This window comes from Ipomoea nil, unplaced genomic scaffold (genome assembly GCF_001879475.1).
Source record: "Ipomoea nil cultivar Tokyo-kokei standard unplaced genomic scaffold, Asagao_1.1 scaffold0848, whole genome shotgun sequence".
Classification (NCBI taxonomy): Eukaryota; Viridiplantae; Streptophyta; class Magnoliopsida; order Solanales; family Convolvulaceae; genus Ipomoea; species Ipomoea nil.
In genome coordinates this window covers 2,235,830-2,307,918 of record NW_017617276.1, presented here as the reverse complement: position 1 = coordinate 2,307,918, position 72,089 = coordinate 2,235,830, and the positions used below count along the sequence as shown (strand labels likewise).

The 72,089-nt window shown below is 34.8% G+C and overlaps 4 protein-coding genes and 1 long non-coding RNA gene across 5 annotated transcripts; 4 read left to right on the top strand and 1 right to left on the bottom strand.

Annotated features, from left to right (window-relative positions):
• The first annotated feature begins 18,932 nt into the window (after window positions 1–18,932).
• On the top strand, window positions 18,933–21,262 carry LOC109178525 (probable WRKY transcription factor 7). Its single transcript, XM_019328159.1, has 3 exons — window positions 18,933–19,820; window positions 19,904–20,029; window positions 20,852–21,262. The coding sequence occupies exons 1-3, from the start codon at window positions 19,111–19,113 to the stop codon at window positions 21,009–21,011; spliced, it is 996 nt and encodes a 331-aa protein (XP_019183704.1). The 5' UTR covers window positions 18,933–19,110; the 3' UTR covers window positions 21,012–21,262.
• A 23,463-nt stretch (window positions 21,263–44,725) lies between these two features.
• On the top strand, window positions 44,726–46,687 carry LOC109178478. The gene is made up of 2 exons (XM_019328111.1): window positions 44,726–45,443; window positions 45,705–46,687. Exons 1-2 carry the CDS (start codon window positions 44,726–44,728, stop codon window positions 46,685–46,687), a joined length of 1,701 nt encoding a protein of 566 aa, XP_019183656.1.
• A 4,756-nt stretch (window positions 46,688–51,443) lies between these two features.
• On the top strand, window positions 51,444–59,452 carry LOC109178430. The gene is made up of 3 exons (XR_002053715.1): window positions 51,444–51,606; window positions 51,981–52,097; window positions 59,442–59,452. It is a non-coding gene; the product is annotated as an uncharacterized LOC109178430 (long non-coding RNA).
• LOC109178429 (protein IRX15-LIKE) lies at window positions 53,558–55,200 on the bottom strand. Its single transcript, XM_019328044.1, has one exon. The coding sequence runs from the start codon at window positions 54,702–54,704 to the stop codon at window positions 53,793–53,795; it is 912 nt and encodes a 303-aa protein (XP_019183589.1). The 5' UTR covers window positions 54,705–55,200; the 3' UTR covers window positions 53,558–53,792.
• A 7,716-nt stretch (window positions 59,453–67,168) lies between the features above and the next one.
• Window positions 67,169–67,984, top strand: LOC109178477 (two-component response regulator ARR4-like). Its single transcript, XM_019328110.1, has 3 exons — window positions 67,169–67,513; window positions 67,613–67,689; window positions 67,805–67,984. Exons 1-3 carry the CDS (start codon window positions 67,354–67,356, stop codon window positions 67,982–67,984), a joined length of 417 nt encoding a protein of 138 aa, XP_019183655.1. The 5' UTR covers window positions 67,169–67,353.
• The last annotated feature ends 4,105 nt before the right edge of the window (window positions 67,985–72,089 follow it).

Sequence of the window (72,089 nt, the reverse complement as noted above, 5' to 3'; positions counted from 1 at the left end):
TACGGATGCACATTATAATTTGCCATGAAATTATGTGCCTATTGGACATAAATTATCTACATAAATCAAATTCGAGAATAATTAAAATATAAAACATGTATGTGTCTTGTGTTATACGTTTTTGTATCTCATGTTATGCAATTATGTACCTTAAGCCTATGGGTTCTATACCTAGAATAAATTAAAATTTATGTTGAAACATGAGAAACGAGAAATTACAGAATATGTTAAAGATTAAATATCAAAACGACGTCGTTTTGATCTAGGGTTCACAATGCTATGTGGACCCTGGTCCACGATATAAATTGCCGCTGTGGTGCAACTCGGCCACATATATCTCTCTTTTTTTCTTTTTTTTTTTTTTACTAAACTAAGATTTTCAGTTTTGTCAGACTATATCCTGAAATTCATGAATCCACCCCTCGGACCCATGAAGAGATAAATCTAAACAATATAACTTTGAGACTCAACACCAAATTATTGTATACTTATGCACATAATGAGCCAGCCCAACCCAAACTTTCTCAATTATTATACCATGAACTAGGTTCACGCTGCACTATGGACCTGATTCACGCTGAAACACTTAAATTGCACCTAAATCAGATTTTAAAAATAAGTAAATATATAACATATGTATTTATCTTGTGTTATGATTACCAAGCACCTTGTGCTTAGATGGCACCTGGGTTGGACTTCTATATGGGAGGTTGTGAGTTTGAGCCTTTGGGAGGTGTTATTAGCTCTTTGTGCTTTAGTAGGTTTAGAGTTCGTAGCATTCAAAAAATCTTTTGTTATGAAATTTTGTATCTTACAAGTATGAATTATGTACATCGTTTTTTCAATAAGTTGGATCCATAATGCTATGCTATATGTCTTGTGTTGTGATTTTTATTTATTTATTTATTTGGATGTGTTTTGTATCATGAAATTATGTACCTTACGAGTATAAATTATGTAGCTCGTTGTTTCAATCTATGGTCCATAATATTATGTGGACCATGGTCAATGATATAAATTACCAAACTATATATATATATATATATATATATATATATATATATATATATATATATATATATATATATATAGAGGGTGGCATTCAAGTGAGAACTCTTTATTAGGTAGGAACTTAAGAACTTATCCAAGCCATTAAAATTCGCTCAATCAAAGGTCTAGATAATTAATCAATTTTAATCTAGATCTTAAACATAATTAATAAAAAGGGTAATAGTATAATTTTATTCAGGTACCAATTATAAACTAATATTATATTTGGATTCATTCCAAGATTTTAGGAAGTCAAGATAAGGAAGGAGACCAATTGGACTCAGATACTATGATCTTCTCATCTCCGTTAGTTACTGTCGAACGACCGTCCGCCGTTCGTGAGGATTCGAAGAGCAACAAAGAAAAGAGATGAACGACAACTGTTGCGGAGGGATGGCAAGTAGCGACATTGAAGGTAACTGTACTACTTGACACCATATTTGTACGACGTTCATGTGCATCCTTCACTTTGGGATGAGATTAAATACCTGTATGTCTGCACAAACAATCGCATGAGGTGTGCTGGTATTGGTCATGTGTTTTCTAAGTTGCATAAAGAGAAGGATATAGTACAATGGTTTGTACATTGTGTTAATCACCCGTCTGGTTCACGCAAATTCATGGTGGGAGTTTTTTGGGGGTCTTAGGCTCAGACTGCAAAACCTAACTGCACAGACTTGGGTGATCCGCCTTGGCACACACCAGTTCTACTTATTATGGCACACACTGCGAAACCTAAGTACACAACTCTGCATGTTCCATCCACTTAGGTTGTGAGCACTCACAACTCAAGGTAAGTGCACACGCGAAAATCACGTCAACGGAGAATATATTTGCCCTTGTACACGTCCCATTCTACGAGGGCATGATACTCATGTGTTCACCTACAGGGTAATTACTGTGCCACACAGGCCACAAGAACCCTGAATGCGTGCACATAGGGTCAAATGTTTGTGCCACTAAGCTTAAGCATATACTAATAAAATAATGTCTACAACGCTTTACAGATTATGACAACTCATCAGGAAGTTCATCCGGGTGTTTGATGGATATTTCTCCAAGATTAAAAAAAAAAAGTTAGTGTGCACCTGGGTTATGGTGTGTGTGGCAAAGTGTGCACCAATACTGCCATATAGAAACATAGGATACCAAGATGAGGCGCAACACTTAGGTTTCACGCGTGTGCCATAATGGCCACAACTAGATCATGTACAAAAAGATGAACAAGAAATTGGTGTGCACATGAGTCCGAAATTAGTGCACGTTAGTTCATGGTCACAAAAACATTTCATATTATGGCAAACATAGTGTAATACATGAGGACACCAACTTCTTGAATGCCTTTATCTGCAGAAACTAATTCTGAGCCTTATGGCACACACTTGAAATTCAAGTGCACACCATAATTAACCACATCGTCTTGGTTTCTAAGGCTTCAACCTACAAAACATCAGACACATACTAGCACCAATCATGACACATTATACAAGTTACACTACAACAAGGAATCACCCATGTTCAGTTCTTATAACTCTTGTTACAAGTAATTAAGACGACATGACAAAAGCTTGGGAAATTAGCACCAATTACTCGTTTTCCCTAGCAATTGTAGCCTCAATGCGTCGTAGATCATGACGGCTCATTAGGGAGTTCATCCAGGTGTTTAATGAATATTTCACCAGGATCAACGAAGCACTGGATCCCAGAGTGTGAAGCGTTAATAAAGCATGTTTGTGTATGAATAAACATAGAACAACTTGATTTAACAAGCTTATGTGTGCACTTGGGTTACAGTGTATGTGCTTTAATGTGCAAAATTAGTGTGTGTACGAAAAGACGTAGTACAGATCAATGTGCACATGAGTTTATCTCTGTTTGCCAAAATGTGCAGCGATACTGACAAAATGAAATCTCAGAATCTAGAATGATGTGATGGACTATGGTGTGCACTTAGGTAATACCGTGTGTGCCATTCTGTGCAGAATTAGTGTGTTCACAAAAAGGCGTAAAAGAAGTTGGTGTGCACATGGGTCACACCATGTGTGCCATAATGGGTAGAATTAGTGTGCCCATGAACAGGCATAAAACAAGTTAACGTGCACTTAGGTTGAATTGTGTGTGCTATAATGTGCCAATATACTAAGATTGAATCCACGAAAACCATGATGATGTTATAGACTTTGGTGTGCAGTTGCGTATAAAAGTTTGTGCGATAACGTACAAAATGAGTGTGTGGGATGTGACAGGCTGGGATGTGCACATGGGTTACATTGTGTGTTCCATAATGTGCAGGATTAGTGTGTGTATGAAAGACGTAAAATAGGCTAGTAAGCACTTGAGTTGAACTGTGTGCATTTGGGTTGATAGATTCAGGTGTGCACTTGGGTAAACGAGATTGTGCCGTGAAGCTCAAGAAAACTGCTATACGAAATACCATATGCACTTGGGTTAACGAGCTTGTGCCATCATGCTCAAGAAAACTATTATATGAATTACCGTGTGCACTTGGGATAACGACTTTATGCCATTATGCTCCAGAAAATTGTTATACGAAATACCGTGTGCACTTGCATTAACGAGTTTGTGCCATCATGCTCAAGAAACATGTTATACGAAATATCGGTGCATTTGTGTTAAGGAATGTGTGCATGCACCAATACCCCCATAAACGTGTTTAACGTTGTGTTCGACATTATAGGAATGCGTCAGACAACAAAAAAGGACAAAAAAAAAAAAAGACAAAACACCCAAGAATTAATTCTCAAACGTCATAAACAGAGTATTGATCAACTTGTTCAAATTAGCTCAGGTATCTAGCATTGTTCAACCATATAACGGTATTCAACTGTGCTACGGATGTGAGGTAGGAACTTGTTCGCAAGTGTGTGCATATTTGTTGTGAACTATGTGCACTTGCGATAAATATAATGTGCACGTCAGTTGTTAAGTGTTTTCACCTGGGATAAAAGCAGTTTGTGCATATTAGAATAACATAATGTGCATTTATGGACAAGCGTGTGCACATTTCTTGTAAAAAATTACAAAAAATATAAAATATTTTTCTTTATCTTATACAAACGGAAAATCACTACCAAGACCGATCATCGTCGTCAACATACGAGGGCTAATTAAACAAGGTTTAACAAACTGTTACTAAATGAAAAGGTGATTTGGGAATCAAGCAACCGTTTACATCTCTGCTGGCAAGAGTAGCATACAATGCTATGAATCCTGCACAAGAACCAAACAATGTATAAATTAAAAATTAATAAAGCACTCTTGTTTTCTTGTAGTAAGCAAATGACAGGATTCAAATCATACCACTATATCATCCCATCAATTTGACCGGGTTTAAGTAGTCCCAAGGATTTACTGGTGTTTGGCTAACTAAAATGCATGAATATGAATGAGAAGACACTAAGAGTGTTGCTATTGGATCTCCCTGGGCTTCTCTTCTTCTCCACCTACATACACATTACTCATTCTGTTCTGGGCAAAAGTTTACTACCAGACAAGAAGCTTCTCCCTTGATAATCTTCGACCTACATACTAAAAAATCAATGGAGTTGTATACATCATACATGTGTGGATTATCATCAACATTTCTTCAGACTTTCATATTTCAATTTGATTTCTTCATATCAGAATACTTCTTTGTGAAACTCTAATATGAACATAGGTATGCATATGGATATTCCTCAACAGTCCTGAATATAAGCAAATAAACTATAGGTTTAGAAACTAAAGCTTAATTGCATGTGATCAACTGTGAGACCAATTCAAGAAACTCCAACATTACTAACACATACCAATACACTTCATCATGTTCAACAACCAACTCAAATACAAAATAGATAAATAAATAAAATACGTAAAAACATTAAACACAAAATCACACAGAAAAAAAAAGTAATTGTGAGAAATTGAGGTTGAAACAATAGCGTAATGAAGAATCAAAACAATAAGTGCGCATCAACTAACCACAAACACGAACCAAAACCCTACGCAAATACCAAACCACAACCCCGAAAAGCTTCACAAAAATCAGACCACAACAAAATCAAATAAAAAATGAAAAACAACTTAAACAACCAAAAATCCAAAGGGAAAACAACTAGGGAAAAAAGGAGAAGAAGAAGAAGAAAAAATGCCACAAGCCCATAACCAGCGGCAACAACCCAACACCAACAACCGAATGCACGACCACACGTACACGATCTGAAGTTCCTAAAATAACCCTGCTCACCCAAAATAAAACCAAATCAGCGAAAAAAAAAACCATTAAAAAAAATGATAAAATATGAACCGTAGATTAAATAAAATAAAAGCCTTAGATTAGTTCCTATGTTCCTACCTAAATATGGGTTCCTATATGATTGTAATTCTATATATATATATATATATATATATATATATATATATATATATATATATATATATATAGATTTTGAATCAGGTGCACACCCCCTATTTAGCCGAGCTCGTGAGCAATATTTCTGATCGTTGATTGTTTATTTTGAACGGTCCAGATGGTAGGTTTTGATAATCCACATGCGCTACTTTTGTGAGTGGGGCAGGGAGATTTTGGTAATTCAATAATAGTGTTGATTATGACCAAGTATTGATATCCGCCAGTTTTGCAGCGGGTGTCTTGATTAAAAAGGACTGTTTTGTTTCTCTCTCCACAGTAGTAGCCATTCTCCTCCCTTTGTCGTAGACGCTTCTTCTTCCCGCCGATCTTCGCTTCTTCTGGTTGCCATGGTGCGTTGAGCAAGAGACAGTCCAAGTGGCTTAGGGGTATTTCCTCCGCATCCACTTCCGGTATTCTTCTCACGGTTTCTTTCATTTTGTGTTTAGCTTCTTTTTTTTTTTTTTTTGACCTTCGATTGCCTGGGTTGGTTTCGGTTGCATGTTAGGGAGTGTTCTTCGCTTTTTTCTTTTTCTTTTTTTTTTTTCCATTATCGGCCTGGGTGGTGGTTTGGACTGGCGTGGGTTTGAGGGCTTAGGAATTTCTGCATGTTTGGGGTTTTGGTGGATTGTGGTTTTCTGGTTGTTTTGTTGTGTTTTTTTTTTCTTTTTTTCAGGGGATTTAGAAGGTTATTTCTGTGTGTGTATTATATAATTTTTTGTTGTTTTTCTTTATTAATACAGTTAGTTGTTTGTATTATATAATTTATTTGTTTGTATTATATAATTTCTTTATTTGTTTGTATTATATAATTTCTTGTTGTGTTGATTTTGATGTCAAAAGAGCTATTTTGTCTGGGTTTGTGTTCTTAGTGCTATGTGAGGGTTAAGGTAGTTGGTTTTGTTTACAAAACTTTTTTTTTTTTTTTTTGGTTTTGTATTCGCAGTGCGTGTTTGCTATGTTTTGGGATGGAACCTGCATCAATTATGGAAGCTGCAGCTATGTTTTCATGTGGAATCCTCTCTCGTGGGTGATGGAAGCTGCAGCAATTATGGCAATCGCACTTGCAAATGGAGGGGTGAGACTCTTGTTCAAATTTAGTTGAATTGGTTGTTTATTTAAATTGTTAGTTTGGACTCATTGGAATATATCTTCAATTTTGCAGGGAAGGCCCCCAGATTGGCAGGACTTTGTGTGGGATTATTACATTGCTAGTGATAAACTCCACCATTAGTTTCATTGAGGAGAACAATGCAGGCAATGCAACAGTAGCTCTCATGGCTCGTCTAGCTCCAAAAGCCAAGGTAAGGATACAGTGTATAAATTGACTTTCTTTGTCATAGAATAGTCTATGGTCTTAGTTTAGTGATTTGTTTCAGTCTCATACTCATTATTATGGTGATTAATCAAGCTTGAGAACAATTAATCAGCTATTTATTTTATGCTCGTAGCTATTTGGGGTTGGGGTTTGTGTATTTTGCTTTGGTAATTGGTCATGGGGTTGATATTTTCTGGTGTTTGGGTTTGAAATTTGGGCTTGTGCATCATGTGTGTTTTTTTTCCATTTAAGTGGGTGCGTTATGGGTCTTTTGTTGGCGTTATTTTTGAAGGTCTCACAATTAATTCATCGTAGGGTTCGATTACCATGGCGTGATGCAAAGAACAAAGTTGATTGTGGCGTGTTTGCGATGCGTCACATGGAGTGTTGTGTTGGCTAGTCCTATGCTTCATGGGACTGTGGCCTTCGTAGGGGTGACGCGCGTGCGTTGCTGGCTTTACGTGTTCGCTTCGTGTATGATATGTAGATGTTTCAAAGCAACACTCATCGCCTCTCGAATGTCGACTGTGTTATGCGGTCCAGCGCTGCGGCTCGTTGAAGGCCATAATTTTGTACTCAATTTTTAACATTGTCCCCTCACATTAATTAATATTTTTTTGTGGCATTATTTTTTGTTCCGCGATGTTTGTTAGGTTTACGTTTTTTCACGTCAACATTGCGTGTTACAGATGTATACCATATTTCACTTACAGTGTGTGGTTGTTTTTTTTTTCCCTCTCCGTTTTTTAAAAGTTCGTGCAAACATGGCTACTTGGGGAAAAAAATCCAAATCAGGAGAATAACGCCAACACTGTAACAGCGTTATGCACTGACTTTGATCCTCTTATGCTCACACCGATACATGCATGCATAAGCCTCCCCGATATGCACAGGCTGATGTCCTACTGCGCACAGAGCGGTGCACAGAGATGCATACGTACCATATTATTATTTAATAATGGCTCTTGTTTTCGCAGTAATGCATTTACCTATATACAATTACGCACAAAGCATAATTTTAAAGCAACACAAATGCCACGGTCGTGCAAACATGGGTTTCTTCAGAAATCTAGCTTGAATTTAAAAACTAAAACACACATACAACAGATACCATGCACTAACTTCTATTCACTAATGCACACGCGCGACACATGTCTTTTTTAAGCCACATCGGTATGCACCGACTGGTGCCCTGCTACGCACATAGCAGTGGGCGGGGCTGCATATGCATCATTTTAATATTTAATAAAATCTCTTGTTTACCGTGTAATGCATTCACCTGCATACAACTACGCACCCAACATAATTACAACGTTTTAAGTTTTTAACGACCAAATTTTGTTTTAAAAAAAAAACACCCACAAAATCCTGAACGTAGCCACACGTTATGCACGTACTCATCTTCTTATACGCACCTTCAATCAAAACTCACATAGGCCATGTTTGGTAAAATGGCTGTTAGCTGATAGATGTTAGCTGTTAGCTGATTGTGTTAATTAGAGGGTATAAATAGTTGATAACATTAGCTGATTGTAGAAAAGTGTTTGGCAAATTAGCTGTTAGCTGATAGCTGTTTGGTATAATTTCTTTTCTCAAAAAGCTAATTGAAAAAGTTGCTTGGAGTAGCTTTTTGAATTTTAGCCTTTTGGAGTTGTAAAAAACTAATTAACCAAACATTTATATTGATATTTTAACTAAATCAAACAATTAATAGTGATCAAATAAGTCAAATTTGACCTATAGGCCAATTTTTTACCAAACAGGGCCATAATATGTAGTGATCAACAAAATCATGCCTTTTCACACTTCATAAATTCCGAATCTCTGTCGGTTGCATATGTAACGTTGACGGATTAGTATTTTCCAGTTTGCACATGCTTAACAGCCCCCATGCATTCACCAGTACGTCCTTACTACAACTATTGAGAGTACCAGCGTCTATATTTTTTCTTTTCGTTTTCGTTTCACACTTTTATCAAACCATACTCTACGCACACACATCCCCTAACTTTGAGTTTGTCCAATTAAAAATATCTCATACGTAAAAATCCAAATGCCAAAAAAAAAAAAAAAAATCAATATGATTACCATTGCTGCTTCACGATACGCACATACTACACTTCGTCTGTGCACCTACCACAGTAGCTCACCGTTATCGTTGCCAGATTAATATTCAAAGTTTGCATAAGCTTAACTGCCCCTACGCACCCACCCCTACCACCATTCAGACTACCCTCTACCACGCTTTTTCTAGTACACAGAAAACCCACAACCAACAAAAAAAATACACATTCATCTACGAATGCACAGGCCGAAACCGGTAATGCAAATACCTGTGCTGCTAGTACCCATCTTCTTCTGAAATGTTGGGAAATGTTGGTATTACGCACACGCGAACGCACGACTATGCACCGACATAGTGCCTAATCATTTATAATGCCTATATGCACAGGCCTATATCCTCATACACACTTTACACTGTAACTTTCATCAATACAGTGATATAAGTTGTAATCACCGTGCTTACCCTCCCACACTGTTCCAGTTCTTTAACTCAAGCAAACAATAGTCATCTCACTTTAGTCGGCCAACCAAATCCCCGTATTATAGTTTAAAAAAATTCGACCAAACCATAAATTCAACATTATAACATTCTACGCATATACTATTTGCTGTCTACGCATCATCCCGCCATCCTATCGGTCAAACAAATAACCCTGTACGCACCCACCTGAACACGAACACGCTACGCGCGTCAATGGATTACTACTTCGTCCAACAACCACACCCCCCTCCCACCCCCACCGAGGAAAAAAAAAAAAAAAAAAACTCATTCTTCAGCATATGCACAAACGTTGACATGTAAATGCACTTACTGCTACTAGCCATTTGAGAAATGTGCTCCAGTATTGTTCATACCCTCCCACCACTTCGTGTTCTCCTTTAACATTGTCCACGCCACGTTCACTTCTTCAAGCTTTGTAATAATTGAAACTATTAATTTCCATCCACAAATCCCTAAAATAATGCTTCAAATTCCAATAATATTATGTCCATAATTAAATTACAATTACAATTACTAATATAACCTTTGCATTGGTAAATGTCATTAATTACTACCATAATTTCTTATAATCTCAACCATTCATGGAAATTGAATCAATGAATATTATGAGGCCTCATGGACTCATCTATTAGAGGGGATGCACCGGATTCGAAGCCTATATATATATATATATATATATATATATATATATATATATATATATGGTTATGATTGCTGAAAACAGAAAGGGGGTGGGTTCCAATTGACTTCATATTTTACTTTTTTTTTTTTTTTTATTACTAAAATCCTCGATTTGTCTACAGTAACACTTTGTATAGGATCCTATATAATAGCATCAATGGGCTTAATCAAAATATAAAAATATAAATGGGCCAATGAGTTACAGCCCGATTGTTTGGGTGTGCAATCATTATTGTGTGGACCATGGTCCATACAAATTGTCTGGATCATATTTGGTATACTATAAAATAATATATATTTAATAAAAAAATAATATATTCAACACAAAAATAATATACATTGTATTCATGGAATGTACATTATTTTTGTATTGTGTGTACATTATATTGTATAATGTACATTCAGTACAAATATAATGTACATTAGTATATTAAAAATGTACTTTTTGTCATGGTCCACATAACACCGTGTGGACCATGGTCCACATAATAATTTGCCTTAGGTGTGTGCAAAAGCTCTATAAAGTAATATGCTCAATAATGGATCGAGGTAATTAGCCCACGACAAATTATATCGTGCACTGCGGTGCATAATCGATTATGCACCGCGCATCAAAATGACGTCGTTTTATTTAATGAAAAGAAACGGAATCCGTTTCGCGTCGTTCCGCACCGTTTCGCAAATAATAACTCTGTTCTTCAGTTTCATTTTGTATACACTGCAGTTTCAGTTCAACACAACTACAGTTTCATTTCGATATAACTACAGTTTCATTCAATATTTATACACTCAAACATGTGAAAATGTTATTTAATTTTATTTTATATACACTATAGTTTCATTAAAACACAACTACATGATCATTTAGATATTATTACAACTTCATTGTACAATATACACTCAAATATGTGAAATGTTATTCAGTTTCATTTTACATATACTACAGTTTCATTTCACCACAACAAACGTGTCCTTATTTGATTTTTTAATTAAAAATATTATTTATTATAAATTAATTAAAATAAAAATAATATTAATAATTATTAAAAAAATTTAAATAAAAAAAAAAAAAAAAAATAGTTGTGGTCGTCCGCCACGGCCGTCTAAGGAAGACGATCATGGCCGACGAAGGAAGACGGCCATGGCCGTCTTCTAGATCTGGACGAGGGCTACGGCCTTGGCCGCCGCCCTCGTTCCAGACGGAGGGGACTCGTCGTTCCAGTAACATGAAGACAGCCCTCGTCCAGATCTAGAAGACGGTCATGGTCGTCTTCCTTAGACAGCCGTGGCCAGACGGCCACGACTGTTCTTGAAGAAGGAAGACAGCCACCGGTTGTCCGGTGCGAACAGTCGGTGATTATTTTTTTTTAATTTTAATTATTATTATTATTAATTTAAATAATTTATAATAAATAATATTTTTAATAAAAAAATAAGGACATGTGTCAACACCGTATGCATTTAACCTGATAAACAAGTCAACTTGAACTTAATTGAACAATTACCAGTTTAGGGGACTTGAATGGAGCTTCTTTCACTTAGGGGTCCCAATTGCACTATCCACTTGACTTAGGGGGCGAATTTGACACTTTTTAAAAGTCTGTAGCACAAATATTTATAAACATTTTAATATTAAAAAGTCTACAATAGTCTTCAAACTCTAAATTAAATACACGCTAACATAAATTAGAGAAATTTTTTATATTTATCAGAGTGGCTTTTAACTTGGTTCCGAAATTGATAAATACATAAATGAATAAATTTTATACTTTCCAATCACTTGGAAAAAAAAAATCATATCCCTTAAGCTATATTTACATTCTTTAATATCATGGAGTTAGATTTCTAGCTGACCTAAATTTTCTTAAACGTGAGAATTCTTTTTTTCACCTCTTAAATTCCCAAGGAAATGTGATATTGACTATCAAACTCTTCAAATTGTGAGGTTAGTGCAAATTTGCAAGTGATCAAACAAGCACGATATCTATTCTAACTAAAAATATGAACTCAATAAATTAAACATTAAATTAGTATAATTAAGTACGACACATCAATTAATATAAGACTAAAATATGTGTCTGCAAGAGACAATAACAAAATCTAGTTGTTTGCAACAATAATATATTTTTTTCTATGATTTTTATATGTGTGTGAAAATAAAAAGATAAAAAATTAAAAGTCTATGAGTATTTATGAATGATTTGAAACGTAACATAAAATTTGACAAGAATAGATGAAAATTGTTTAGTTTAGACAAGGAAAAAAAAATGTATATAGAGAAAGTTGAAAAGTTTGGGATTGGATGGTTGGATTTCAACTATTTATATTTGTGAAAGAAAAGTCTACAGATTTTTTTTTTAAAGGTCACCAAATGTATTTACCGATGAAATAAAAACGTCGCCCTAACCGTTGGGTTAGTGGCGTATAGAAAGGTATTACTGATGAAGTTATGTTTTCGTCACTAAATATTACTATTATTGACATTTTTACATAGTCTTGATAATTAATGTCATGGAATACATACATTTTGAAATGAAAGATAAACAAACGTCAGTAATAGTTTGTGACGAAATAAATTATTTCGTCAGAAAATATGTCTTTACTGGTGTTTTCTATAAAACTATGTTTGTCATGAATAATTTAATTGCAATTAAAAGTATATTAATGTAATTGATTGCTATGATGACTTATACATTGAGCTTTCTTTCTTATACACTTACAACTACCTTCTAATTTTACCATTTTCTTCTCAGTTTTGCTTTCATCATTTCAATTCTAATGACCTTTTATTTATTTATTTATTATTATTATTATTTGAAATACTTATAATTATTTACAATGTAGTATTTATTTTATACTTTTTCAAATATTTTCAGCTAAAAAAATCTAAGCCCCCACTATCGAAATTCAAAGCTATGGGCTATAACTACTAATTTAGAATGGTAACCAGAATGTCATCACATTATATGATAGTTTACATTATTATTATTATTATTATTATTATTATTATTATTATTTACCTTTCTATGGGTTTTGTTTAATTTTATTTTCTAATTATATTTTTTAACTGTATAATTTTTTATAGTGTTGGTATATATAAAACTTTTAGCTCAAATAATCTGATGATTAAAATTAAATATAATATTTTTTTTCTTTTATATCTTTGAGTTGCAACAAAATGAAGTAACTTATTATTTAATTACATATGATTATATATTTGATCATGTAGATTGTTGAATGTTGAATGTGATTGATGAAGATTTCAATTATTTAATTTATTATACAAATATTTTATTATAATAAAATAAGATAAATTGATATAACATTAAACAAATAATTCAATTTAATTACCGATTAAATGCAAAATTATTGTAATTTTCTATTCATTTTGATAATGTAATTATACAATTACTTTTTAGCATTAGACATTTATTTAGTTGCACAATGTGCTTCATTTAACTAGTCAATTGTATACAACTCAACCTGTTTCACAGACAATGATTAGTGAGACAGTCTCACACAAGTGTTTGCCTATTTTTTTTATATGACTGTGCAAAAATGTGTATAAGTTCATCTAAGGTGGTACTTAGAATTTTCCAACATTTCTCAATACAAAATGCCTAAAAATCGGGACAACCTTCGGCAAGTTGGTTGGATGATTAGTTTGATAATTATAAGGTTCTAAATTGGACTTCCCATGAGAACTACCTATTGACCTTATTGATTTGAGTCAGTCGACAATCTAAAATAAATTACGTCATTGTTTTTCTTTGTTAAGTAGATAGGATCAGAAAACGAGTTTTATTATGAACAAATACCACTTTTTTTTTTTTTGAATGATAGTGTCTCTATTACAATGTAGTATCTGTTCATATACTTTCTTAACCTACTGAAACACAAAGAACCAATAACGCTTCCACTGAGGCTAGAACAAACACCACTTTAAATAGGTTACAAATCAAGATGACTAAAAACAAAACAAATGTCAATTATGTAGTCCTCGTTTCAAACTTTGGTCGTTGATTTCTACAATCACGTTACATTATTAATTGAAAAATTGTGTATGTAATTTCGTGGTTGAGGCGCCAAAGTCAAAATGATGTTGGCCTATTATAGACTAGAGGGAAGACGAAAGCTCTTCCAAAATCCAAAGTCGCAAGCTTTACTGCGGGGACCAATTGTTGCTCTTCTCAAGTCTACTTTTTATAGCATTTGTCGTTGGACCGTGTTGAAAACCTACCCTTTGGATCGTGTACAAAAACATATAACACGGGATTCATATATGTGTTTTCTATTTTATTACGAGATCATATTTTCTATTTTACTTATTCTCAGATCTGATTTATGTAAATAATTTATGTCCTATAAACACATAATTTCATAATACAATATATAAATTTGTAAAATAAGATACAATATATTTTGTGTTATACAACTATTAATCAATTTCAGGTACATAATCATTACGTTTAATGTACAGAGAATTGCATAACAAGATGTACAGAAATGCATAACACGATATATATACACATGTTTTCTATTTTACTACGAGATAAATACACATGTTTTCTATTTTACTCATTCTAAGATCTGATTTATTTAAATAATTTATGTCCTATAAGTACATCATTTCATAATACAATACATAAATTCGTAAAATAAGACACACAATATATTTTGTGTTATACAACTACTAATTAATTTCAGATTTTCAGGTAGATAATTCTTACGCTTACAGGGCGTTTGGTTGGAAGTAAGGAATTAAGGTGGAAATGAATTGCAATTCGGTAGGAAAAGAATAAGGTGTGAATAAAGTAGGAATTCAAATTACATTGTTTGGTAGGGATGAATAGAATTATTGGGTAGGGAATGAAAGAAGTGATACAAAGACTAAAATGTCCTTGTGTAATAATAATAGTAGTAATAATTAAGGGTACTTTTGTCATTTCATCCCTTTTTCCTTTTCCCACAACCACCGAATTGCAATTCATGGGCACCGAATTGCAATTCATAGGGGGTGCCCATGAATTGCAATTCAGCAAAAGGAGGGAATTGCAATTTCCTCCAACCAAACGACGTAATTGTGGCTTTCACTGAATTGCAATTCAACTACAGCCAAATTACGCACAACCAAATAGGCCATTAATGTACAGAATTGCATAACATGATTTACAAAAACGTATAACACGATATACATACACATGTTTTACAGTAAAAAAAAAAATAAAAATTCTATAACGCGAATAAAACAACAAACGATCGCCGTTAAAATTAAAGTTCAAAACGACGTCGTAAAATAAGACTACTACTAAGTATTATTATTATTATTATTATTATTATTATTATTATTATGACGAGAGAAATCGTAATCACTATTTCTGATTGTGCGATAGGTAAATATCGCGTTGTAACTCTAATGAGCAAATAATCATAAAAAGGTAAATCAGTCAAAGTTATCTTTGACCAATAGGTTGTTTATATTGATAATTAAACTTGTAACATTGTGATTACTAAATCAACCGTCTAACTAATTTGGTTGGGTTGTTGTCACCTTTCTTATATTATTTTTAGTATTATTGATGGTGGAGCTAATAGTATTGGATAAGTATTTTGGGAACAATAAAAATTTAAGATTTAAAGGTGATTGATAAAATATGAAGCAAAATCTAAAGTGGGGGGGGGGGGGGGGGGTATTTCAATACATAGTGATTTCAATACATAGTGAACATATATAATTATTAAAAGTTTGATGGGTAGAGGGTAGCCCTATTATACATATAACTCGAATATTGGTTAAACTTTTTTTTTTTTTTTTTTTTTTTGTGTCAACCACACATTGTCCCGGTTCACTTCGAGAGGCATAAAAATTGGTCCAAAAGAAATCGTCACTTGTGAGAATTGAACTTGGATTATTCCAGAATTCTTCCCCACAAAAAAAACTCATTTATCACTTGACCTACACTATTGGGTTGAATATTGGTTAAGCTTAATTGAATAGAATGGGTAGATTTGCATTCAACTGTGTGATAGTGCATCCTCTTTAGCAAGTTTAACAAGGATCCTTGATTTTTTATTTTTTTTTAAAAAAATAAAATTGAGTTTTTCTTCACAAAATTGCTATGTTTCTCTCATATTTTATTGACAGAAGTATTAAATAGGCTCATCTACTACTGCGAAGTGCTCAATTCCCACCATGAACTAAATTAAGTGTCAAATAGGTCCATCTACCAGCTAAATTTGTTCGATTGACTTTTTTTTGCAGGTTACTGACAGGTTGTCCATTCAATTATTACCTCTCTCACTCTGAAGTCTGAAGCTTCGCCTCTCCCATCAACATTAAGTAGAAACTCCACCAACACCTCCTCCTCCTACAATCCCACAACCACAAAAGCTTCACCAACAAAGAAACATGTGTTATTTTCCGGCTGTGGAGAGGAAAACCTACAGCCGAAAGAAGTCCCTCACTGATTTTCGCAGCTGGAAACCATATCTCTGGTTTCCGCATCGGAAACCAGAGAACTAGATTTCGATGTGAAACCAGTTCACTGATTTTCGCATCGGAAGCCAGTGCTCTGTGGTTGTGTTGTATAATTTTATTTTTCAGAATTTTATTTGTGGTATTAATTCTAAATTGGAGTCGAATTTTATTTCTTTGTGTAGATGGATAGAAATTATGTGCGTGCAATTGTTGAAGTATACCAATCTATTTATTTTCTTTTTTCATTCTGAAAAATGAATCAAACACAAAAAATCAGTTTTTCATTGTGCAGCCAAACATATAAAATGAAAATGTTTTCGAAAAAATGAATCATTTTTCATAAAACATTTTTCAAAAGTCATTTTTCTTCTTTCCAAAATCCAAATGGATCCCTAATTATCTCCCTCATACCAAACGCCCGAAACATCAGTGTGTATTGCTCATTTGTGAAGAGTAGCCAAATTCATCCCATCATACACTTAAATATACTCATTTGTTTTGTTTTGCTTTTTTTTTTTTTTTTTTTTTGGGGGGGGGGGGTGGGGTGGGGAGGGGGGTGGTGGGAAGCGGAGGGGAAATATACTCAATTGTTATGGGAAACAACAAATATACTCATTTGTTATTGTCTTGACCATTGAGCATTCACATTTATTTTGGCTATGTTTGGATAATTTTATTCGATAAATTCATTATAAAATTCATAATGATTATGTTATTTGTGCATCATTAATTACTAATGAATCACATCCTATGTTTGAAATAATTGCTCATTAAAAAAAAAAAAAAAAAAGCAAACAAAAAGGAGGAAACACGTATTAATACCTATGTTTGATTTTTTTTTTTTTTTTAATCCAAAAAGCATGCGCGCACACACAAATGTGTATGTAGGAATAAAATCATATGTGAACTATCGTCAGGTTATAAATTGATCTCAATCGTTGATCTTTTCAAGATTAACGGTGATAAAACAAAATAATTTAGAAAAAAATATGGTGATATTTTGATCGATAAATATTTTAAACTTGAATTACATCGACCAATACTACTGATTGATTTAATTAATCCGGGGTGACCTGAATTATTAAACTCGGATAAGAACGTATATAATAAAAGGATAGAAACGATGTCGTAATAGGTCGTGAAGACCGTATATCGTATTATGTGCTGTAAATAGGCTATTACAATGGTTCGTCAGTACAAAGTATGTAAACAAGATAGAATGTGTTTTGTTAGGACAAGTAGGGAGGCTTTTATACAAGCTAAACCCCCCAACCGCCTCCCCCTAAAACGGGGGGGGGGGGGGGGTTGGATCTCCAAGTTGACCGCGTCCGGTCTCGCGATCGGGCTACGCGGCGGGGGTCGGTCCGACCTCAGGTCGGCCTCGTGCAGAGGCCACGCATCGAGGCCTCGCGCCGGGGCGGGTACGCGGGCCACGCGGCACCGCTCCGGGACCCGTTCTTCCTCCGCGCTCTCGGGTCGGTTCAGGTCGATTCCTAATATATCCATCAAACTACAATGCATATGATCAACACTACAAAGTGTATTTCTCATGAGTGCACCATTATATATTATCGGATGCACTTTGTTGTTGTGCATGATGCATGTTCAAAATTTGAAATGTTTATAAAAATGTCAATGCATTTTTTTTAAAGATTTTATTTCGTTACTACCATTGATATGTAATTGAGATCAATCTGTAATTTTTGGTGTTGTCACTATATCCATTCTATATATATACATAATTTCTATTTGATTACAATACAATATAAATTTGTCTAAATAAAATAATTTGATAAAAGAACAAAAAAGTTGGACCAATAAAAAAAAAACTGGAAAATTTATTGGCATCAGGAAACACTGTGCACTTGCAGAGAAATTCAAAGCCTGTGAACAATGAACAATGGCGAAAGTAAACAAACAACAAATCCTCCAAACCATCACGACTCTCCCGTGAATCGGACGGCGTTCAAGACACTCAGTTTGACCCGATCTTTCCATGATGACCCGTTCACCGGGGCGAAAAAGTCAATGTTCCGGTCTCCTAGGTAACATTATTAAAATCGCAACGTGACCCCTCCAAAATCCAAATGGCATTAAAGCCAAATATTCTTGCCCACTAGTCAGTAAAAAGCTAGCGAAATTATGGATTGTGGTCAGATGTTATTCGCACCTAAATTTGACGAGGCAGATTTGTAGATTAGAGCGTCGAGTCAGTCACCTACTGTTTACTTTATCGTCACTTTTCTCTTTCACAAACCCGAATGATTAGAGAAATTCACAATTATTTTATAAGAATATATATTGGATGAATTTTGTAACTTAATTAGCAAAACAAAGTTAGTTAATTTATCCATAACTGATCGATTTAAATAAAAAAAAAGATAATAAATTACCCCACTTTTTGTTTTTCCTTCCTCTTTAACTTTGGCCAATGTCTATGGGGCAGACTGCACATACAGCATTTTGACTCTTGTTTCTGAGCACTGTTCTTTCTCTCTGCATATATTCTTGCATCTTTTTCTTCTTGGCTTCTGATTTGATGCTGAAATTAGGCAAAAAGTTGTAGCTAGCACTGAGAGTTGCCTACTTCCATCTTCTTATACGCAGCCATGGCGGTAGAGCTGATGATGAGTTACTGCAGGAATGTTGATGTTAATGGCGGTGGCGGTGGGAGGATTGGGTTTGTGAAGAGTTTGGAGGAGAGCGCGGTGGTGAAAGAAGCGGCTTCTGGGTTTGAGAGCGTGGAGGAGTTTATCAGATTGTTGTCGCAGGGGAAAAAGCAGGGCAAGGCGGCCATGGAGATTGATGTTGTGGCGGATGTTGCTGTCAATAAGTTTAAGAAGGTGATTGATCTTCTGGGTCGGACTCGGACTGGGCATGCCAGATTCCGGCGAGGTCCCGTCGCTTCTTCGCCGCCGCCGCCGGCCGACAATAAAGTGTATAGCCCCACGCCGATTCAGCAGGTTCCGCCTCCTGCATCTTATGATTACAGCGCCGCAGCCCACCGTTTCTTTCAGGCGGTTGAGAGGAAGGATAGCGCCGCGGCGCCGCCGCCGCCGATGACGATCAGTTTCACTTGCTCGCCGGAGATTTCACGCGCCAATTCCTTCAATATCTCGTCGTTGACCGGGGAGACCGAGAGCAAGCCGATGCTTTCTTCTTCCTCCGCTTTCCAGCTCACCAATCTTTCCCAAGTTTCATCCGCCGGAAAACCTCCTCTCTCCACGTCTTCCTTGAAGAGAAAGTGCAGCTCATCGGAGAATAACCTCTCCGGCAAGTGCAGCGGCTCCTCCAGCCGGTGCCACTGCTCAAAAAGAAAGTAATATCCTTTCCTTTTTCTCTCTCTGTCAATCATTATTATCCTCGACGAATCACTGATTCTATAACTGGTAATCAAAACAGGAAACTAAGATTGAAGAGGGTAACAAGAGTTCCAGCCATAAGCATGAAGCTTTCAGACATTCCACCCGATGATTATTCATGGCGGAAATATGGACAGAAGCCCATCAAAGGATCCCCACACCCAAGGTATATATTCTTTCATCCTTGTTTTCTGGGTGATTAACAAGATGATTAGCTTAAGATTGTTAAGGTTAGCCCGCGTATGGGTAGCTCAATTAGTTCATAGGTCTCCCGTCCTGGGCAAGGAAGTTTTTTGCACTTTTGATTCCACGGTACGGTGTCACTAACAATTTATATTCATCACGACTTTTAAAACTTAAAATTGATCTACGAGTATAACTTTCTTAGCAAATTTGGTCCTTCTAGTGTATTTTTCATTCAATTTTTGCTGAAAAATTTTATTCCACATTTTAATATGGGTAAAAGAAAGTCATTTTATTCCACATTTTAATATGGGTAAAAGAAAGTCATTTTATTCCACATTTTAGCAAATTTACTCCCATGTTAAAATGGGAGTAAAATTTTCCGGCAAAAATTGAACTGAAAATGCACCGGAAGAACCAAAGTTACTAAGAAAGTCATAGTCGTGGACCAATTTTACAAGTTTTAAAAGTCGTGGATCAAAGTTGTTAGTGACACCATAATTGTGGAACTAAAAGTGCAAAAAACTCTTGACAAGGTATAGTGTCAGAGTTCTTGTGAACACCATACACTACGTACTCTTTCCATGTGTACGGGTAGCTCAATTAATTCATAGGTGTCCGGTCGTGGGCAAGGTATAAGGTTGGAGTTCTTGTGGACACCATACATTACTCCTCGATCCCCATCTAATAGGTTACTGAATCACAGTGTCAATTTTATACGGTTGAAGTTTAAGACTTTGGGTTAGGGATTTCGCTTTTTGTGAGCAAAATTACTAAGGTTAACAACAAAATGAAATGATTGCAGGGGGTACTATAAATGCAGCAGCGTCCGAGGTTGTCCGGCACGCAAGCATGTGGAGAGAGCGGTGGATGATCCGACCATGTTGATAGTAACATACGAAGGCGAGCATAATCACTCCGTCTCCGTCGCAGAAACAAATGGTTTAATCTTAGAGTCTTCGTAATAATCACCTCATTATTAATCATTGTAATCATGTGCTGCATGCGTACTTAAATTAGAACTGCATGGATCGATCATCATATATATAGCTTTAGTTTTCGATTTGCCCTGTAAAAAAAATGCAGGCTGCATATGTTCATCACCGGTTCATCTGCGTAATGTCTTTGTAGCTTTAGTTTAAGGAGGTTTTAATGGTGTCATCAATCTTCACTGCATCTCAAACGAGATCCAGCAATGAAAACAAATTTCCTGTTATTTATTTATTCATTCATATCAATACTTCTTATCCTTTCTAATAAGACTTAATACCTGTATTCATCCTTCGACTATTAGAGTTTCACCACTATGATCCTCGACTTTCAAACTTACTCAACTTCATCCTCAACTATGCAATTTTTACTTAAATTAGTCATTTGTCCAATCCAAAATAGTTTTGATTAGAACCATTTTAATTTGGTTAACAATTACAAAAGTTGAGGATGAAATTAAACAAGTTTGGAAGTTGAAGATCAAAGTGATGAAATCTTAATAATCGATGGACCAAAACAGAAATTAACTCTTTCTAATAATTCATCCAAAGTCATGTAACTATCGCATATTGTATGACCACTATAATGTACTTGTACATTCGTAATACTTAACTTTGCCTATGCAAATTGATGGGAGGGGAATTAGTGGTCTTGCATTCTGCATTTGGCTCAAATTAAACTTATAAATATCTTGAGAAATAACTTATAATGAGTTTGAAATCTTTTATACTCATCAACAAAATAACAGTTTTCTTAGTAATAATTTTCTTGATTTTTGAGCAGTTAAGATAGCCGGATATTGACTGCACAAGTCGAAAAATCAACACAAACTACTCACAAGTTCTTGTTAGAATTTTTTTATACTATTTTAGGATAGCAGAAACTATGAAGCTAACAGAATAACAGAACATTCGTGGTGGAGAAGAAGGAAGAGAGTTGAGAAAGCTTTATTGACGTAAGAATAATCGGGTAAAATTAGTTACAGGTTGAGAAATAAACTATCGGTCACTAACAAACAAATTGAGCTGGACAGAGCCTAAGACACAAGACTAGAGTGTTGACTAGTGCGCAATTTATTGTCTTTCAATACTCTATCATTAATAACGTAATTTTATTATTAAAAGTTTAAGAAAAAGACTTAATTGGAATATCCTATATATGTTTAAAAAAAAAAAAAAAACCTTAGGTATACAATGAAAAATGGTAACATGGTTGGTGGGAATGGGTTTGAATCCGCTTCAAGTACATAACCTAATTAGTTGATTAATTTAAGGTGGGTTAAAACTTAAGAGTTTGTTTTCTTGACTATTTCAAACTAAGTGTAAATTTTGATTCTAACTTTTTGAGAAATTCATAAATTGTTAAGATATATATATATATACCCTAAGATTTACTTGTTTCATTGAGATTTTAGACTAAAAATATATTAAGATTTCGAGATTATTAATGTAATTTCAAAGGGGTTGAACCCCACACTAGTGCGTAGCTTTGATACAGAAGTCAAAATGAGCAGGCTGGGCATTGAATAATTAAGGTGTGGATTGTGGAATGAAGTGAGAGACAATTCTGCTCATGCTGACTGCTAATCTGGGCATGCATTATTGGATTCACCGGTCATTGGTTTGGTTCTTTTCTTTGACTGCTTGCCACCCAACTTTCCACAACAGACATCTTTCACGCAGCAACATTAGTTGGTAACATAACTGATCAATCAATTTTGATTATTTGACTGGTCATCAATAAATTACTTTAGGAATATTTGATAAGTGGCTTATTAGTCAAAGTTAATTTGTTTGATCAACCTTAATTTATTTGAATAGTTAAATAGCTAATATGAGTATTTGGTAAATAATTTTACCCTATTTGATAAATGGCTAATCATCCAAATATCTTATTTGATCAATTTTAACTTTTTGACTCATTTTAACTGTTTGACTGAGTCAAATAATTAAAATTGAGGGGGTTTGGTTGGAAGGAGAGAATTACGTGGGAAAGGAATTGCAATTTCATGGGGGATAAATTACTGAGAATAAAGTAGGAATTTAAATTCCAGTGTCTAGTTTATAGGAATAAAACTAATGGGGATTTCAATTACAATGTTTGGTATACATGGAAATTGAAAGGGAATAAGTATTATAAAGTCCAAAATGTCCATTGTTGTTGTGAGACATCAATTTTAAGTTAAAAAAGGATGATAATTTTGTCTCATCATTATCTTTTTTTTTTCTTCCCAAGATTCATGGAATTAAAATCCCAAGGGAGGACATGAGATTTTAATTCCATGAAAATGAGAGAACGGAATTGCAATTCCTTCCAACCAAACTAAGGAATTTGGTGGCCTTTGGAATTAAATAGGAATTAAGTGAGAATGAAATTTAAATTCCCTCCAACCAAACGCGTGTTAATGTTTGGTAAAATAACTTATTGGCTTAATCAGCTGAAAACCAAAACGTTGGATGCACCAACGTTTTCATATTGGCTTATTGCACTTCATTACTAAAAGACAATTTTAGCCTTCAATCTTCTTCTCCGCAAATTATGTTGTGCAACCGAATGCACCTTGCAAGGTGCATACAGTTGCAAAACGGCGCCGTTTTGGTTAAAAAAAAACGCGCGTCCCACTTAAAGAAGAAATGAGGTTCAATTCCCGACAATAGCATTTTTATATATCCAGAAATTCACAACTATATATCCAGAAATTCATAATTATATATCCACAAATTTATAATTATATATCCACAGTGAATGAATGAAGTAAAAATCCACAATGAATGAATGAATGAAGTAAAAATCCACAATGAATGAACTAAATATCCACAATGAATGAACTAAATATCCACAATGATTGAACTAAATATCCACAATAAATGAACTAAATATCCATAAATTCATAACTATATATCCAGAAATTCATAACTATATATCCATAAATTCATAAATTCATAACTATATATCCACAGTGAATGAATGAAGTAAATATCTACAATGAATGAACTAAATATCCACAATGAATGAACTAAATATCCATAAATTCATAACTATATATCCACAAATTTATAACTATATATCCAGAAATTCATAACTATATATCCACAATAATGCTATTGCCGAGAATCGAACCTGAATTTTTTTTTTTTTTTTTAAAGTGGGACGCGCGTTTTTAGTCAAAACGGTATCGTTTTGCATCGTATGCACCATGCGCATGGTACATTCGATTGCACGGCATAACTATTGCTTCTTCTCCTCCTCTTACAGATAGCCGTTGTAGTTCAGCTTGTTCATCAAATTGTGGCTTCACCACAAGAACATAGGAAAATCTAACTCAAAAACGAAAGAGAAAAAATGTCTTTTTACTGAGATTTTCTACAACAAAAATTGAGTAGCAAAAGGCCACAAAATGCATATATCAAAAATAAAAGAGAAATCAATACCTAGAAAAAGAAAAAAAAAAGGAAAATGTCAAATGGACTCCTAGACTTTACTCAGAAAATTAATTAGGTTTTAAAACTTTTAAAAGTTGAAATTAAACCCATAAACATGTTATATTGGAGCATTGACATCCTAAAATCAATTGGTGACCTATAATTGCATGTCACTAGGGTTCTGGCGATCCTTCGGCCAGCTCTGACGTGACAACCGGCAACCGTTCACGTTGAATAAGCCAGTGAAAGAAAAAAAAAACAGATCAACTATTAATTTACTAAACACTTTTTTACAACCTGCTAAACTCAAAGCTACTTAAACCAACTAACCTAATCAGCTATCACTTTAAAATTATTTGTCAAATAATCTCTTAGTGTACACTTCAATCATAATCATCAAAGTCATCAAATGAAGTAGCAATCTATATCTATATCTATATATATATAAAAGTAAAATCCTCCTAACAAATTTTCCCTCCAAAACTTTTGTAGTAAAACTTATTTGGTAAGTAAATGTCAAATGGAAATTAAATAAATAATAATAATAATAATAATAATAATAATAATAATAATAATAATAATAATAATAATAATGTTATTACCTTAAATAAATAAATTATTATACTTTCCCTTAAATAAATAAATTATTATACTTTCCTTTTGAATTAGTATTTTCTACTTATAAATACAAGAGTTTCTTCAATCAAAGAATCTCAGACTCATCTTTCTGCTTTCTTTTTGTATGAATTTTCTATATTTTTCTAACTATATTCTCACGTACTTCAATATGTTTTGCAGTTTGGACATCATGAATAGCTTCATCAACGGTATCTTCTTGAAGCTCGCCCAAGAGGTGACTCGCTTGGCCCACTACAACAAGAAGCCGATAATCACTTCTCGCGAGATCCAGGCCGGCATGAGATTGGTTCTTCCTGGCGAATTGGTAAAGCACGTTGTCTCTCTAAAAACACTAAAGCAGTCATCATATTTACAAGCTCTTAGATGAAATCATTTAAATCTATGTTTCGTTTTTATATAATCTCAATTAGGGATTAATAGATGTAAAGTAACTTGGATTTGAGTTTAATTTCATATTATTCTTCCAAAAGGTTTAATTTCATAGTATAAGTATTGTTATCTACCTTCAACTATTCGATTAGCATTCTCAAAAAAAATAATAACAATAATAAAATAAAAAAATTGAATGTCTATATCTACGTGCATTTAAAATGCAACATGTGTATGATTCATTAGGCTTTGAGGCAGGAGAACACATCTGGGTACATTGGTGGATCTGTATCTCATTGCAAAAAAAAATCCATACAATTAATTAATTAATATAATTACAATTATCATTATTCTAATTCAAAAAAAAAGTAAAGAATTAATTGTAATAATGAAATTTGTTATTAATATTCTGTTACTAATTGACACAGAAATCAGACTAAAAGAAAAACGAAATTAATATTAAAAATGGACTCGAATTAAAAAAAATGTGCTTAATAAATAAATAACTAATTTGCTAGACAGAAAATTAGGGTAAAGGAAAAAGAAAATGATTATTAAACATTGTACCAGATTGTTTTTATGATTGAAAATGAATATTACAAACGTACCAGATTGTTTTTATGACCAGAAATAAGAATGAATTTTACACACGAGAATCTATTATTAATATTTTGTTATACTAATAGGCATGGGAATCATGCCAAATGGAAAAAGGATTTAATATTAAAAATTTATTGGAAATATAACACAGTTTTCCCTACGAAAAAATTAGTAACCACCAAATGAAATATTAGGAAAAAAATTATGAAGAAAAAAGAAATGGAAACAAATATTAACTCTTTCTATGAATGAAAAAAGGAAATGAATATATCCATATTTCACTTAAAATATAATCAGTAATTATATTATATTATTATAATTATATTAATTATTTATGAAGAAAAAAGAAAATGAATATGAAAGGAAAAAAATAAAATTTAGACACGAAAATCTGTTATTAATATTCAGTTATACTAATAGACACGGGAATTAGGCCAAATGAAAAAAAAAGATTTAATATTAAAAATTTATTGAAAATATAACACCGCTTTCCCTACGAAAAAATTAGTAACCACCACGTGAAATATTAGAAAAAATTATGAGGGAAAAAGAAATGGAAATGAATATTAACTCTTTCTATGAGTGAAAAAGGAAATGAATATAATATTCATATTTCACTTAAAATATAATCAGCAATTATATGATTATAATTATTATAATTATATTATTTATTTATGAAGGAAAAATGAAATGAATATATTAATAGTTTACTGAAAATATAATCAGTAATTATATTTTTTATAATTATATTAATTTTTAATTAAGTGGAAATGAATATTAATTCTTTTTATGAATGAGAAAGGAAATGAATATTTCACAAAGAAATCTGTTATTAATATCATGTTACTAATCGACATGGAAATCAGGCCAATTAATCGACAATTATTAGAAAAATCAATATTAATTCTTTTTATGAAGAAAAAAAAAAGAAATATATATATTCAAAAGGAAATGAAATATGAAGAAAAACGAATGAATATGCTTATATTTCACTAAAAATATAACACAGCTTTTGGCACAGAAATCAGACCAAAAAAAAAAAGAAATTAATATTAAAAATGGACTCGAATTAAAAAAAAATGTGCTTAATAAGTAAATAACTAATTTGCTACACAGAAAATTAGGGTAAAGGAAAAAGGAAATGATTATTAAACACGTACCAAATTGTTTTTGTGATTGAAAATGAATATTACAAACATACCAGATTGTTTTTATGACCAGAAATAGGAATGAATTTTACACACAAAAATCTATTATTAATATTATGTTACAAATAGGCATGGGAATTATGCCAAATGAAAAAAGGATTTAATATTAAAAATTTATTGGAAATATAACACAATTTTCCCTACAAAAAAAATTAGTAACCACCAAATGAAATATTAGAAAAAAAATTATGAAGGAAAAAGAAATGGAAACAAATATTAACTCTTTCTATGAATGAAAAAGGAAATGAATATATCCATATTTCACTTAAAATATAATCAGTAATTATATTATTATAATTATATTAATTATTTATGAAGGAAAAAGGAAATGAATATGAACAGAAAAAATGAATTTTACACACGAGAATCTATTATTAATATTTTTTTACTAATAGACACAGGAATCAGGCCAAATGAAAAAAAAGATTTAATATTAAAAATATAACACCGCTTTCCCTACGAAAAAATTAGTAACCACAACATGAAATATTAGGAAAAAATTATGAAGGAAAAAGAAATGGAAATGAATATTAACTCTTTCTATGAGTGAAAAAGGAAATGAATATTACTCATAATGAATAAATATATGAATTATTATACATAGTAGCATGGAATTAATTAGTAGGACAATTATATTAGGTAATCTAATTAATAATTTACTTTTTAAATTATATTCCCTTTTTAATAATGAATATTTTCTTAAAGTATATACACAGATTATGCTTATCAATATAGAATTAAAAGTGTATAGATGTATAATATTATTAGTACAAAATCAATTATACTTGCCTTAATAATTAATAATTAATATTATTGCCTAATAATTATGTGTTGTCACCTTTTTCGGGGTAATCATTATGGTAATTTATATACACATATATTTTTATACTTAATGTATAATATTATTGGACACAAAATAAATATACTTACCTTAATATATATAGATTATTTTTAATATAATTTCCTAATTTATTAAAGGTAATTATTCTCATAATTTTTCTTTCCTTCTTTTGTGTAATTATTATGGTAATGTATTTAAATATTGGAAGAGAAAAAAAATGTTATAATTAATATAATTAATGAAATTATTATTGTAATTGCCACAATATTTGGTAATTATAAATAATATAATTAAGAAATTTGAGAAACATAAGATTTCTTCCGTAAAAATATTTGTGACAAATTCATTAAATTATAATTAATAAAATATGAAATATAATTAAAGAAATGAAACTATAAAATTAACAAAACAGGAATATTTATAATTTTTTTTAAATATACATACATACACTTTTTAAATTTCTAAATATAATTTTTTAAGTATAAATCTATCAATATAAATTAAAATTAATGAAATTATATTATAATTTTCCTATATACATATTAATAAATATTATGTGTATATACAATGTATTATACAATCATATAAGGATATGCGTCCGGTTAGAGTTTATATTTGTTCACACAAAATTTAGAATTTACATTTTTATTGATTTCTAAGTACAATTCTCTTAGTTATTATTATTCATATTTTTAGAATTAATAATATATATATAATACAATTTGGAATAAATCAACTTAATTATATGATTTTTTTTATAAATTTATCTAAATATGTACATGATTAGAGATTATATTAACCATACAAAATTTAAATTTAAATTTTGTATGTTATGAAAATAGATACTTGACCAAATATATAAAATTCCAACTATATTATTATATTATACATTTTAATATTTTTGTATTTTTTATTTTAATTTTAAATTCATAAAAACAAAAAAAAAAAAACAAAACAAAAAAAAAATCCGTGCAACACACGGGCAAAATACTACATTTAAAAAAAATACAATTTCATATTTTTTAAAATTACAATTTGATAAATACAATTTGTAAATCTTATATTTTTTAAAATTACAATTTGATAAATATTATAAATTAATTAGTAGAATATCATTTCTGTTTATAAATTATAATAATTAAAAAAAATCATATATGTGAACCAATGATTTCAAAATGAAATTAATATACAGTTACAAATAAATATAGCATGATTTGATTTTTTTTTTTTTTGAAAGTTACTGGTTCTATTACGTTGTAGTATATGTTCATATACTTTCTCAACCTATTGAAACACAAAGAACCAATAACGCCTCCACTGAGGCTCGAACTCATAATCTTCCAAATGGAAGTCCAACCCGGGTACCATTAGACCACATAGTCCTGGTATAGCATGATTTGATTTACTTTAATTAATTTTAATTTTCTTAATGAAATGACTTTTCTTTTATCAGTTTTTTATGGGAGGCTAATGGAGTGTTTCGATTGCTATAAAATATTTTAAAATAAAAATTCATACTAATAAAAAATCATTTTAAAATATTTTTTTAACCACTCATAACATGTGTAAATCTTATATTTTAAAAAAATACAATTTGATAAATATCATAAATTAATTAGTACAATATCATTTCTGTTTGTAATAATTAAAGAAAAAATAAATAATTGAAATATGTGAACCAATTATATCACAATAAATCTTTCAAAATTTAAAACAAAAGAACGGAAATTAAAAATAGAACGAAAATATTTCAATAATAATATTCTACATCATCAAGTAAAAGTAAATTAAAAATGAAAAGATAATATTTCAATAATAATATTCTACATCATCAATAGTAAAGGCATATTTTAAACAATAGTAAAGGTAAATTAAAAATGGAACGGAAATATTTCAATAATAATATTCTACATCACCAATTAAAAATAAAACTGAAATTAGGTAAAAATACCATTGCATATGATATTCTAATTGATTAATTGACTGAAAATAAAAAGAATAATTGGTTGAAAATGAATATGATATTACTAATTGACTGATATTTTACGATGATATATTTTCACCCGAGTCACTCATTCTAATGGACTGAAGATGTTAGCTATAGACAATGACGGACAAGATTATGTTGCTACTACCAATGTCGTCTACAATATGAGATTTTAATAATGTGTAAATACAATTGGTGATATTATGTTTTTTTTTTTAATGACAAAATTGCTATATATCTACACACAAAAAAAATAAAATTTTTTTAAAGCAATTTAGACCAAAAAAAAAATATATTTTTCATACAAATGAATTAGGATAGCAATTCATTCCTATAACTGAGTTGCTAAAGAATGAGCACGTTTGCCTAATTTATAAAAATACTAAACAATGATAAATAAAAGCTTCAAAGTTACAACACTGCATGCGTATATCTACACATTAGCTATTAATTTGAGCAATTATTTGTTTAAATTCAAGCAACGATAACATTAAAACATATAAACGATCCAAACTATATCTTCAATTGCACTATATAATATTTAATGTTCTAATTTAAATAATTATATATCAATCCATATATTCTTAATATATTACAACAAATTCACGGGCGGAACCATATCTTTAATTGCACTATATAATATTTGAGTTATTACTGAATAAATCAGTCTTTAATCACGGTTAATTGTATGTTACTTTTTTCCGAGTCACCCATCCTGATAGTTTGATAGTTTTAACTTTAGACGATGATGGATAAAATTCCGTTACTACTACCAATGTCGTCTAGCTATAAAGAGATTTTCAATAATGTATAATTTAAGCCATTGATATTATGTTTTTTTTTATATACAAAAATGACAAAATTGCTATATAGCTGATCTACATAGAAAATATATCTTCCGTATAAATAATTTATATAACTGAGTTGCTAGACAACGAGCTAATTAGTCCAATTAATACAAATTATAAACACTGATATATAAAATCTCTAAAGTTGCAACACCGAATGCGTATATCTACACGTTAGCTATTAATTGGGCAATTATTTATTCGAATTCAAGCATTGATAACATCAGAAAACATAATCGGTGTAACTCAATTCTTCAATTATATTATATAATATTTGATTTTATAATTTATACAATTGTATATCGATATAAATATTTTTAAAATTTTATAACAAATTCATTCCGTGCAACGCACGGGCGCAAATACTAGTTGTTGAAATAGAAATACCACTCAGCAATCCATATAATCCATTTTGACACGCGTCAAATCTGGCTGCAGTTATTACAATCAATTAAAAGATGACAATAATAACATAATATTCATAAAACTAAACAAAAAAACATAAATATAAAGTCACACTTTTATGATACTGTCTCACGGATTGAGTCAATATGTAGAAATATAATATTAAATCAGAAATAAATTATTTGTTATTTATAGGGAAAAATGTAATACTTTTGATGACAAATGTAATACTTTTATATTTTTATGTTAAAGTATTACTTTTTTCATAAAAAATATTATATTTTCCCTTATAAGTAATGTTGCACTTATAAAGAAAAATGTAATACTTTTACATTTTTTTTTTTTTTTACATCGGGTAGGAGGGTTGAGCCCGAAAGATTACATGCGCCTGGGAAACGTTGCTCCCAGTTTATCTTGTCTAACTAAAGAATCAACACTCGGAGGCGCTTCGGCGATGACTCGGAAGCCAATCTGATGGTCAAGCGTCGCCTTTACCAGATGATCTGCCACTTGGTTACCTTCTCTTAACACATGCACAAACTCAACCTTCTGGAAGAAGGTGATCAAGTTTAAACATCTCCAGATAACATTGCATTCTGCTTCGTCTCCTTCGTTAGCGCTGCCTAGCTTATCAATCAGGCTTTTGGAGTCGCATTCAACCACGAGGTTGGAAACCCCACAAACTTTCGCCACGTGAAAACCATGGTAAATCCCCCATGCCTCTGCCTCCAGCGGTTGGCACCGGCCAATGTTTGCCGTGAAACCCCGTATCCAGTCTCCATACTCATCTCTGATCAAACCTTCGCAGCCTGCCATGCCATTCTTGTTACAACTGCCATCCACATTAAGCTTCAGCCATCCGCTCGGTGGCTTCGTCCAGCCAATATGTGCGATTGTTTGCAGGTTTCGCCCGATCTCAGGATTTAAGCGTTTCTCGAACGCGGCCTTCACCTCCACGTCGTACATCGTGAGCCACTCTAACTTGCTAGCCAACGACAAGTGTTTTTGATTAAACACTCCTTCGTTTCTCCATCGCCAAATCCACCAAAGGCGAGCGCAGAACATCGACGGCCAGTTGTCATTGAAACCTAGCCTTGCTTCTCCCTTGATGTTGACTAAGAGCCATTGCGGAGTCAAAGTTGACAGGTGACTGAGAGTTCTTCTGGGCAACGTGGAATTCCAAACTGCCTTCGCTGTTGGGCAATCTCTGAAGAGGTGGTCTAAGTTCTCCACATGACCTGCGCAAACAAAACAGAAAGGGTCATTAGTTAGGTGTCGCTTGGTTCGTTTTGCATTTGTGAGAATTTTTCCGTGTCGGACTAGCCAGAGGAACATGCAGAGCCTAGCCGGCACGCGTATCCGCCATATTGTCTGCCAGTCCTCATCTTCACTGTTATTAGGACCTTTCATGAGTGTGCTATACATAGATCGGATCGAGAACTTCCCGCTCAGGTCAAGTTCCCAGCCTATTCTATCTTCCACACTGTCCGTAGTTAGAACATATCCAGCTAGCTTCTCCTGTGCGTCAACCGGAAGAGCATTCGCCAACGCTTCCCACTTCCAGCCTCGAGCTTCATCCCAATATTCCCTTACCGTCGCATAGAGCTCGGGCAGGGGGAGCGGTACTCGGAGTTGGTTGTAAAGCGGTTCCGGACTAAGCCACTTATCCATCCAGAACTTTGTGGTATTTCCGCTTCGGACGGTGCATGTCAAGCCTTTCTCCATTATTGGCCAGGCTTGTGATATTCCCCTCCAAGCATTAGAGATCCTTCGTCGGCTTTGTTGGGCCCCACGTAAGTCTCCTGATTTCTATACTTTGAGTTAATTATCTGAGCCCAAAGAGTTTCAGCTTCCGTAAGCAAACGCCACCCTAGCTTGGCCATGTAGGCCGTATTCATCTCCCCTAGTCGTTTAAGCCCCAGCCTGCCTTCGTCTTTTGCTATCGTAACCAAGTCCCAATTCGCGAGGCTCATCTTGTTTTCTGTTCCATTGCTACCCCATATGAATTTCCTTGTCCGTTTTTCAATCTCGAGACAGAGGCTTTTCGGTAGTAGTGTTGTCTGCATAGTATATGCCAGGATGGCATTTAAAACTGACTTTGCGAGCACAACCCGTCCCGCGAGAGACAAGGTCTTTGCTTTCCAACCCTCGAGCCTGTTAGAAATCCTGTTGAGCAGGTCCGCATGTGTTGCGCAGGTTACCTGCCCATTAGAGCTGTCAAAACGGGTCCAACCCGTTGGGTTGGACCCGTTTAACCCGTATTTTACACGGGCTGGGTTGGAGGATTTTCAGCCCGTCCCGTTTCCAACCCGTCCCGTGTAACCCGTGGGGGATATGGGTTATACGGGTTGGCCCGTGGGTTACACGGGCCGGCTCGTATAACCCGTATCTCCACCCACCCCACTTCCAAATGTATCGTATAATTGGGTATTTTATTAATATTTAAAAAAATTGTTGCTAACAAGACTTGAACTTTTGACCTTTTACTTAAGTTAACAAATTATTACTATTACAACCAATTACGCTAAGAACACATGTTAAATATTTAATATAATTATATATCTATTTACATCATTCACAAGCATTACTAAATATATATCTATATATCTATATTAATTAATACAATTAATTGTATCGTAATATAAATAGTAATTTAAAGTTTATTTATTATATAAACTACATAAAGTAATAAATTATATATTTTATAAACTTTATAACTTAATAGTATATATTATAATTACAAATAAAAAATATTACATGTAAAATATATTAGTATTAAATATAAATTAAATAAATTATAATTACATATTAAAAATTAAAATCTAATTTTTTGTGTATATGTCATATGTGTATATACATATTTGTATATATATATAAATATACATATTTGTTAATCATAGTTAATGTGGTTGATTGCAAATAGTCTTGGTTACTAACTCAGAGGTCATGGGTTCAATTCCTAAGCAATATAATAATAAATATTTTAATCACGTAAATTAAAAAAAAAAAAAAAAAAAAGAATAAACGGGATGGCCCGTTTAGCCCGTTAGCCCGTCCTACACGGGTTGGGTTGGGAAAATTTCAATCCGTGGAAAAACGGGTCAGCCCGTCCCGTCTCGTTTTCAGTTGAACCCGAGACGGGCCAGCCCATATGGGCCGGGCTGGCCCGTTTTGACAGCTCTACTGCCCATGGATGGCTGAGACGCCCAAATATTTGCCCAGGTTCGTTGTGGGGGCTATGCCAAAATTGTGTGAGATTTCCTCCTTCAAAGCTGTGTCCGTGTTTTTTGAAAAAAACACATGAGACTTGTCCAAACTAATCTTCTGTCCCGAGGCCGTGCAAAATCGGTCCCGGCATGCTTTTACCACGTCTACTTGACCCGACGTTGCCTCCGTGAACAAGATCATGTCATCTGCAAAACAAAGATGAGTTAGAGTTGGTCCATTACTGGCTAGTTTAATAACTTTCCACGCCTTACGATCCATTTCCAAGATAATCAGCTGGCTCAGCCTTTCCATGCATAGAACAAAGATCGCAGGAAACATGGAGTCACCTTGCCGAATTCCCCGCTTCATATGGAAGGGCGGCAGCCTTTCCCCATTCCAGATGATCGACAACTTTGGGGTCTGAATGCACGTCATCATGAGCTCTTTGATTCTGCCTGTGAAACCCGCTTGTTCAAGGGTGTCCTGGATAAAGGGCTAGGAAAGCCGAGCATACGCTTTCTCCAAATCTAATTTGATTGCCATGTAACCTTTACCCCCTCTTTTTTCCCGCATGGTGTGCATCATCTCTTGGAAAATGAGGACGTTGTCCGTTATCTGTCGCCCCGGGACGAAGGAACTCTGAAAAGGCCCCACAATCTTTCGCAGGATACCCTTGAGCCTGTTTGTGATAGTCTTGGTCACAATCTTGTAGCTTACATTGCAAAGACTTATCGGACGGAATTGCTTAATGCGTTCTGGTGTCCCTACCTTGGGGATAAGGGCAATAAGGGTATTATTAATACCGTCAGGTAGGGATCCCGTTGAGAAGGCTTGGCTTACCAGCTTAAAAATGCCATCACCTGTCTTGTCCCACGTACGCTGATAGAATCCCGCTTGAAAACCATCTGGTCCCGGTGCCTTGTAGGGTTTCATGTTCTTCAGGGCTGTGTGCACATCGTCTTTAGAAACGGGCCTGTTAAAAATATTCCCGTCAAGATTAATCAAACTTGGGAAATTAGCACATGGGTTCTGCCGGTGGGTCCGTCACATCTGCATCAAAGAGAGTTAAATAAAACTTGCGCACATGGTTCTGCAAATCCTTCCCGTCTGTTAGCCACTCTCCTTGGTCGTCCATGAGCGTTTGAACGGAGGCCCGAGACTTGCGTACTGTTGCTGCAGCATGGTAGTAGGCCGTATTTCTATCCCCCGAGTGGATCCAATCTTCGCGCGATTTCTGATACCAAAGGAGCTCTTCTTGCTGCAGGGTTGATTCTAACTCGTCCCTAAGCTTCAGCTCTAACTTTGTAAGGCCCTTATGAAAGTTTTCTGCAAGGACCCTCTGAATGCCCCCAATTCGGGAATTGAGAATTCGCTTTCTTTTAAAGATGTTGCCGAAAGAGTTCCTATTCCATTCAGATAACGCTGCAGCCAGCGCTTTTGAGTTGTCCACTATGTTTTGATTAGAATCCCATGTATTTGTCCACAACATCGTGGATGTCTTCCCGGGTAAACCATGCCGCCTGAAAAACAAACAGCGTTATTGGTCTACTAAGCCTTTTGCCTTTGATCTGTACAAGGATGGGTGCATGATCAGATGCAAGTCGTGCAAGGTGTGTAACGGTCGCCTCTGGAAACATGGTACGCCAATCCAAGTTACAAATCGCCCGATCTAACCGGGCACCTTTGATGTTATCACAGTTACCATTTTTAACCCAAGTAAGGCTAGGTCCTGAGAAGCCCATATCAATTAGACCTTCGTCTTGAATCCAGCCTGAGAAATTCGAACTTCTGTGGGCCGAGAAAGATGAGTAATTCTTCGTTTCATCTCTTGTCCGGACGGCATTGAAATCGCCAGCAATCATCCAAGACCCATAGCAGCCCCGCGCCGATTGCCTGAGGTCATTCCAAAGATGTTTGCGCAGGTGGTGCGTCGGGCTCCCATAGACCACCGCTAGGTACCATGGGTCTTGACCGCTATTAGCTACCTGCACAAAAATGAATTGGGGATGAGTATGAAGGATATTTAAACGCATCGGGTCTTTCCAGAACAACCAGATGCCACCACTGAAGCCAACAACTTCCACCCTAATCCAGTTCGAAAAACCGAGCTTCCTGCAAATTCTGTTTGCATGGTCACCCGAGACCCGAGGTTCAAACAAGGCTAGGATACTGGGCTTATGCAGTTTAAGGATAAAATAAAGGGCGCGCATGAATGACTTTCCACCTGCGCCCTGGCAATTCTAAAAAATACAATCCATAAAAGATTAAAAAGAAAGTAGCATGATCACACTAAGAAAGAAAAACGACGAAAAAAACACAACCGGAGGAGCTCATTGAACTCCCCCGTTACCTTCATCCCCGCGTTGCGCCTCAAGTTCCATTAGCACATCTCCCTCATCGTCTACGGCCTCCGGGGGGTCACAAAAGTGTTCTGAGGTAGCCTGCCATACCGGGGATGGTAAGGCATCCCCGGCAGCTTCTGCGAACACCCGTGCCGATTGGATCACTAGCCCCCCTTTCTCTCCCAAGACCACAATATGTTCTGTTTCTTCCGCCGCCCGCTTAGATTTCTCACCGTGTTCCCTATTGGCATTGGTCCTGGGCATTCTCTGGGTGACATTCTGTTTATTTCCCTGCTGTAGTGGAGGTTCATTCTCTATCTGTTTCTCATGCGCGATGACATTCGGTCTCCTTTGCTTGTCCCCTTTTGAATTCATCTGTTGTTTGTTTCTAGGCTGCGCTGTATCCCCTCCAGTTGTATCGCCCTCTAAAACAATAGCCCCATCGTCCCCCACCTGATTACCGTCGTCAACCAGAGGTGCGAATCTGGATCTGTTTATCGCCAATTCCGGTCGGCCTTTGGAGCTCTCCCCGCGACCACCGCCCTGTTTTGCGACGCGATCCGGATTCTTGCCAGTTGGGCATCCCTTGCGTTGTGGCGCTATCATCTAGGTCCCAAAAGGAACCTTGGGGTCATTCGCATCACATGCTACTACTTTCCCTTTGTCCGCGTTGGCCGGGTTGAGATCACTGTTGGCATCCTCCCCCGCATCATCACTTCCGGTTTCCTGCTCCGGCCTGGATCTATGAAGCTCGGGGCACCTGTCCTTCGCATGTCCGTAGACACCACAAGAAAAACAAACTAAATGTATCCCCTCATAAGCTACCTGTCGAACCCTCCCATTGTAGTTGAACTTCGAAATCAACGGTTTGCGCATGTCGACCTCAACACAGATACGTGCAAATAGACCTTTGGAACCCAGGCCCGTGGCTTGATCTACGCGCACCGCTCTTCCGATCCGGTTCCCAGTTTCCGAAGGAAGATGTAGTCGTAGTATTCCATCAGAATGCATGGGACTCTCGCCCATACTAGCACCTTCTCCGTAGTGTCATTCCAGGGATCAAAGTCCGGCTCCCATGGTTTCACAATGAGATAATGGTCCAGGACCATCTAGGGACCTTCATACATAGCAAATTCTAAATCATCAATGGATCCGAACCTTACCAGGTAATAATCGTTGTCTAGCGCAATCAGATCCACGTTGCTTTTTGGCTTCCACATCGCCAGGACTCTACGTAGCATGTACGCATAGCCGACTTTTCTTCCCATCACCTTTACGATCAGCAACTTCTGCCATGGTGCTCGAATTGCCTCCAGTTCACGCTCAGTCATGCGAATTGTCGGACAGAGAGGATCGTCATTTTCCGCCTCCGCATCAACCTCGTCATCCGACTCCTGCTCCGCGAGGCTCGCCTGCATCTCTGGGATGGTCGCAGTTCAACCCGTAACACATTCCACGTAAGATCGACGTGGCATCAGTGCTACGCCGGATGGCTCTATCTCCGTCTGACTTCCGGATACATCCATGCATGGCGTCGCCGACCTGGTCTCCGCATCGCCATCGGGCAAATCTCCCAGCGGCGTTTCACTTACCATCTCTATCTCCTGCATCCGATCATCGGCAGGAGAAGCTATGCGTGTTTGTCCCCCTTGCATCAAAGCCTCCCGTTTCGATTTCTTCGTATTCCTTTCAAGAAGATCAAGATATTCTGTCGATCGCCCATGTGAGAGCGTTTCCATAGAGATCGTTTTCGTTAATACTTTTACATTTAATGCAAAAGTATTAATTTTTTAAAAGTATTATATTTTCTTATATAAGCAATAAATACTTTATTCTTGATTTAATATTACATTTGATAGTATAATTGTATAAGTATTACATTTCATCTTGACCCGACCTGTCTCACGGACAAGGATCTGTGAGACAGTATCACACAAGTTTTTACCTAAATATAATAGTTGAAAATTAAAAATCCAAAAAATAAAATAAAATAAAATAATAATAATAATAATAATAATAATAATAATAATAATAATAATAATAATAATAATAATAATAGCAACAACAACAACAACAACAACAACAATAATGATGATGATGATAAAGTGTCAAAAATGACACCGAGTTCGTTGGATTTGTGCAATTGAATCATTAAATTAAAAAGGAATAAGGGTCAAATAGGTCATCGAACTGCACACAATAATGCAATTAGGCCACTAAATCTAAAAAAAGTTACAATTAAATCCCTAAACTAACCAGTTTCATGCAATTAATCCAATTTATAGATTTTTCAATTTTTAGCAGATCACCTCTAATTTTAAATATTTTTTAAAAATTATTATTTAAAATAATTATTTTAAACTTAAAAAAAAAAACAGTTGGAGACGAAGGGGCTCCGGCCAGCCATGGAGAACCCTTCGTCTCCATGGCTTCGACTGGTTTGTTTTTATTTTTTTAAATTATTAAAATAAAAGTTAAAAAATTATTTTTAAATTCAATAATCGACACAGCAGGTGTTGACATAAGACATATTGTCAAATTCTAGTCAAACAAGGAATTCTTAATCAAACAAGACTTAGGAATTATATTCATAATCTAAAGAGGATTGACAATCCTAATCCTATCTATACCTCGTCTCTTGACCTATAAAAGGAGCCGCTCCACAACTCATCAATCACGCTTTCAACACCTAACTGTGAGCACGAGAGTCCTTGAGAAGAGATACCCAAACCCCCTTGAAAAGTAGTACAAGTGTTTAGGTCACAATAGTTTGATAGGATCTCATATTGTGTAATCCCAGTTCCCTAAACCAAGTGTACTTTAAATATTGTGCTTTTAGTGGATTTAGGCAAATTCTCAACTCGAGAAGTGCCTCGCAGTTTAGGGTTGTTTGCCCAAACTGCGTTATAAATTAATTGTGTCACAATGCCTGTTTCAACGCCACAGAATCCATCATCTATATTAATTTCAATTGGTATCAGAGCAGGTCTGCTCAAGTTATTAGCAGGATCCAAATGGAGTTCCCAAGAGAAGGTCTTTCAAACAATAGACCACCGGCTCTACTTGGCACAAACTTCTCCTACTGGAAAGCTCGAATGCAGATATACATTCTAGCACAAGGAGAAGGCGTCTGGAATGCAATAGAAAACGAAAGGAAAACTCCAGTCGATGACAAAGGAAATACAAAACCTAGAGTTGATTGGAGTGAAGAAGAAAGAACTGAATATGACTTTAACTCAAAAGCTATGAATGCAATATATGGAGCGGTAAGCGAAGACACATTTAAGCTAATCGCATCAACTCGCATAGCCAAAATTGCATGGGGTATATTGTGCGATCATCATGAAGGAAACACAACTGTAAGACAATCTAAGCTTCAGATGATACAAACTGAGTTTGAAAACCTAAAAATGGAAGAGGAAGAAAACATCACCCAATTCAGTGCCAGAGTTTTAAGCATATCCGGAGATGCATTCAACCTAGGCGAACCTATACCCGAATATAGGATCGTCAAAAAGGTACTACGTTCACTACCTGGGAGATTCCAAATGAAGGTCACCGTTATCCAAGAAAATAAAGATCTGAACACGTACAAACTTAGTGACCTAATAGGAAATCTTCAAACCTATGAACTTGAGATGTTACAAAGCCAGAAAAACAATGGTAAAGGAATAGCACTGCAATCCAGACAAGAAGAGAACTCAGAAACTGATTCAGAAACCTTGGAGCAATCAATCGCCCTATTAACAAAGAATTTTAACCGAGTTCTCAAAAATTTTAACAAGTCCAGGAATAAAAATTTTCCAAACAGCCAAGGAAATTCTACGAATCAAAAACCATCCAATCCAAAGAGAAGAGATAATACAATTACGGAAGGAATACAGTGCTATGAGTGCAAAGGCTTTGGACACATTCAATTAGAATGCGCCACATACTTGAAAAGGAAGAATAAAACATATATAACAACCCTAAGCGATGACTCAGATAGTGAAGAAGATGACAGCAACACAAACTTTGTGGCCTTCACTGCCAGTCATGAAGACAACAATAGTGATGAAATGCAAGAATTACTAGAAGCATACACTCAATTAAATGCCAAGTGGGAACAGATCATCAAGAAAAACTTAGAGCTCATGGAAGATAATCATTATTTGAAAAATGAAAAGGAACGAATAGAAAAGCAATACGAGGAAACTCAACACGAACTGTTAGATGCAAAAACCAGAGAAGCTAAACTACTACAGGAAATTAAGGAGCTTACCGAAAGACCCAGGACTCCAAACACGGACACCAGTGAGAATAACCAACCTGAAATACAGGAAGTGTCGCAACAGCACTTCCGACATCGAAGAAGAATAAGGTGCTACTACTGTCACAAACTAGGACACATCAAAGCACATTGCTACAAGAGACAAAATGATTATTACTACAAAAACAACAGAGCATGGCCACCACACAACAGAAATAATAGCAAGAAAGTCTGGGTAAGAAAATACCAAAATGTTGCATACACCTCCAAAACAAACAAAGAGCATGATATATGGTATTTTGATAGCGGATGTTCCAGGCATATGACTGGAAATCCAGAGAATTTAGAGAACATACACTATAAGGATGAAGGATATGTTACCCTTGGAGATGGAGGAAAAGGAAAAATTGTTGCAAATGGAACTCTGAGTGTGCATGGACTGCCAAAACTGTCAAAAGTATTCCTAGTACAAGGGCTAAAAGCAAACTTGATTAGTATAAGTCAACTGTGTGAAGATGAACTTAAAGTGGAATTCACAAAAAATAGTTGCAACGTTCTTAATCAGAATCATGAATGTGTTATGGTCGGAAGAAAATCCACGAATAAATGCTACACATGGGACTGTGATCTATCTTGTCTACAGACAACCGTCAATCAAACACAATTATGGCACCAATGGATGGGTCACATAAACTTTCATGACATGAAAAAGGGTTTGAAGAAGAGAGCCTATCGAGGAGTTCCAACACTTGACATTGATGAAAACAAAAAATGTGATGCATGCCTTGAGAACAAAATAACCCGAACAGTCCATAAGAAGACTGCAGGAATACACACTTCTAGAATCCTAGAACTACTTCACATGGACTTGTTTGGACCAACTCAGACAGAAAGCATAGGGGGAAAGAGATATGTCTATGTAACAGTTGATGACTACTCAAGATTCACATGGGTAAACTTTCTTAGAGAAAAATATGAAGCATTTGCAACTTTCAAAACCCTCATTATCAAAATTCAGAATGAAAAAGAGGGAAGAATAGGAAAAATTATTCGCCTAAGAAGTGATCATGGAAGAGAGTTCGAGAATTCAAAATTCAAAGAATACTGCACAGAAAATGGAATTCATCATGAGTTCTCCGCACCAAAAACACCCCAACAAAATGGGGTAGTTGAACAAAAGAATCGAACCATCCAAGAAATGGCAAGAGTCCTCTTAAATCACAAAAGACTTCCATCAAAATTCTGGGCAGAAGCAGTTAACACAACATGCTACTTGATAAACCGAGTATTCATTCGAAAAGAAATCAACATGACACCATATCAAATCTGGAAAGGAAGAACACCAAATTTAAAACACACACGTGTTTGGAAGCAAATGCTATAGTCTAAAAGATAGAGAACCATTGGGAAAGTTTGATATCAAAGGAGATGAAGGGATCTTCCTAGGATACTCCTCAAACAGCAGGGCATATCGAGTATATAACCTTAGGACAAACACTGTCATGGAATCTATCAATGTTGTGGTCAATGACACAACATAAGATTTCCCCAAAAATGATGAAGAGATAACTGGTGTTGAAACAGCAGTTCGAACTTCACACAACCAGAAATCAGAACCAGAAACATTAGAAAAAGAAGAAGCTGTAGATCTTGAAGAAAAAGAAGAAATCCACACCGCTGATGAAACCAGGGTACAGAAAAACCATCCAATAGAGAACATCATAGGAGGACTAAATGAAGGAATCAGGACTAGAGGAAAGAAACGAGACTATCAAAAAATGGAAGAAGGAGACTATGACTACTGCTACACCTCAAAAACTGAACCCAAAAACATCACGGAAGCCCTAAAAGATGAATTTTGGGTAGAAGCCATGCAAGAAGAATTACAGCAATTCGAGAGACACAATGTCTGGGAGTTAGTCCCTAAACCGGAACATGCCAATATCATAGGGACAAAATGGATTTACAAAAATAAAATGGATGAACAAGGAAACATCATACGTAACAAAGCCCGACTAGTAGCTCAAGGATACCCTCAAGTAGAAGGAACAGACTTCGAGGAAACATTCGCCCCAGTAGCCAGAATTGAATCAATCCGGCTACTCATAGCAGTAGCTTGCATACTCAAGATAAAACTATACCAAATGGATGTGAAAACTGCATTTCTGAATGGATATCTAAAAGAAGAGGTCTATGTTGCTCAACCAAAAGGATTTGAAGACCCCCATTTTCCACAAAGAGTTTTTGAACTTAACAAAGCACTATACGGACTAAAACAAGCACCACGGGCTTGGTACGAACGCCTCACTGATTTCCTAGTCAAAAAGGGTTACACAAGAGGCAGCGTGGACAAAACCCTATTCGTCAAACACTATGGTCAAGACATAGTCATTGCCCAAATCTATGTTGATGATATAGTATTTGGCTCAACACTTGAGGTCCACAAAAACCAATTCATCATCAACATGGAAGGAGAATTTGAGATGAGCATGGTTGGGGAACTAACCTACTTTCTTGGTCTACAAATCAGACAACTGGACAATGGAATCTTTACTTCTCAAAGCAAATATGCCAAAAATTTAGTCAAAAGATTCGGTCTAGAATAAAGCAAAGTTATCAGAACACCTGTTCCAACAACAGAGAGAATATCAAGGGATACAAAGGGAAAACCGGTTGAACAAACCCTATATCGAAGCATGATAGGAGGGTTACTGTATCTAACCGCTAGCAGACCAGATCTAAGCTTTGCAGTAGGAATTTGTGCAAGATACCAAGCCAATCCAACCGAGCAACATTTAAAAGCGGTCAAAAGAATCATTAAATACGTGAAAGGGACATCCGATCTAGGAATATGGTATTCATTTGACACCAATCATCATCTCTCAGCTTATTGTGATGCTGATTGGGCAGGTAACATAGATGACAAAAAAAGTATGTCAGGAGGATGTTTTTTCCTAGGTACTAATCTAGTATCATGGATCAGCAAGAAACAAAGCTCTATTTCCATATCAACAGCAGAGGCCGAATATATTGCAACAGGAAGCTATTGCACACAACTACTTTGGATGAAATAGATGCTAGAAGACTATGGAATGCAACAATCAACCATGACAATCCACTGTGACAATAAGAGCGCAATAGATATTTCAAAAAACCCAGTCCAACACTCAAGGACAAAACACATAGACATCAGACATCACTTCATAAGGGAATTAGTTGAAGATGAAATCATCAGTCTTACTCACATAAGTACAGAAAGACAACTAGCAGATATTTTAACCAAAGCTCTAGATGGGAATAGATACACAAAACTAAGAACTGAAATGGGCCTTTGTATCCTATAATACTCACCAATTAAAAGAGAAACACATGGGCCCAATCCACAAAACAAGTCCGTCAACCCAAAACCGGCCCATGTCTGTACCATTACACCGCCCCTTCACAAAAGCCCAAACCCGGATCCATACCTCAGAAGCCCCAAATCCAAAACAGAGTCATCATTTTCACCCGATTCCACTCAACTCCCACCTGAGAAATCACCATCCATCCTCAACCTTCATACAATAGTAACCATGGTGAGAACCAGAAATCAGAGAATGGGAAAGTTACCTCGAAGAGGAACAACCAACAGCACCTCAAAACTCACCGGCACTGGAGAACCATCGAACCCTGTATGTGTCGAAGAAGAGAGTTCCGCCAACATTGCGATGGATCCTGTTCCGATAGCCAGAGTACCATTCGGAAAACCCCAAGAACAAAGCACCAATCCTCCAGGTAACTTGAATCTCCCACTGATAGATCATGAGGAAACCCCTATACCCATGCCCATTGCGGCTGATTTTGGAGACAATAGGATCGTTGATCCAAATGATATAGTGGTACAACTTCGGTTTGCCATAAACCAAGGCTGGGAACCGGATATGGGTTCCTATGTCAGCTCCGAACAAGAGGACAATCCAAGGGAATCAGAAGTTGAGGGACACACAGATCCTCACAATCACAAGGAAGTACATCCCTCAAGTCCTAACATTGATGAACAAACCGTAATTGGAGAAACCCCCAATCCAATTCCTCGGGTCTCCAAAAACCCTAGAAAGAGGAAAATGCCTGACCCATATGAAGGAGCTGATCCAAGGGCCAAAAGGCCAAGTGACTTCCCAGTACGTGCATGCCCTCCTCAAAGACCACCAAACATCCCACCAAAACCCACTAGAACCAAGAAACCAAGAAATGTCAACACAGAGGATGAACAAAACTGGGTACCAAATGATGAAATTGAGCCCTCTGGCTGTGAGAGAATAAGAACCCGAGCCCAAAAGAAAACCAACCTAGAGAGAAAACAGCCACAAATCACCAAAGTGTCCATCAAAGCAAAGGGAAAACAAAAGGCAACTGCCAAAGAAAAAGGGAAATAGAAAGTAGTTAGCACTGATGATGACCAGTCAAACCTACCCAACCCACACAGTACAACCTTCCTAAGTAAAGAGTCTGGAAAATTATGGAATAGAATTGTGGAGAAAAGGATTATAAACCAAAAAATTCTGGACACAGACAAACTGGACAACTCAGAACAGATCCAAGAAGCCCTCATCACAAACCAACTCCTAGGAACAGTCACCAATATAGAACCTTATGATGAGGAAGTAATCCAGGAATTCTACTGTAACCTAACCAAATCCACCACAATTCCCAGTAGTCCTATGTATGGCAAAATATATGTGAGAGGGAAATTCTATGAGTTCACACCAGACACAATTAACAACTACCTTGGAACATCTGAGATTGAGCAAAAAATTGAACTAAACAGTGAACAAGTAGCCAAGGAACGCACAGCAGGAAATGTTAGCTTTGAAAAGAACAAAATCAAAGCAGCTTCTCTGACCAGCAAGTATGCAATCCTACAGAAGATAGCCCTTACAAACTGGATGCCCTCACTTCATGAATCCACAGTAAAATGGACCCTAGCAAAACTGCTGTACAAAATAGGAAAAGGAGTGAAAACCAACATGGGTTCAATCATTCATGCACAAATCACAAATCTAGCAGAAGATACCAAATCCAACACCTCCCTAGTCTTTCCAAGCCTCATTTTTTCAATCCTGACAAAACAGGGCCTCAAGACTCAAGGACCCAAGACCACAGTCAAGAACTTCAACACAACTGTCAAACTAAGGAAGGGAAACCACCAAAATGATCTTAAATCCACAACTCCAAAGAACAACCCACTTGACTCAAAAACACTGATCACTTATTTTGAAGGCAGATTGACAGAATTGGAAGCCTCAGAAAAACAACTACTGAGAAGACACATGATCATCAAGGAAGAAAAAATTGAAATAACAGAATGGCTGGCAGTATTAAAGGCAGAAATTGAAGATAACCAAGAGCAAGGAACAGAAGAAGATATTCAAGAACACTCTCAGGAATCAGAAAATGAAGATAATCAAAGTCAAAACCAAGGATCAGAAGAAGACATCCAAGAAAGAGGTGCTGAAACACCAGTTTCAACACCAGAACCAGGAGAAAGAGAATAACTCATGTTTTTAGCAAAAAAGGGGGAGAAAAAGACAGACAACCACCTCATGTTGTGATTATGTATTGTGTATTGTCTACTGATAGGCAGACTTCTTTTTGCTGTTCCCTCTTTTGTGCACCAGAAGAATGATAGACAAGCAGAACAAGACCACCTTTTGCTTTCTTTTTCTGTGCTTACTGGCAGACTCAACTAGAAGAATCAAACAACAGGCAAATTTTTTTTTCAAAAAGTCAGACATAAGTACCAGGCAAATTCTCTTTTAAAAGAGTCAAATGATCACCCACATTTACTGCCGCAAATTAAGGGGGAGATCCACTGATCAAGGGGGAGACACCTCCACATGTCAACTCTAGATCAATAAACAAAAGAGGATCAAGGTTTTTGCTAAAATTTGACAAAGGGGGAGAATGTTGACATAAGACATATTGTCAAATTCTAGTCAAACAAGGAATTCTTAATCAAACAAGACTTAGGAATTATATTCCTAATCTAAAGAGGATTGACAATCCTAATCCTATCTATACCTCGTCTCTTGACCTATAAAAGGAGCCGCTCCACAACTCATCAATCACGCTTTCAACACCTAACTATGAGCACGAGAGTCCTTGAGAAGGGATACCCAAACCCCCTTGAAAAGTAGTACAAGTGTTTAGGTCACAATAGTTTGATAGGATCTCATATTGTGTAATCCCAGTTCCCTAAACCAAGTGTACTTTAAATATCGTGCTTTTAGTGGATTTAGGCAAATTCTCAACTCGAGAAGTGCCTCGCAGTTTAGGGTTGTTTGCCCAAACTGCGTTATAAATTAATTGTGTCACAACGCCTGTTTCAATGCCACAGAATCCATCATCTATATTAATTTCAACAGGTAAACAAGTTATTTTTGGTGAAATTCCATTTATTTACGTTGTTCAAGGACTTAGTTGTATTTTTTAAAAATTTGATGACCTAATTACATTTTGGTGTGTAGTTTAATGGCCTATTTGACACTTATTCCAATTAAAAATATGTACAACTAAATTATCAAACATGTAAATATCTACAATTTACATTTTTTACATGATACCAACAAGTCCTCACAAATGATTGTTTTTTTAAGGCTGCCTCCTCCATGGCAACGAAAGGGGAGGCAACAGGTTGCCTTTTCCCCCCTCCCCAAAAGCCATAGTCGGTGGATTATTTTAAAAATTTTGTCAAATAAAAAATTTGGAGAAATAAAAAATTAAAAGATTGGAAAATAAAAATTAGAAATTTAGAAAATGAAAAATAGAGAATTGAACTTACAGGGTGTTTGGTTCACTGTAATTTAGCTGTAGTTGAATTGCAATTCAGTGGATGCCTCAATTACATTGTTTGGTTAGAGCGAATTGCAATTCCCTCCTTTTGTTGAATTGCAATTCATGGGGTACCCCCATGAATTGCAATTTAATGAATTTGAGAAAGGAAAAATATATGAAATGACATTACTACCCTTGGTTGTTATAACTATATTATTATTACACAAGGATATTTTAGTCTTTATACTACTTATTTCCTTCCCAGTTCCAATAATTCTATTTTTCCTTACCAAACAACATAATTTGAATTCATACTTTATTCTCGCCTTATTGTTTTCCCACCGTTCAACCAAACGCCCTGTTAATGACCAAGGGCCTTTTAAAAAAATTATGTTCATGTCAACTCGAAAAAAATTCAATAATTCTATTTATATAGACAACTAAACAATCATTATTGAAAACATGTTGGTAACCTGTAAAAATGTAAATTGCACATTTTTTTACTTGTTTAATCATCTAATTATACATTTTTTTTACTTGTTTAGGCTCTGTTTGGCAGAGCTTATTTAGGAGCTTATAGCTTATTTTAAGCTCCTAATAAGCTATAAGTTCTGTTTGGTAATGTTCCCAAAATAAGCTCATAGCTTAAAATAAGAGCTTATTTTGGAACGGTTAGGTAGCGTTTCAAAATAAGCTCCTAGCTTCTTAACTTTTTTTCCATCTTTATCCTTATTATTTTAAAGAAATGACATAATTTACTCTTCCCAATTAAAATCATTTTCTCTTCTCCAATTAAAACCATTTTCTCTTCTCCTTTAGCCGCAACTTTCATCGCAAATATAATAATAATAATAATAATAATAATAATAATAATAATAATAATAATAATACTAATAATAATAATAATAATAATAATAATAATAATAATTATTATTATTATTATTATTATTATTATTATTATTATTATTATTATTATTATTATTATTATTATTATTATTATTATTATTATTATTATGAGATTTGTAACAATATTGCTACTTCATTATGAGATGCTAGATCATAATTATGCTAATAGTTTTATTTCGGGATAATCGCACTTTTGGTCCCTCAATTAGTGCCCATTCTGCAATGTCATCCTTAGTTCCCAATTTGAACACATTTGGTCCCTCAATTATTCGACCATTAAGAAGATTTGGCCCTTCTGTCTGTATGGTCGTTTAACACCGTTTAAAGCATGGGTAAAAGTGGAATTTCACATAGCATTGTTTATAATAAGTATGAGAAATCGCACTTCTGGTCCCTCAATTAGTGCCCAATCTGCAATGTCTTCCTTAATTCCCAATTTGAACACAATTGGTCCCTCAATTATTTGACCATTAAGCAGATTTGGTCCTTCTATGAGACCATAAGTTTAACTCCGTTTAAATCAGGGGTATAATTGAAATTTCACATGAGTAAGAATTGAAAGTAGTCTAGCCATCAACATAGCTGTGATTTCCGGTGATGATGGTCTAGTTAATGCCGTCGCCGATCATCATCAAGTATTTCTTGTTCTTGGCAATGGAGACGTATTCCTCGTACACACCAGCAGTCACGTATACGAGAAAGTAGCCGCCGTCGGACAGAGTGTTGTTGGGAGCAGCGGCGACGTCGTCATTAATGGTGGTAAAATTTCCACTCCCATCTTGACTCACAACCACAATGTCAGTCACCAGAACCTGGTCATCTTCCTGAGTTTGCAGGAGCTTTCTCCGGCTAACTCGCTCGAAAATCGCCTTCGTCCGTTCCGACATCTTCAGAGGCAAACGCCCGTTTCGGAACCCAATCTGCTGATGAAGAAGAAGGCTGCCGGCGCTGGAGCTTGGCGTCACAGAAAGACCAAATCTGCTTAGTGGTCAAATAATTGAGGGACCAATTGTGTTCAAATTGGGAACTAAGGATGACATTGCAGATTGGGCACTAATTGTGGGATCAAAAGTGCGATTTCCCATACTTATTATAAACAATGCTATGTGAAATTCCACTTTTACCCATGCTTTAAATGGTGTTAAACGGCCATACAAACAGAAGGACCAAATCTGCTTAATGGTCGAATAATTGAGGGACCAAATGTGTTCAAATTGGGAACTAAGGATGACATTGCAGAATGGGCACTAATTGAGGGACCAAAAGTGCGATTACCCCTTTTATTTCAAAATGTTAATTTTTTTTAAAGATAAAATGTTAAATTTTAATATGTAAACAAACTAATTTAAATTTTATGAAGATGTCATTTTTTGTCTTTTGACATTTATCAGCTTATCAAAAAGCTATTTTTACCAAACACTTTCAATCATAACAGCTAGTTTAATAGCTCTTCAGTTTTCAGCTCCGAGCTTATAGCTTTTCAGCTTTCAGCTCCTAGCTTATAACTTTTCAGCTAGGTTTGTCAAATAAAGCCTTAATCATCTAATTATACATTTTTTTAGTTCAATGGTTTAATTCACAATATAAGTTCAATGATCTATTTTACACTTTTTTTCAAATAATAATAATAATAAAATGAAATTTTTCTTCGCCAAACTGGACCGAAGCCCATACATGCATGTTCATCAACTATCCCGTGACCCGTGAAGGATTAAACGACAAATTATTATATGGACCATGGTGCACACAATGTTGTATGGACCATTACAAAAAGTACATTTTTAATATACTAAATGTACATTATTTTTGTACCGAATGTATATTATATGATATAATGTACACTCAATACACAAATAATGTACATTTTCTGAATACAATGTACATTATTTTTATATTGAATGTACATTATTTTTGTACTGAATGTACATTATTTTATAGTATACAAAATATGGTCCATACAACTTGTGTGGACCATGGTCCACAGAATAATGATTGGGCTTAAAGTCTTAAATAGGAATGACAATTTCAATCCGCCCTGCGGATATCCACCCGAATCCACCTCGCATGGATCGGATTTTTTTGGGTGATAGTGGATGATGGATCGAGGGTGGGTCTTAAAAAAGTAAACCCGCAGTGGGTCGGGTTGGATTCGAGTTCTATGTACAAAATCCGTCTAGAACCCCACCCGACCCACCATGTAGTTATTTATAAAAGTTTTTATAATTTCATGTAAATTTTTACTATTTTTATATCTAAACTACTAAGTTTATTTTTAAAAAGTAACAATTTAATTATTATATTTAAATATTTCTATTATTTTATGTTTTATATAACTAATAAATTTTATTATTTTATTATGTGTAAGTAATTTAAATATTATTTTTTGAAAAAAAATAACAAGATTATAAGTGGTGGGTACCCGTAGTGGGCACCCGCACTCGATGGGGGTGGAGTGGATTTTGAAAAAGTCCACCTGATATAAATTGGGAGTAGAAATGAGTGAAAAAAATATAAGGTGGATCGGGTGATGGACGTAACCCTCCCCGACCCACACTCCACCAACACCCGACTCATTGCCATGCCTAGTCTTAAACCGCCAGGCATAACAGTTCGTATCCGGGGCTTCCGGCACAAGAGGCGGCGGAGATGGGTTGCGCAGCCGTTCTGGAGTTCTCATGCCACCTAATGAACTCCATACTGCTTTACTCTTTCTATCCCTTGGAAAAAGCCAAACGTAAGTCAAATTCATCATCATCCGTATGGTCGATTCGTAGCTCAGTCTGTGTGCGCTCTTAGCAAATACGTATACCTCTCTAGATTTAACTATCTGTTAGGTAATCGATAAGCTCAAATTATACTCATAATGAATTTTTACTCTTCCCTGAGAAGGTGTATCTCTCTATATGGTCTTCTGCTTCGAAGAAGATCTGATCAAGCGAACATACAGTTTGTATACATGGCTACTGACGGCATTTCCATTGTTCATAGTTTTGCAATTAGCTAATAGTGTTGCCTTTATCGGAGATCTAAAACTTATCTGGTTATACCAGCTGAAAGTTACCTGGTTATGACATTGTGAGTTGTGACTTTGATCATTCTACATTTCAGATTGCATTACTGGATTCTATAAACCGCAGGGGAGCCTACTGCATCTAAACATATTGCCGGAAGCAGTTTTGGCAATGGAACCAATCATCAACTCCCGGTATATCCTCTACCTCTCCGGTGGCATTTTAGCTTAAATTTTGACTTTGGATAATCAGTTTAGCTTAGGAATGTTTTCTATTCAAATATGTTTGGTAAGAATATTGGACTTACAAATTGCAATACTTATATTCCTTTTCATTCAAGATTTTAAACTAGGTTTAAATAGCTAATTTTGAGTGTCTTGGATGGAATTTGCTACCTGGAGATTCTTTGTACCAAGCAATGTTATGATGGGTAGAGTTACATATTGATAAGAGTTAATTCCATTTTTAGTCCTAGATTTATAGGTGACAGTCCATATCTAGTCATTTTTTATTAGAACAGTCTCATTTGGTCATAGTATTATTGTGGCATAACCATCTTTAGTCACCCGTCAACAAAATCGTTGAAATGTCGATAAATACAAAGACATTTTGATCTTTTTTATACAAAGTAAGTTGACCTACTATATTTTTTATGTTTATTATTTTGAAAAAATCCATAATTGAAGATGGAGATGCCGTTGTATTTAACGATATTTAAATTGTTTTATTGATAAATGACAAAAAATGGTCCTGCCACAATAATAGTATAACCAAAAGTGGATGTTCCAATAAAAAAGGACTTAAAGTGGACTGCAACCAATAAAACTAGGACCAAAAATGAAATTAACTCTATTGATAATTATATCTACTTTTGGTAAACGGCTAGTAGGTAACTTTCACATTTGGTCACTATTATTTTTGTCACATTTAGTGCACGACTTTTGTGTTTTTGTCGCATACTCCCATCATGTTGCATTTCCAGTTCATAACCTTGTTAGCTTGAAGACCTTGGTGCTTTTGGGGAGAAAAACAAGCTTGAATTGCAAAACAAGTTCAATTCAATTACCCTTCAAATTTAATCTTTACTAGCTCAAATGATTAAATTTGAACTGTAGTTGGACTTACAAATTGCAATACTTTTATTCCTTTCCATTCATGATTTTAAACAAGGTTTAAATAGCTAAGTTTTAGTGTCTTGGATGGAGTTTGCCACTTGGAGTTTGTTTGTACCAAAAGCAATGTTATGATGGGTAAAGTTATGTATCCATAATTTTTTTCTACTATAGTTCATAACTAGTGGGTAAGTTTCACATTTGGTCACCATTATTTTTGTGAAATTTAGTGCACAGCTTTTTTGTTGTTGCTGTATTTTTGTTTGTCACACTGTGAAATTTAGTGCATGGCTTGAAGACCTTGGTGCTTTTGGGGAGAAAAACAAGCTTAAATTGCAAAACAAGCTCAATACAACTACCCTTCAAATTTAAGCTACTAGCTTAAATGATTAAATTTGAAGTGTAGTTTTGAGTTTGTTTTGCAATTTAAGAAAGTTTTCCTTCCTTTACTAACGGATCAAAAGTTTGAAACTTAAACATAATGCTAACTCAACAATCTCTCTGTTTTGTCCTAAAACAGCAGATTTTGGACATATATGCTTTTAGATTGATCTTGTCAAAATGAATAAATAAAAATCAGATATTAAAGTTGTAAATATACTATGTATTAAACAAACATTTGCTTTTCAGTTCAACTGAGAATACTCAAAAGAAAAATTATTTTTACAGCCCACAACCTCCTCCTGTCAAAAAAGAATTTGGTAGATTTTAAATAAACCAATCCCACATCTATTTGTTTTTGTTACATACAGTGTAATGATGATGGTGGTGGTGGTTTAACAAGGTTGAGAAGATGATTATGCTGTGTTGTGGCTGTGACAGAACTGATAGCAGTTAGCATCCATTTTTTCCAAGACAAAGTGCCCCAGCATGTCCTCAGACTTCACCAAGTTTTCCCTGCACAAGAACTCATCACTTACCATCCTGTCCACTTTCTGGTTGAAATCATGCACTAGAACATGTGTTTTCGGGTTGCCACCCTTCTTGCTCCGGGCAAGCACACCTGCAGTGAAGATTGCTGACATCCTTCCTGGTGCCTCGGGCCAATACCCTCGTGGCCCGTCAATCAATATAACATCCCAATCCACTTCATATAATTGATTAGGAAGATCGTTGAGGCCAAGCTTACACTCAGAGAAGAGTAGGTTCTGCACTGGCTTGCATTCGTTGCGTGCTTGTTGTTTGACTGCCGAAACTAAATCCTTCATTTCGCTTAATTTGGTTGTGTATTGAACATCATAGGCTTCAACTTCCGGGTACTTTTCTTCAATGTAAGCAGCGTAGTACCTGTTTTCATCAATGAATACTGTTCGACCATTGTGGTTGAGAGCTTGCCAGAGAAGGGTCTCATGTGTGAGGCCAAAAACAAGGAAATTACAGGGCTGAGAGCACTGGCGGAGGACATCAGAAATCTGTTTGATATCTGTGTATGACATGCGGTCAGTGTTGTTGGAGTTGGAAGCATAATGGGCAAGCGCCCTGGCCACCAACTTGGAGAGTGGAGCATTGGCAGCAGCTGTGGTGGTGGCAGAGATAACAGGAGCAGAGGTTGTGGGAATGTAGTCTCTTGCGTAGAAGAGGGTAAGCAGGAACGCAACCGCGAAGAATGAAACGAAAGCCAGAATCCACACTCGGTTGGTACCACCCTGTTTCTGAATGTAAGGGTGAAGAAGTATAAACTTGGTATTGGTGCCAAGATTGTTCTTCATCTTCTTCACTTAATTTTTGGCTATGCAGGGATGGATGGATGGATGGAGGGAGGGAGAAACTTGTAGGATGGATCTGAGGGTATGAGAATCAGTGAATTATAAAGAAGTAAAATGAAGATGACAATAGGAATGATTGGGAAATGGGAATGAGGGAGGAATCTTTCCGTGCAGCAGGCAGGAAGTTGACTTGGTTTACATCATCAGATTCACTGTGATTGGGTGCTCAATTTTCCATTGCTCAACCACCCTTTGTTTTTATATTTCAGTGATATACAAATGAAATGGACAGTTAGACCATATAGTAAAGAAATGTTTACAGTTGATTGGGGTTTTAGGACTAGAATAGAGAGAGTGGTTGGAGAAGGGAGCTGGTAAGGAATGCAAAATGAAAGAGTATTTGGTGTGGTTGTAGCGACTCTGTAACTAATTACCAGCAGAATGTCGCTTTTGCTTCTTCATCCCGTCATTATTTCTCAAGTAATCATCACTCTCTCTCTCTCTCTCTCTTTCTATTATTTTTAATATTAGTACAATTTTATTTTAATAAGTACACACTAACCCCTTGAACAAGAGTTGTCCACAAAGGACAAAATTTCCTCACCCCAAAGCTTCCATACTCAGTCCGACAGAATAGTGGATGAGTGAATCATAGTGACTCAACAACTTATTAAGTGAGAAGATCAGTACTTGTGTGTCCTACCATATTGAATATAACTCTCATAATGCGATTCTCAAGAGCTTGATTATATGTTCTCACCCATAATTTATTGCCTATGAACCAACTGAAATGTTGGTCCGGCACCTTTTGTACAAGTCTATTCAACTGGCTGTTGCATGAAGCTTCCATTTGGCAAACAAAAATAATCGTAATTGGCCGTCTTCAGTGGACCTCTGCTGCTCTCCTACAAATTTTATAGATTAAAAGAAGGAAAACTACACAATAAAGTGGGAGTAACCGCCGACGACTTAGTAGCATACTATACCGTTCCTTCACGGTAATCATTTTATTATCATAATCCGTCCCTTCTTGACACGGTGTCTTACCCTCCGCTTAGAGCAACACCATCACTCATGAATTTTTGTCAGGTTTTTTGCCAATAGGAGAAAGGAGAGTAAAAAAAAAAAAAAAAAAAAAAAAAAAATTTACGCCCCCGCTGGGCGCAATTAGTGCACGTTACAAGCACAACCCAATTTTTTTACCATCTCTATTGCAAAATCCAAAATCTTCTCTCCTCACTTCTCTCACCTCCAACTTACCTTCGTTTTCTTACAACTAAGCAAAAAAAAAAAAAAAAAAAAAAAAAAAAAAAAAAAAAAAAAATATATATATATATATATATATATATATATATATATATATCACTCTTGAAGATGTTCTTAATAAAGTAAATATTTTAATCCGTCTATTATTGGATTACGAGTCAATTCAAACAATTGAAGTGAAAACGGAAGGTTGGATCTTTTTTACTTTTAAGGAGTGTTTGGTTCATGGAATTTTAGATTACTACAGGCAATAGGTAGGAGTGAGCATCGGTTAGTTACGGTCAATAATCGAATAACTAACCGTATTTTCTTAACCTCCATGACCGATCGAAATCGACCGAACATATACGTCGATTGGTTATTATGGAAACCAAAAAACCGACAGTGGACAAATCATTACTAAATAAATAAACAATTAATATAAGTTAATTACTTCACATATTCTTCACATTGTTCACAGTATGAACTTTGAAATAAACAATTAAACAATGAAATTATCATAAAGTCCATAGTTAATGGTCTTCAATCTTCATAGTTAATAGTTCATACTTCCACTGGGCCACTGGGATTCACGATGGCTTTTGAGAGAATTAGAGATTGAGATGAGAGACACTCAGACAGAGAGGGTAAGGATTTACTACTGGTCGCCTGGTCTACTGCCTTTTCCCATTTGTATAATTATTATTATATAATTTATTATAAAGTTAATTATCAAAATGATCCCTTGATTATAGTGAAATTACCAATTTGGTCCTCGATTATTTTTTTTGACTAATTAAATCCTCAACTTTAAAAATCTTAACCAATTTGGTCCTCCGTTAGTTTTGCCATTAGACTTTCGTTAACTTGGGACCAAATTAGTAATTTTTCTATAGTCAATGGACTATTTCAGTAATTAACTTTAAGTGTGAACAATTCGGTTCAATTTTCTCAAACTAAACTGTACCGAACATTAAAATAATTAACCGTACCGACTACCGAACGATTCGGTTAAAAACGGCTGGAAATACCGTTTGATTTTATTTATAATAATAATAATAATAATAATAATAATAATAATAATAATATTATTATTATTATTATATTATTATTATTATTATATTATTATTATTATTAATAATAATATTATTATCATAAATAAAATCAGACGGTATTTTCTTTCGGTTTTTAACCGAATCGTTCGGTACGATTAATTATTTCAATGTTCGGTATGGTTCGGTTCGAGAAAACGGAACCAAATCGCCACCCTTAAAGTTAATTAATGAAATGTCCCTTGACTATAGTAAAATTACCAATTTGATCCCAAGTTAACGGAAGTCTAACGGCAAAACTAACGGAGGACCAAATTGGTTAAAATTTTTAAAGTTGAGGGACTTATTTGTTGAAAAAAAATTAGTCGGGGACCAAATCGATAATTTCGCTATAGCCAAGGGACCATTTTGGAAATTAACTCTTTATATATATATATATATATATATATATATATATATATATATATATATATATATATAATTCAAGGTAATATAAGATTACCTAAGAAAATGGAGGTAATCACATTACATTGAAACATTACCGCCACATCAGCTTTAAGGTAATATAACATTATTAGGTAATCTCACAACTTAAACCAAACAAAGTAATATAACATTATCATACTCAGATTACCTAAACCAAACGCCCCCTTAGAGCATTCCATCAATAGAAAATACTACTACTCTTAGGGTCCGTTTGGAAAGTAGGAAAATGACTTCTGGAAAATGCGTCATTTTCCGGAAAATATTTTCCTTTCCCGTGTTTGTTTGAATTCTGGAAAACTGTTTTTGTGTGTTTGGTTCATTTTCTGGAAAATGAGTAGAATTGTATAATTAAACATTTTAATTATTTTATTTAGAATATTACAACATATATAATAATATAATAATAATTTTAAATATAATAAAAAATAACTAATAATATATTAAAAATGTTATGGTGGTGGTGGTGTAGTGGTAGTGGTGTTATTTGTTATATAATAATAATAATAATAATAATAATAATAATAATAATAATAATAATAATAATAATAATAATAATAATAATAAATGGTGGTGGTATGACGGTGGTGGCAGTGGTGGACTAGTGGTGATGTGGTGGCGACGGCGGCGGTGGATGTGATGGTGGTGGTGGCGATGGTTGCGGTGGTATGGTGGTGGCAGCGACGACGATGGTTGTGGTGGTATGGTGGCGGCGACGGTGGTAGTGGTGGTGGTGGTGGCGGCGACGGTGGTTGTGTGGTAGGGTGGTGGTGGTATGGTGGTGGCGGCGGCGACGGAGGTAGTGGTGGTGGTGGTGGCAGCGACAATGGTTGCGGTGGTAGGGTGGTGGCGGCGGCAGCGGCGGTGGTAGTGGTGGTGGTGGTGGCGGCGACGGTGGTTGCAGTGGTATGGTAGTGGTGGTGGCGGCGGCGGTAGTGGTGGTGGTGTGATGGTGGTGGTATGGTGGTAGTGGTATGGTGGTGGCAGCGACGATGGTTGCGATGGTATAGTGGTGGTGGTGGTTGCAGCGATGGCAGCGGTGGTGGTGGTGGTGGTGGTGGTGGTGGTATGGTGTTGATGGTGTTGGTAGTGGTAGTGGTGGTGGTGATGTGGTGGCAGTGGTTGCGGTGGTATAGTGGTGGTAGCAGCGGCAGTAGTGGTGGTGATGGTGGTAGTGAGGTGGTGGTGGTATGGTGTTGATGATGTTGGAGGTGGTGTGATGTTGGTGTAAAAGTTGGAAAATGACTTCCCCACAAAAATGGGAAGTCATTTTCCTCCAAAACAAGCCTATTTTCCAAAGTCAACGGAAAATGATTTCCGTTGACTTGATTTTCCAGGCACATCCAAACATGGAAACTTGGAAAATGATTTCCAGAACTCATTTTCCAGAACTCATTTTCCAGGTTTCCAAACACACCCTTAAATTCTACTCCCAACTTTTACTCTCTCTCTAAAGTTTGATGTTAACATTTTGTTTAACACCCATAGGTTGAAGATGACCAATCATTGTTTTTTTGGAGTAAATGTAAATAATATATATACCCAAAACAAAACTAATCATTCATGCCACATTAGAGAGTGAGGGAGTAGAAAAATGGAGTACATGTAGTAAAACTCCCCATCAATAATTTTTTCTTGATTTTTTTGCTTTGTTGGAGGCCGGTGAGAGATGATTTGGAGGTGAGGGGAGAAGAAAGAGAAGAAATTAAATTTGGTAAGTTAGTTTTTTGTGAGGTCCGTGTGAAAAGAGGAAAGGAAAAAAGTAGCGCTATTTCCGTGCATCGAACGTGCGTTGAAACGCAACAACATAATTAATTCCAAATATTAATAAAAATTAAATTAATAAATATAAAAATCATATTGAAAAATGTAAAGTAAAATTATTATAAATATATAAATTAATTATTCTCGTTAAGCTACAAGATGATAAAGATTTTGATGAATTAGCCATTGATCGAAGAGATCGGAAGACTACCTACCTGTTAGACTGATTTCAATCGAGAAATTGAGAGATATCGGGTAACTTGGTAAAAGAGGAAAGTAGAGAGAAAAAGAAGCGGCTAGGGCTAAGTTGTTTATGCATTTGTATTTAACAAAGATATATGAGGGTAGTTTTGTCCGAATATGTTGAACATTTGGTTTTCAAATCCTTGTGCTTGCCAACGGTCCGTTCCATTCTTTCGCACCAGTTCGCACCAAGGCCGCCCGCCTGGAATTGTGCCCATGTTGCTCCCCACCGGCATGCCTTTCCAAAGTAAACCGTACCGAACATTAAAGTAATTAACCGTACCAACCGATTCGGTTAAAAACGACTGGAATAACCGTTTGATTTTATTTAAAATATAATAATAATAATAATAATAATAATAATAATAATATTATTATTATTATTATTATTATTATTGTTATTTTTATTATAAATAAAATCAAACGGTATTTTCTTTCGATTTTTAACAGAATCGTTCGGTACGATCAATTATTTCAATGTTCGGTATGGTTCGGTTCGGAAAAACAGAACCAAATCGCCACCCTTAAAGTTAATTACTGAAATGGTCCCTTGACTATAGTAAAATTATCAATTTGGTCCAAAGATAAAGGAAGTCTAACGGCAAAACTAACGGAGGACCAAATTGGTTAAAATTTTTAAAGTTAAGGGACTTATTTGGTAAAAAAAAAAAATAGTCGGGGACCAAATTACCGTAATATAACATTATTAGGTAATCTCATAACTTAAACCAAACAAAGTAATATAACATTATCACACTCAGATTACCTAAACCAAACGCCCCCTTAGAGCATTCCATCAATAGAAAATACTACTACTCTTAAATTCTACTCCGAACTTTTACTCTATCTCAAAAGTTTGATGTTAACATTTTGTTTGAGACGACCCATAGGTTGAAGATGACCATTCATTGTTTTTTTTTGGAGTAAATGTAAATAATATATATACCCAAAACAAAATCAATCATTCATGCCACATTAGAGAGTGAGGGAGTAGAAAAATGGAGTACATGTAGTAAAACTCCCAATCAATAATTTTTTCTTGAATTTTTTGCTTTGTTAGAGGCCGGTGAGAGATGATTTGGAGGAGAGGGGAGTGGAAAGAGAAGAAATTAAATTTGGTAAGTTAGTTTTTTGTGAGGTCCGTGTGAAAAGTGGAAAGGAAAAAAGTAGCGCTATTTCCGTGCATCGAACGTGCGTTGAACGCAACAACATAATTAATTCCAAATATTAATAAAAATTAAATTAATAAATATAAAAATCATATTGTAAAATGTAAAGTAAAATTATTATAAATATATAAATTAATTATTCCCGTTAAGCTACAAGATATGATAAAGATTTTGATGAATTAGCCATTGATCGAAGAGATCGGGAGACTACCAACCTGTTAGACTGATTTCAATAGAGAAATTGAGAGATATCAGGTAACTTGGTAAAAGAGGACCGTAGAGTAAAAAAGAAGCGGCTTGGGCTAAGTTGTTTATGCATTTGTATTTAATAAATATATATGAGGGTAGTTTTGTCCGAATATGTTGAACATTTGGTTTTCAAATCCTTGTGCTTGCCAACGGTCCGTTCCATTCTTTCGCACCAGTTCGCACCCAGGACGCCCGCCTGGAATTGTGCCCATGTTGCTCCCCACCGGCATGCCTTTCCAAAGTAAACCGTACCGAACATTAAAGTAATTAATCGTACCAAACGATTCGGTTAAAAACGACTGGAATAACCGTTTGATTTTATTTAAAATACAATAATAATAATAATAATAATAATAATAATAATAATATTATTATTATTATTATTGTTATTTTTATTATAAATAAAATCAAATGGTATTTTCTTTCGATTTTTAACAGAATCGTTCGGTACGATCAATTATTTCAATGTTCGGTATGGTTCGGTTCGGAAAAACAGAACCAAATCGCCACCCTTAAACTTAATTACTGAAATGGTCCCTTGACTATAGTAAAATTATCAATTTGGTCCAAAGATAACGGAAGTCTAACGGCAAAACTAACGGAGGACCAAATTGGTTAAAATTTTTAAAGTTGAGGGACTTATTTGGTAAAAAAAAAATAGTCGGGGACCAAATTACCGTAATATAACATTATTAGGTAATCTCATAACTTAAACCAAACAAAGTAATATAACATTATCACACTCATATTACCTAAACCAAACGCCCCCTTAGAGCATTCCATCAATAGAAAATACTACTACTCTTAAATTCTACTCCGAACTTTTACTCTATCTCAAAAGTTTGATGTTAACATTTTGTTTGAGACGACCCATAGGTTGAAGATGACCAATCATTGTTTTTTTGGAGTAAATGTAAATAATATATATACCCAAAACAAAATCAATCATTCATGCCACATTAGAGAGTGAGGGAGTAGAAAAATGGAGTACATGTAGTAAAACTCCCAATCAATAATTTTTTCTTGATTTTTTTGCTTTGTTAGAGGCCGGTGAGAGATGATTTGGAGGAGAGGGGAGTGGAAAGAGAAGAAATTAAATTTGCTAAGTTAGTTTTTTGTGAGGTCCGTGTGAAAAGCGGAAAGGAAAAAAGTAGCGCTATTTCCGTGCATCGAACGTGCGTTGAACGCAACAACATAATTAATTCCAAATATTAATAAAAATTAAATTAATAAAAATAAAAATCATATTGTAAAATGTAAATAAAATTATTATAAATATATAATTTAATTATTCTCGTTAAGCTACAAGATGATAAAGATTTTGATGAATTAGTCATTGATCGAAGAGATCGGGAGACTATCTACCTGTTAAACTGATTTCAATAGAGAAATTGAGAGATATCGGGTAACTTGGTAAAAGAGGAAAGTAGAGAGAAAAAGAAGCGGCTAGGAATAAGTTGTTTATGCATTTGTATTTAACAACGATATATGAGGTTAGTTTTGTCCGAATATGTTGAACATTTGGTTTTCAAATCCTTGTGCTTGCCAACGATCCGTTCCATTCTTTCGCACCAGTTCGCACCAAGGCCGCCCGCCTGGAATTGTGCCCATGTTGCTCTTCACAAGCATGCCTTTCCAAACTAAACCGTACCGAACATTAAAGTAATTAACCGTACCAAACGATTCGGTTAAAAACGACTGGAATTACCGTTTGATTTTATTTAAAATATAATAATAATAATAATAATAATAATAATAATATTATTATTATTATTATTATTATTATTATTATTATTACTATTATTATTGTTATTATTATTATAAATAAAATCAAACGGTATTTTCTTTCGATTTTTAACCGAATCGTTCGGTACGATCAATTATTTCAATGTTCGGTATGGTTCGGTTCGGGAAAACAGAACCAAATCGCCACCCTTAAAGTTAATTACTGAAATGGTCCCTTGACTATAGTAAAATTATCAATCTGGTCCAAAGATAAAGGAAGTCTAACGGCAAAACTAACGGAGGACCAAATTGGTTAAAATTTTTAAAGTTGAGGGACTTATTTGGTCAAAAAAAAATAGTCGGGGACCAAATTACCGTAATATAACATTATTAGGTAATCTCATAGCTTAAACCAAACAAAGTAATATAACATTATCATACTCAGATTACCTAAACCAAACGCCCCCTTAGAGCATTCCATTTATAGAAAATACTACTACTCTTAAATTCTACTCCCAACTTTTACTCTCTCTCAAAAGTTTGATGTTAACATTTTGTTTGAGACACCCATAGGTTGAAGATGACAAATCATTGTTTTTTTGGAGTAAAAGTAAATAATATATATACCCAAAACAAAACCAATCATTCATGCCACATTAGAGAGTGAGGGAGTAGAAAAATGGAGTACATGTAATAAAACTCCCAATCAATAATTTTTTCTTGATTTTTTTGCTTTGTTAGAGGCCGGTGAGAGATGATTTGGAGGAGAGGGGAGAGGAAAGAGAAGAAATTAAATTTGGTAAGTTAGTTTTTTGTGAGTTCCGTGTGAAAAGAGGAAAGGAAAAAAGTAACACTATTTCTGTGCATCGAACGTGCGTTGAACGCAACAACATAATTCATTCCAAATATTAATAAAATTAAAATTAATAAATATAAAAATCATATTGTAAAATGTAAAGTAAAATTATTATAAATATATAATGTAATTATTCCCGTTAAGCTACAAGATGATAAAGATTTTGATGAATTAGCCATTGATCGAAGGGATCGGGAGACTACCAACCTGTTAGACTGATTTCAATAGAGAAATTGAGAGATATCGGGTAACTTGGTAAAAGAGCAAAGTAGAGTAAAAAAGAAGCGGCTAGGGCTAAGTTGTTTATGCATTTCTATTTAACAAAGATATATGAGGGTAGTTTTGTCCGAATATGTTGAATATTTGGTTTTCAAATCCTTGTGTTCGCCAACGGTCCGTTCCATTCTTTCGCACCAGTTCGCACCAAGGCCGCCCGCCTAGAATTGTGCCCATGTTGCTCTTCACAAGCATGCCTTTCCAAACTAAACCGTACCGAACATTAAAGTAATTAACCGTACCAAACGATTCGGTTAAAAACGACTGGAATTACCGTTTGATTTTATTTAAAATATAATAATAATAATAATAATAATAATAATAATAATATTATTATTATTATTATTATTATTATTATTACTATTATTATTGTTATTATTATTATAAATAAAATCAAACGGTATTTTCTTTCGATTTTTAACCGAATCGTTCGGTACGATCAATTATTTCAATGTTCGGTATGGTTCGGTTCGGGAAAACAGAACCAAATCGCCACCCTTAAAGTTAATTACTGAAATGGTCCCTTGACTATAGTAAAATTATCAATCTGGTCCAAAGATAAAGGAAGTCTAACGGCAAAACTAACGGAGGACCAAATTGGTTAAAATTTTTAAAGTTGAGGGACTTATTTGGTCAAAAAAAAATAGTCGGGGACCAAATTACCGTAATATAACATTATTAGGTAATCTCATAGCTTAAACCAAACAAAGTAATATAACATTATCATACTCAGATTACCTAAACCAAACGCCCCCTTAGAGCATTCCATTTATAGAAAATACTACTACTCTTAAATTCTACTCCCAACTTTTACTCTCTCTCAAAAGTTTGATGTTAACATTTTGTTTGAGACACCCATAGGTTGAAGATGACAAATCATTGTTTTATTGGAGTAAAAGTAAATAATATATATACCCAAAACAAAACCAATCATTCATGCCACATTAGAGAGTGAGGGAGTAGAAAAATGGAGTACATGTAATAAAACTCCCAATCAATAATTTTTTCTTGATTTTTTTGCTTTGTTAGAGGCCGGTGAGAGATGATTTGGAGGAGAGGGGAGAGGAAAGAGAAGAAATTAAATTTGGTAAGTTAGTTTTTTGTGAGTTCCGTGTGAAAAGAGGAAAGGAAAAAAGTAACACTATTTCCGTGCATCGAACGTGCGTTGAACGCAACAACATAATTCATTCCAAATATTAATAAAATTAAAATTAATAAATATAAAAATCATATTGTAAAATGTAAAGTAAAATTATTATAAATATATAATGTAATTATTCCCGTTAAGCTACAAGATGATAAAGATTTTGATGAATTAGCCATTGATCGAAGGGATCGGGAGACTACCAACCTGTTAGACTGATTTCAATAGAGAAATTGAGAGATATCGGGTAACTTGGTAAAAGAGCAAAGTAGAGTAAAAAAGAAGCGGCTAGGGCTAAGTTGTTTATGCATTTCTATTTAACAAAGATATATGAGGGTAGTTTTGTCCGAATATGTTGAATATTTGGTTTTCAAATCCTTGTGTTTGCCAACGGTCCGTTCCATTCTTTCGCACCAAGGCCGCCCGCCTGGAATTGTGCCCATGTTGCTCCTCACAAGCATGCCTTTCCAAACTAAACCGTATCGAACATTAAAGTAATTAACCGTACCAAACGATTCGGTTAAAAACGACTGGAATTACCGTTTGATTTTATTTAAAATATAATAATAATAATAATAATAATAATAATAATAATATTATTATTATTATTATTATTATTATTATTATTATTATTATTATTGTTGTTGTTATTATTATTATAATTAAAATCAAACGGTATTTTCTTTCAATTTTTAACCGAATCGTTCGGTACGATCAATTATTTCAATGTTCGGTATGGTTCGGTTCGGGAAAACAGAACCAAATCGCCACCCTTAAAGTTAATTACTGAAATGGTCCTTTGACTATAGTAAAATTATCAATCTGGTCCAAAGATAAAGGAAGTCTAACGGCAAAACTAACGGAGGACCAAATTGGTTAAAATTTTTAAAGTTGAGGGACTTATTTGGTCAAAAAAAAATTGTCGGGGACTAAATTACCGTAATATAACATTATTAGGTAATCTCATAACTTAAACCAAACAAAGTAATATAACATTATCATACTCAGATTACCTAAACCAAACGCCCCCTTAGAGCATTCCATTTATAGAAAATACTACTACTCTTAAATTCTACTCCCAACTTTTACTCTCTCTCAAAAGTTTGATGTTAACATTTTGTTTGAGACGACCCATAGGTTGAAGATGACCAATCATTGTTTTTTGGGAGTAAATGTAAATAATATATATACCCAAAACAAAACCAATCATTCATGCCACATTAGAGAGTGAGGGAGTAGAAAAATGGAGTACATGTAGTAAAACTCCCAATCAATAATTTTTTCTTGATTTTTTTGCTTTGTTAGAGGCCGGTGAGAGATGATTTGGAGGAGAGGGGAGAGGAAAGAGAAGAAATTAAATTTGGTAAGTTAGATTTTTGTGAGGTCCGTGTGAAAAGAGGAAAGGAAAAAAGTAGCACTATTTCCGTGCATCGAACGTGCGTTGAACGCAACAACATAATTCATTCCAAATATTAATAAAAATAAAATTAATAAATATAAAAATCATATTGTAAAATGTAACGTAAAATTATTATAAATATATAAAGTAATTATTCCCGTTAAGCTACAAGATGATAAAGATTTTGATGAATTAGCCATTGATCGAAGGGATCGGGAGACTACCAACCTGTTAGACTGATTTCAATAGAGAAATTGAGAGATATCGGGTAACTTGGTAAAAGAGGAAAGTAGGGTAAAAAAGAAGCGGCTAGGGCTAAGTTGTTTATGCATTTCTATTTAACAAAGATATATGAGGGTAGTTTTGTCCGAATATGTTGAACATTTGGTTTTCAAATCCTTGTAGGCTTGCCAACGGTCCGTTCCATTCTTTCGCACCAGTTCGCACCAAGGCCGCCCGCCTGGAATTGTGCCCATGTTGCTCCCCACAAGCATGCCTTTCCAAACTAAACCGTACCGAACATTAAAGTAATTTACCGTACCAAACGATTCGGTTAAAAACGACTTGAATTACCGTTTGATTTTATTTAAAATATAGGGAAAATCAACGATTTGGTCCCTCAATTGTTAGCGAAATATCAATGTAGTCCCTTAATCGCGAAATCATCGATTTAGTCCCTAGAAATAACTGTTTTTAGTTGATTTGGCCCCTCCAACGGTAGTCCGTTGAAAATCCGACGATAACTCCGATTTGGCATGGGTAATTTTGTCATTTCAGGGGTAATTTAATCCTCCTTCTCTAACAACCCCTCCTGAATGCCCTTGAATTTACAAATTCAGAAATGAGAAGAGAAAGAGACGGCCTAGCTTTGTATATGTGCGCGAGGAAAGATGGCAACGTGCATCGTATAGGAAATCGCACAGCAAATCATATAGGAAATCACAGAGATTCAGTTTCGAATTTGTTCTTGCGATATATGAGCTTCAAATCACCATAATCTTTTGCTTCTTTCCCCAGCAAGCTTGCGGATTCAGCTGTGTGGGAGAGATGGCGAGGAACAGGGTGTTTTCACGGTGGCGGAGGGCTGAGGGACCTGCCGGATTGTCGCTGCCCTCAGAATCTCACGGCGTTCATGTCCTCGCTGTCGACGATAGCCTCGTCGACAGGAAAGTAATCGAGAAATTTCTCAAAACTACATCCTGCAAAGGTTTGCCGCGCTCCGGAATTTCGCCCTGAAAATTGGCAACTGCTCTGTTAGTTTCCATGTTCACTGAGACTGTAAGAAAAAAAAATTTGTTTGTTGCAGTGACAGCAGTGGATAGTGGGAGTAGAGCTCTGCAATTCTTAGGATTGGACAAGGAAGAGAGTTCTGTTGGGTTTGATGTAAGTGAATTCCATAAATTTGTTGATTTTTTTTTTCTCTTTCATAATGTAGAATATTTATGGGTTTGGTTTCAGCAAAATTTGATTGATGATTGTTTTGTGGATGTGAATTTAGGGTTTGAAGGTAGATATGATAATCACAGATTATTGCATGCGTGGAATGACTGGCTATAAATTGCTCAAAGCGCTGGTTTCAGTTGCAACATATACAAGAAGGCACCTGCTAAAACCAGATCAGATTGAATGGCAGAACTTCAGTTGCTTAGATGGTGGGAGAAGAGGGCGTGAGAGGTGATATATTAAAGCCTATGAAGGATCATATAGATCTTGATTTACAGACAAAGCAGAAGCTGAAGAAGCAAGAAAATGGCAAAACTTCAGTTGCTTTGCCTGCTGAGATGCCAACGTCAAAGCAGAACAGAGAGATCCAACCGGAGATGACAGATTACAGGTTCGGTTTGTTGGGAGAATTAGCTTTGATGGTCCGAGGTACTCCTTGGATGAGTCTCGGGCTTCCTGGGATGGGTGTTTGATTGGAAGAAGCTTTCCAAGAATGGCACCCATGGTTTCTGTGGAGTTGCGGCGAGAAGAGGAGGGGTTGTTAGAGAAGGAGGATTAAATTACCCCTGAAATGACAAAATTACCCATGCCAAATTGGAGCTATCGCCGGATTTTTAACCGGCTACCGTCGGAGGGGCCAAATCAACTAAAAACAGTTATTTCCAGGGACTAAATCGATGATTTCGCGATTAAGGGGATACATTGATATTTCGCTAACAATTAAGGGTCCAAATCGTTGATTTTCCCTAAAATATAATAATAATAATAATAATAATAATAATAATAATAATAATAATAATAATAATAATAATAATAATAATAATAATAATAATAATAATAATAATATTATTATTATTATTATTATTATTATTATTATTATTATTACTATTATTATTATTATTATTATTATAAATAAAATCAAACGGTATTTTCTTTCGATTTTTAACCGAATCGTTCGGTACGATCAATTATTTAAATGTTCGGTATGGTTCGGTTCGGGAAAACAGAACCAAATCGCCACCCTTAAAGTTAATTACTGAAATGGTCACTTGACTATAGTAAAATTATCAATTTGGTCCAAAGATAAAGGAAGTCTAACGGCAAAACTAAGGGAGGACCAAATTGGTTAAAATTTTTAAAGTTGAGGGACTTATTTGGTAAAAAAAAAAAAATCGTCGGGGACCAAATTACCGTAATATAACATTATTAGGTAATCTCATAACTTAAACCAAACAAAGTAATATAACATTATCATACTCAGATTACCTAAACCAAACGCCCCCTTAGAGCATTCCATTTATAGAAAATACTACTACTCTTAAATTCTACTCCCAACTTTTACTCTCTCTCAAAAGTTTGATGTTAACATTTTGTTTGAGACGACCCATAGGTTGAAGATGACCAATCATTGTTTTTCTGGAGTAAATGTAAATAATATATATACCCAAAACAAAACCAATCATTCATGCCACATTAGAGAGTGAGGGAGTAGAAAAATGGAGTACATGTAGTAAAACTCCCAATCAATAATTTTTTCTTGATTTTTTTGCTTTGTTAGAGGCCGGTGAGAGATGATTTGGAGGAGAGGGGAGAGGAAAGAGAAGAAATTAAATTTGGTAAGTTAGTTTTTTGTGAGGTTCGTGTGAAAAGAGGAAAGGAAAAAAGTAGCCCTATTTCCGTGCATCGAACGTGCGTTGAACGCAACAACATAATTAATTCCAAATATTAATAAAAATTAAATTAATAAATATAAAAATCATATTGTAAAATGTAAAGTAAAATTATTATAAATATATAAAGTAATTATTCCCGTTAAGCTACAAGATGATAAAGATTTTGATGAATTAGCCATTGATCGAAGAGATCGGGAGACTACCAACCTGTTAGACTGATTTCAATAGAGAAATTGAGAGATATCGGGTAACTTGGTAAAAGAGGAAAGTAGAGTAAAAAAGAAGCGGCTAGGGCTAAGTTGTTTATGCATTTGTATTTAATAAATATATAGGCGGGTAGTTTTGTCCGAATATGTTGAACATTTGGTTTTCAAATCCTTGTGCTTGGCCAACGGTCCGATCAATTCTTTCGCACAAGTTGGCACCAAAGCCGCCCGCCTGGAACTGTGCCCATGTTGCTCCCAATGCCTTTCTAAACTAACCCGTACCGAACATTAAAGTAATTAACCGTACCAAACGATTCGGTTAAAAACGACTGGAATTACCGTTTGATTTTATTTTAAATATAATAATAAGAATAATAATAATAATAATAATAATAATAATAATAATAATATTATTATTATTATTATTATTATTATTATTATTATTATAAATAAAATCAAACGGTATTTTCTTTCGATTTTTAACCGAATCGTTCGGTACGATCAATTATTTCAATGTTCGGTATGGTTCGGTTCGGAAAAACAGAACCAAACCGCCACCTTTAAAGTTAATTACTGAAATGGTCCCTTGACTATAGTAAAATTACCAATTTGGTCCAAAGTTAACAGATGTCTAACGGTAAAACTAACGAAGGATTAAATTGGTTAAAACTTTTAAAGTTGAGGTACGTATTTGGTCAAAAAGAAATAGTCGGGGACCAAATTACCGTAATATAACATTATTAGGTAATCTCATAACTTAAACCAAACAAAGTAATATAACATTATCATACTCAGATTACCTAAACCAAACGCCCCCTTAGAGCATTCCATCAATAGAAAATACTACTACTCTTAAATTCTACTCCTAACTTTTACTCTCTCTCAACAGTTTGATGTTAACATTTTGTTTGAGACGACCCATAGGTTGAAGATGACCAATCATTGTTTTTTTGGAGTAAATGTAAATAATATATATACCCAAAACAAAACCAATCATTCATGCCACATTACAGAGTGAGGGAGTAGAAAAATGGAGTACATGTAATAAAACTCCCAATCAATAACTTTTTCTAGATTTTTTTGCTTTGTCGGAGGCCGGTGAGATATGATTTGGAGGAGAGGGGAGAGGAAAGAGAAGAAATTAAATTTGGTAAGTTAGTTTTTTGTGAGGTCCGTGTGAAAAGAGAAAAGGAAAAAAGTAGCGCTATTTCCGTGCATCGAACGTGCGTTGAACGCAACAACATAATTAATTCCAAATATTAATAAAAATTAAATTAATAAATATAAAAATCATATTGTAAAATGTAAAGTAAAATTATTATAAATATATAAAGTAATTATTCCCGTTAAGCTACAAGATGATAAAGATTTTAATGAATTAGCCATTGATCGAAGAGATCGGGAGACTACCTAGCTGTTAGACTGATTTCAATAGAGAAATTGAGAGATATCGGGTAACTTGGTAAAAGAGGAAACTAGAGTAAAAAAGAAGCGGCTAGGGCTAAGTTGTTTATGCAATTGTATTTAATAAATATATATGAGGATAGTTTTGTCAGAATATGTTGAACATTTGGTTTTCAAATCGTTGTGCTTGGGCTACGGTCCGATCAATTCTTTCGCACCAGTTGGCACCAAGGCCGCCCGCCTGGAACTGTGCCCATGTTGCTCCCCACCGGCATGCCTTTCTAAACTAAACCGTACCGAACATTAAAGTAATTAAACGTACCAAACGATTCGGTTAAAAACGACTGGAATTACCGTTTGATTTTATTTAAAATATAATAATAATAATAATAATAATAATATTATTATTATTATTATTATTATTGTTATTATCATTATAAATAAAATCAAACGGTATTTTCTTTCGATTTTTAACCGAATCGTTCGGTACGATCAATTATTTCAATGTTCGGTATGGTTCGGTTCGGGAAAACAGAACCAAATCGCCACCCTTAAAGTTAATTACTGAAATGGTCCCTTGACTATAGTAAAATTACCAATTTGGTCCAAAGATAAAGGAAGTCTAACGGCAAATCTAACGGAGGACCAAATTGGTTAAAATTTTTAAAGTTGAGGGACTTATTTGATAAAAAAAAAATAGTCGGGGACCAAATTACCGTAATATAACATTATTAGGTAATCTCATAACTTAAACCAAACAAAGTAATATAACATTATCATACTCAGATTACCTAAACCAAACGCCCCCTTAGAGCATTCCATTTATAGAAAATACTACTACTCTTAAATTCTACTCCCAACTTTTACTCTCTCTCAAAAGTTTGATGTTAACATTTTGTTTGAGACGACCCATAGGTTGAAGATGACCAATCATTGTTTTTTTGGGGTAAATGTAAATAATATATATACCCAAAACAAAACCAATCATTCATGCCACATTAGAGAGTGAGGGAGTAGAAAAATGGAGTACATGTAGTAAAACTCCCAATCAATAATT

What these genes read in the sequence shown, in the direction of transcription:
- LOC109178525 (XM_019328159.1), top strand. Translation starts at nt 19,111, where the DNA reads ATGGCGGTAGAGCTGATGATGAGTTACTGCAGGAATGTTGATGTTAAT. An exon ending in TGCCACTGCTCAAAAAGAAA is followed by an intron (nt 19,821 to 19,903) that starts GTAATATCCTTT and finishes TAATCAAAACAG; the next exon opens with GAAACTAAGATTGAAGAGGG. An exon ending in AAAGGATCCCCACACCCAAG is followed by an intron (nt 20,030 to 20,851) that starts GTATATATTCTT and finishes AAATGATTGCAG; the next exon opens with GGGGTACTATAAATGCAGCA.
- LOC109178478 (XM_019328111.1), top strand. Translation starts at nt 44,726, where the DNA reads ATGGTGAGAACCAGAAATCAGAGAATGGGAAAGTTACCTCGAAGAGGA. An exon ending in TGAAATTGAGCCCTCTGGCT is followed by an intron (nt 45,444 to 45,704) that starts GTGAGAGAATAA and finishes TTCTGGACACAG; the next exon opens with ACAAACTGGACAACTCAGAA.
- LOC109178429 (XM_019328044.1), bottom strand. Translation starts at nt 54,704, where the DNA reads ATGAAGAACAATCTTGGCACCAATACCAAGTTTATACTTCTTCACCCT.
- LOC109178477 (XM_019328110.1), top strand. Translation starts at nt 67,354, where the DNA reads ATGGCGAGGAACAGGGTGTTTTCACGGTGGCGGAGGGCTGAGGGACCT. An exon ending in CAAAACTACATCCTGCAAAG is followed by an intron (nt 67,514 to 67,612) that starts GTTTGCCGCGCT and finishes TGTTTGTTGCAG; the next exon opens with TGACAGCAGTGGATAGTGGG. An exon ending in AGAGTTCTGTTGGGTTTGAT is followed by an intron (nt 67,690 to 67,804) that starts GTAAGTGAATTC and finishes ATGTGAATTTAG; the next exon opens with GGTTTGAAGGTAGATATGAT.